This window comes from Pinus tabuliformis, chromosome 1_2, assembly GCF_031772625.1.
Source record: "Pinus tabuliformis cultivar Carrire ecotype Pingquan chromosome 1_2, CPIR1, whole genome shotgun sequence".
In the NCBI taxonomy this organism is placed as follows: Eukaryota; Viridiplantae; Streptophyta; class Pinopsida; order Pinales; family Pinaceae; genus Pinus; species Pinus tabuliformis.
This window is the reverse complement of record NC_142298.1, coordinates 253,764,556-253,836,644: the sequence shown is the minus strand read 5'-3', so window position 1 is coordinate 253,836,644 and position 72,089 is coordinate 253,764,556.

Genomic DNA, 72,089 nt, shown 5'->3' with positions numbered 1-72,089 from the left:
TTCCTCTCCTCCAACAAAGCATAAATCACCCAATGTACTAATCTCAATCTCAAACCAACAACAATTCTCTGCAAAGTACAAAATTCCAGCCTCCTGAACCTCTGGGTGAGAGATCCATATATAGATGTAAGCAGAGAGGATGAGTCAGCTTTTGTTTTGACTTGTGGCTTCTCTCTGTCAGTTCTTGCTTCCACTTGGAGGTTGAGAGCCTCTTACTCATCACTAGTCGAATTCATTGAGGCAAGTGTCATTGGAGAAGATTCTGGAAGCTTCCAGGGTCTTTCCACCTCGTTGAATGAGTTTGCCATTTGTCATTTCCCGCTCAGCGCACCCTGGTAGTGCTTTTAGGTGCGTTGCAACGCACCTAGCTAGTGTACTGGGGTGCACTACAACGCAGGTAGTTAGAAGAGCTTCTGAATTGATCCTGAATTGACCGTTTTTGAGTTGTTTTTGGTGGAGAACTTCTGGGAGAAGCTGTCATTGGTTGACCTTGTTCCTTTAGGGGCAGGAACAACTCTTTTAGGGACTTTGGATCCCTTGGATTATGGACATTTCATGCTCAATGCTGTAAGGCACAAAAATGTCTATAACATTTGCCCCCTAAAGTGTGAGGCCGTTTATCGGGTGAAATGCTTTATTAGGAGGATCCGAAGTTCATTCAATGCTGGGAGGAGACCTGTAATAAGATACAATACAATACATTATTTTTCATACTGTTTTCATGATCTAGCTGAGGCGGGCATTCCCATGCTTAGCTTTATAAATTCATTTTTCTGTACATAGGACAAACAATCGTCTGATGGTAGATTGATGATTTTGATGAAATCATCATCCTTTTGGTAGGATGATTATCTGTGCTGCAATGCTGTACATGTCAATGTCTTTATTTTTCCTGAATATTTATCGCAGCCCGGATGGATGAAACTAGATCCGGGGTCTTCAATCTCGTCCAATCTTCACTCTAAGTACAAGTCGATCCATGTGAGAAATGTTTTGAAGTCGAACATGGAAAGACATCGCTTGATTACTAGTCAATGATGTAAACTGTTAACAAGCGCGAGAGGAATCACCAATAATGAAAATGACCCTCAAGGTACTGCAGTACAATTCACGTGGTGTGAATAAAGGACTTGGCGTCGAACACCGCGCAAAATCTTTCGGTCGAAGGTCATTGATGTATACCTGTTGCCGGAAGTGAGAAACTTGCCATTGAGGCATGCAAGCTTCAAAGTACTGAAGGGGGTGTTCCTAGATCAACTTCCTGGATAATGAGCTGATGTCGACAAGAAGCGATCCGTCAAAGGAGGGCATTGATGTATCCCACATCAGTGACACGGAATGGAGCAAATGATTTTGATGGAGGTGAAAACGATCTGATGATATATGGTTCAGGGTGGCGGTCATGAAAGAATGAAGGATAATGTATGGTAGTGGACGGGACACGGTTGACTTCTCTGGATGACTTCTCTTGAACATATCGGCGACACTTGTGTGATGGATTGGTAGCATTTACCCCAAAGGTGGATGGTATGGCGAGACCATGGTGATGTGACCGGTGAATGAAACAACCCAACCCGACTCAGGCACGGAGTGGAAGTGTCATGTTCAAGAGTGACTTGCTACCAATAAAGTTCTTTGAGTTTCTTGCGACCAGTGACCAGTTTTACGACGCCGGAACACGTCTCTAGCCTAGACCTCTATGTTGTGCGTTAAGTTACAAAGCGTTGTTAAGTTCATTCAATTTATTTTAGGTTGATCTTTCTTAGAAGTTTGCCTTTTTGGATCACCACGAGATGTATGATACAATTCCTAAATGCAGTCTAAAGATGATAAGCAAGCTTTCATATCTTTTCAACAATGAAAATCCTAGCTACAAGGGGAAAAGAAAGACACCATCTTTTCTCAAAGAGCATAGAGCACACAATAATGAACTTTTCCCTAAATCAACATACAAACTGCCAAAATGCAAATGCACATATGCATGTATTTGTTTTCACTTTCTTAATATTGATGCCTAAAAAGAAAGTTGTTGTACAAATTTGAATTCGATTTCAAGTGAAAAACATAAACAAGCTCCTTTTTGAAAACAAAAAGACGATTACGACACTTTATTATTTACTTGTTTCGACACTAGAAATGCATAAATTCAAACCAAACGACAAAAGTAAAAGCTTAATCAACTGTGAAAAGCAAACAAACTCACTCCTAAGATCAAAACGACACTTACGACAGGTCTAGATCTAAGGGCGACAGTATGACTAGTTTACTTTTGTAATGAGAAACTGCAAATGATGTAACAAATACACAAAGAACAAACACAGTTTCTTTATACAACTGAGGCAGAATTGAGGCAAAGAAAAGGGGTTTCAGATAGGTACACTGACTGATAACAGGCTGCAAAAAACAGAGATAAAACTGAGCAAAAGGAAGTAGGGAACCACAGCTGCACAAGGCAAGGGCTGATCAGCGCACCCTCAGCACAGAGAAACTGAACTTCAGCGCAGGTATCCTTCACGGGACCTGCGTTGAAATGCAGAACCTCTTCACAGAGTCTGCGCTGAAGCAGAAACGAGAATTGTTTCTGGGTTCTGGGTCACGGTTTGCAGTTTAATCTACAGTTTTTGGCCGGATAAAAGCTATCAATTAGGTACAATTAGGAGGATGATTTAAAGGAGGACTAAGATCTATCACAAAGGGCTGTTAGAGCACTTGTGGATCAGCTATTCAGATCATAAACAGGCCCAGCGAATGGACTAGAGTAGCAGATCTCTACTTTGCATTTGAAAATGGCAAATGCAGTTCGATTCGGCACTCTTGAGTTTATGAGGTGAACAACAATAGAAACACAAATAAACTAACAAGATACGATCCCCAGCGGAGTCGCCAATTTGTTGTTGGGAAAAGTATCCATTCGGAATGCCCCTATCCCACTCTAAGGTGTGATAGTGCCTTAGCAACAAACAAGGAAAACTAATTGAATATTTCTTCTTTATGAAATGTAAATGAGGAGAAAGGATGTAACTAACCTGTGTCTTCCGCTAGTTTGTTGATCCAATCACTCCTCTCTTCAGTGGCTCTCAGCTCCTTGCTCCTTCACTGGCCCAGCTTCACCGAATTCCTGCAAAATCACAAGAGAGAGAAACTACACGAAGATATAGATATACATTCATAAAAAGCTCAAGATCAAATTAAGCTAAATAGGTAAGCATAACAAAACATCATTGGTACACAGCATGTAGGAGAAACTCAAATAATTTATTGATAGAATAAGAAAGTCCAAGAGGAGATACAACCAAGTGAGTTCCGATCCAGCATCTACCTCCCAGCAAAGGAATCCCTTCCTCTCCTCCAACAAAGCATAAATCACCCAATGTACTAATCTCAATCTCAAACCAACAACAATTCTCTGCAAAGTACAAAATTCCAGCCTCCTGAACCTCTGGGTGAGAGATCCATATATAGATGTAAGCAGAGAGGATGAGTCAGCTTTTTCTTTGACTTGTGGCTTCTCTCTGTCAGTTCTTGCTTCCACTTGGAGGCTGAGAGCCTCTTACTCATCACTAGTCGAATTCATTGAGGCAAGTGTCATTGGAGAAGATTCTGGAAGCTTCCAGGGTCTTTCCACCTCGTTGAATGAGTTTTCCATTTGTCATTTCCCGCTCAGCGCACCCTGGTAGTGCTTTTAGGTGCATTGCAACACACCCAGCTAGTGTACTAGGGTGCACTGCAACGCAGGTAGTTAGAAGAGCTTCTGAATTGATCCTGAATTGACTGTTTTTGAGTTGTTTTTTTGTGGAGAACTTCTGGGAGAAGCTGTCATTGGTTGACCTTGTTCCTTTAGGGGCAGGAACAATTCTTTTAGGGACTTTGGATCCCTTGGATTATGGACATTTCATGCTCAATGTTGTAAGGCACAAAAATGTCTATAACACACATCCAAAATCATACACCTTCGGGTGGCTTCACGAAGGTCGAGATCTTCGCGTCATCCAACAGTGCCGCCTTTCGTACAACATCAAGCCCTTCATGGAGGAGGTACTCTGTCATGTTGCTCCTCTTGAAGTTTGTGATGTATTTTTAGGACGACCATACTTTTGGAAGAGACATGTTGTATATGAGTCTAGACCACGCTCTGTGATTATTACCTTGGCCAACAAGTTGTTTGGATACCGGAGGTAGCCCGCCTACTGCCATCTCTTTGATCACTGCAAAGCAATGCAGTAAGATCATTTCCCAGACCAGGAAATTTGTTTTCCTTATGATTCGACCTCAGGGCAAGAAGAAGGTTGTGGCCACAGCTTCCAGGCAAGCCTCCTTTGCAGAGCAACAACAAATGGACAAGGTTGTGGAGGAGTACAAGGATATTTTCGCCTCACCTACATGGGTACCTCTGTAATGTCAAGACAAGCACTCCATTGATTTGACCCCGGGTGTGCCATTGCCCAATGCGTTGATATATCATCACTCTTGTATGGAGAAAGATGAGATCATGAGGCAAATTCAGGAACTATTGCAGAAAGGGCACATCAGGCTAACGTCATCATCTTGTGGGAGCCCGATTGTATTGGTACAGAAGAAGGATGGGACCTAGAGGCTCTGTATTGACTACCAAGCGTTGAAGAGATCACTGTTTGGAATAGGTACCCAATCCTGCGGATTGATGACCTTCTTGACCAGCTCAAGGGGGCCAAATATTTCAGCAAGATTGACTTGAAGTCAGGTTATCACCAGGTGCCTATCGAACCCTCTTTTTTGTGGAAGATTGCCTTCAAATCCAAGGAGGGCCTTTTCGAATGGTTGGTCATGTCGTTCAGATTGATGAACACCCCTGCAACCTTCATGAGACTGATGGACGACATCTTGCGACCCTTCACCAATTCATTCGTGGTGGTGTATTTGGATGACATCTTGATCTTCAACTAGAGTTGGGATGAGCACCTCCACCATATTCGACATGTCCTTCAAAACCTGCGATAACACAAGTTGCGTGCTAATTTGGAGAAATACACCTTTGGCCTGACCCAGGTTCAATATCTAGGGTACATAATGATGAGCAGGGTGTAAATGTGGACCCATCCAAGATACAAGTCATTGGGGATTGTCCAGCCCCAACCACTCTAACAAAGCTCCGCAGATTTTGGGTCTTGCCAACTTCTACTGTAGGTTTGTGTTGGGGTTCTCTCATATCACTTGGCCTTTAACTCAAGTCACCAAAGGTGGAGAAAAATCAAAGTTTTTTTTGGTCTGAAACCCAACATCAAGCACTCTCTGAGTTGAAGAATTGCCTTTGTTCTGCACCAATGCTCACACTACCAAACCTGCAACAACCATTTGAGATTGAGATAGATGCCTCTAAATATGCTATTGGTGCGGTTCTTACTGAGCATGGGCATCCGATGGCTTACCACAGTGAAATACTTGTAGACACAGTACAAAAGTACCCCACTTATGACAAAGAAATGCATTCCATTGTGCAGGCCTGCCATCAATGGAAGCATTACATTATGGGGAAGGAAACGGTCATCCACACAGATCACCGACCTCTACAGTTCATACAGACACAAGGGAAGTTACAAAATGATCGCCATCAGAAATGGTTTGCCTACCCACAACAATTCTGTTTGAACATTAAGTATAAGAAGGGAAACACCAATAATGTCGCTGAATTCCTCAGCCGACCACTGGTCATGGCGCTAATCATTGTGCTCGACCCCTGTGGGAACGAGAGATCGGGGTGGCTGCATCTTTGCAAGGGCAATCCAGAATTCAGCAGTACATACCATACACTCCTTGAAGGGAAGCAATTTCCAAGTTTTCACCTTCAGGATGCATTGTTATGCCACTAGGGACACATCTATGTTCCTTCAAACGAGCATGCCAAGATGGTTTGGTAGGCGCACTACAGTCGGGCCGCTGGACATTTTGGAGTAGAGAAAATAGTGGGGGTATTGTAGAAGTATTTTTATAGGCCAAAACTTCGTCAGGATGTTGGGAGGTATATTATATCTTGCACCACCCATGTCATTGCCAAACCAACCATCAAGAATTAAGGCCTATATACTCCTTTACCTACTGCTAGTTGTCCTTCGGAATCTATCTCCATGGATTACATGTCGAGCCTTTCTTCTACTAAGCATGACAACAATTGTGTTTTCTTGGTCGTCAATAGATTCTCTATGATGGCCATCATGGCGGTCTGCAAGAAGAGTATCAAAGCAGAGGCCACTGCCAAGCTCTTATTTGAGCAAGTGTGGGTACACTTTGGGATCCCACAGTGCATTGTCTTAGACCGGGACAACAGATTCTTGAGTGCATTTTTCTCAAGTCTTTGGTCGATGCTAGATACAAAACTTACTAAGTCCATGAATTTCCATCCACAAACTGATGGCCAAACAAAGGTTGTCAACATGATGATCGTACATGTTATACGCATGTACAACTAGAAGCATCCACGCAAATGGGATGAAAGCCTCCCCTATGTCCAACACAGCTACAACAGAGCTCTCCACAGCTCAACGGACCACAACCCCTTTCAGGTAGGGCTGGAATTTCAGCCATTATGTCCCATTGATGTGGCCATACCATTTGCAGAAACTGAGGCATATTTAGCTCATGTCCAGTCCGAATTCGACAGGGCTAGCAACTTCATTGAGCGCATCTAATACATCCGTCAGTAGGTCCATGATATATTGGACAAAGCCAAAACTAAGTAAAAGCATCACCATGATCAGCACTGGGTGTCGCACAAGTTCCAGGTGGGCGACAAAGTTTGGCTACATTTATAGAAGGAGCGTCTCACTAGCCGCACCACAAGCTTTACCCGCTCCGATATGGGCCATACACCATCACCAAGGCTATAGGGGACAACTTCTTCGAGCTAAATCCCACTGGCCTCCCATGGCGAAAGAAAAGAAAGACGAGGGGGCAGGAGATCCTTTCAAAATGTTGCTCGAGGAAGCCCTCAAGCGACAAAGGGATGCGATGATGGATAACTTTGCCTAGATCCTTCGACGACTACCCACATGCAATGCATCTTCATCCAACAGCCACTCCTTTTAAGGTACAAGTTAACTTCAATATTCCCATATTTGAAGGCGTGGTAGATGGAGACGCCATAGATAAATGGTTAAATCTATTGGAAGGATATTTTTCAGTTCACGAATTTTCCAATAAGGAAAAGATTACTTTTTTCACTTCTCAAAGCGACCCCACACGTCAAGGACTGGTGGGAAACCTACCGTGAAAAAAAGGACGAGAGTGAACCCTTGTTGTTTTCAACTGCATCCAATTGGGGTTCTTTACGAGATGCTATCAAGGAACAATATTACCCTATCGGGAGCTATGAAGATAAAGACATAAAGTGGACCATGCTACAGTAGGGAAGGGACCAAGATGTGTCGAAGTTCACAAATACTTTCCATACCCTTCGCATGAAGCTGGGTATCAAGGATATTGAACGCATTTGGTGCTCAAGTACCACAACTATCTACACAAGTACATCAAGGATGAGATGGAGTTCCTTGACATTTCCTTGATCAACACGACGTACCGGTACGCTGTCAAGATTGAGCAGAAGTTTAAATAGAAGAAGTGGGACTTTGGATCCACGAATCCAAACCAAGGAAAAGGCGCCCCCAAACCATAAAACAAAGGACCAAGCCAAGGCAAGACTACCATGGACAACCTGCTGAAGTCGCAAACAAAGAACAACACCATGAAGACAAGGAAGGTCGCGGGAAAATGGAGTGAGTTCTATAAGAGCTCCACTAAAAATACAAGTGAGTGTCAGGCCAAGAAGTCACTGGTGGCCGAGCTGAAAGCTTTTGAATCAGACACATGTTCCGACTTTGAATCAAAACTTGATAAGCAAATTGACAAAGGGAAGGAAATCATTGATGCAGAGGCTAGTGCCACTGTGGCCACCACCAAGATCCAGGAGATTGATCCTGAAGATCTAGAGGAGGGGGAACATCTATTCCACTCATAGGTGTGGGTGAAGGGTTCTCCACTGAAGTTCATTGTCGACAGCGGGAGCCAAAAGAACCTCTTTTCAGCAGAGGTTGCAAAGCGGCTGGGCCTGAAGACTACATCACATCCACAGTCTTACACCATCGGGTGGCTTCACCAAAGACGAGATCTTCGCGTCATCCAATAGTGTCGCCTTCCCTACAACATCAAGCCCTTCATGGATGAGGTATTGTGTGATGTTGCTCCTCTTGAATTTTTTGATGTATTGTTAGGACAACCATACTTGTGGAAGTGACATGTTGTATATGAGTCCAGACCTCGCTCTGTGATTATTACCTTGCCCAACAAGTTGTATAGGATACCGGAGGTAGCCCTGCCTACCGCCATCTCTCTGATGACTGCAAAGTAATGCAGTAAGATCATTTTCTAGACTAGGAATTTTTTTTCCTTATGATCTACCGTTAGGGCAAGAAGAAGGTTGTGGCCATAGCTTCCACACAGGGCTCCTCTGCACAACAGCAACATATGGACAAGTTTGTGGAGGAGTATAAGGATATTTTCGCCTCACCTATAGGGGTACCTCTACATTGTCAGGTCAAGCACTCCATCGATCTGACCCTGGGTGTGCCGTTGCACAATGGGCCGATCTATCAACACTCTATTATGGAGAACAATGAGATTAGGAGGTAGATTCAGGAACTATTGCTGAAAGGGCACATCGGGCCAAGCTCATCACCCTTTGGGAGCCCGATTCTATTGGTACAAAAGAAGGATGGGACTTGGAGGCTCTGTATTGACTACTGAGCATTGAACAATATCACTGTCCGGAATAGGTACCCAATCCTGTGGATTGATGACCTTCTTGATCGGCTTAAGGGGGGCAAATATTTCAGCAAGATTGACTTGAATTCAGGTTATCACCAGGTGCCTATCGAATCCTCTGATGTGTGGAAGACTGCCTTCAAATCCAAGGAGAGCCTTTTCGAATGGTTGGTCATGCCATTCAGATTGACGAACGCCGTTAAAACCTTCATGAGACTTATGGACAACATCTTGCAACCCTTCACCAATGCATTCGTGGTGGTTTATTTGGATGACATCTTGATCTTCAGCCAGAGTTGGGACGAGCACCACCACCATATTCGACAAGTCCTTCAAACCCTGTGACAACACAAGTTGTGTGCTAACTTGGAGAAATTCACCTTTGGCCTAACCTAGGTTCAATATCTAGGGTACATAATTGATGAGCAGGGTGTACATGTGGACCCATTCAAGATACAAGTCATTCAAGATTGGCCACCCCCATCCACTCTAACAAAGCTCCGCAACTTTTTGGGTCTTGCCAACTTCTACCGTAGGTTCATGTTGGGGTTATCTCATATCACTTGGCCTTTAAGTCAAGTCACCAAAGGCGGAGCAAAAGCAAAGTTTTTTTGGTCTGAAACCCAACAACAAGCGTTCTACAAGTTGAAGAATCGTCTCTGTTCTGCACCAGTGCACACATTACCATACCTATAACAACCATTTGAGATTGAGACAAATGCCTTTGACTACGCTTGTCTATTTGTTTTTGGCCTTCTCTTCGACATATTCGAAACAAGGTATTATGATAGCCAAACGGAGATCGTATGCCAAAATTACGACCCCTGGAAGTTGATGTACCAATTTACCCAAATGGGGCCAACGGTTTCGCCACTTCATCTCCTAGGGTTAGGTTTTTGAATGTTTAGGGTTTTCCATTTTTTCTCAATAATAAATAGGCCTTTGAGCCTCATTGCAACACAGTTCAGAGGCATGTAGCCGCCACATCTCCTCTCAGAGATAAGCTGCCATCACCCGAACTAGTCTTATTTCCATTTTGTTTGTAAGCATATTTCAACATTTGATATTAATGAAATGAAGTGTTATTTCTACTGCATCTTTGTATTTATGGTTATATCTGTAATTTGTTGCATTCCTGTTTAAACCCAGATCAGTGGTATCAGAGCAGTTTGCTCTTTCTCTGTTTTTCTTTGCATGTCCCCAACGAGGTCGAGATATAAGGAGTTAGGGCTCGATCTGGTTGAACCTTTGCAAGATCAACCTTGCAAATCGCGATGACCTCCCATGGCAGAAGAGAAGAAAGACGAGGGGATAGGATATCCTTTCAAAATGTTGCTTGAGGAATCCGTCGAGCGATAGAGGGACGCAATGATGGATAAATTTGCCCAGATCCTTCGAGGACTACCCACAGGCGATCCATCTTCATTCAGCAGCCATTCTAGAGGCACCACTCCTTTTAAGGTACAAGTTAACTTCAGTATTCCCATATTTGAAGGCTTGATAGATGCAGACACCTAAGATAAATGGTTAAATATGTTGGAAGGATATTTTTTAGTTCATGACTTTTCCAATTGGGAAAATATCAGTTTTGCACTTATTAAAGGTGCCCCACATGTAAAGGACTAGTGGGAAACCTACTGTGAACAAAAGGACGAGAGTGAACCCTGGTTGTTTTCATATGCACCCACTTGGGGTTCTTTCTGAGATGCCATCAAGGAACAATATTACCAGGTTGGGAGCTATGAAGATAAATACATAAAGTGGACCACGATACGATAGGGAAGGGACCAAGATGTGTTGGAGTTCACAAATATTTTCCATACCCTTCGCATGAAGGTGGGTATCAAGGATACTTAGCGACATTTGGTGCTCAAGTATCGTGGTTGTCTACACAAGTACATCTAGGACGAGATGGAGTTCTTGGACATTTCCTCGCTCGACACGGCATATTGGTACACTGTCAAGATTGAGCAGAAGTTTAAACAAAGGAAGTAGGACTTTGGATCCATGAATCCAAAGCAAGGAAAAGGCGTCGCCAAACCACTGAACAAAGGACCAAGCCAAGGTGGGGTTGCCTAGGACAGCCCGCCAAAGCCACAAGGAAAGAACAAAACCATGAAGACAAAGAAGGACATGGGAAAATGGTGTGAGTTCCATAAGAGCTCCACTCACAATACACGTGAGTGTCGGGCCAAGCATTCACTACTAGCCGAACTGAAGGCTTCTGAATCAGACGCATGTTCTGATTCTGAATTAGAACCCGATAAGGGAACTGACAAAGGGAAGCAGATCATTGATGCAGAGCCCAGTGCCACCATGGCCACCACTGAGATCCAGGAGATTGAGCCTGAAAATCCAGAGGAAGGGTAACTCTTCTTCCACTCATAAATGTGGGTGAAGAGTTCTCTACTGTAATACATTGTCGACAACAGGAGCCAAAAGAACCTCATTTTAGCAGAGGTTGTGAAGAGACTGGGCCTAAAGACTACATCATATCCACAGTCGTACACCATCGGGTGGCTTCACCAAGGATGAGATCTTCCGTCGGCCAGTAGTGCCTCCTTCCCTACAACATCAAGCCCTTCACAGATGAGGTACTGTGTGATGTTGCTACTCTTGAAGTTTGTGATGTATTGTTATGACAACCATACTTGTGGAAGCGACATGATGTATATGAGTCTAGACCTCGCTCTATTATTATTACATTGGCCAACACGTTGAACAGGATACCGGAGGTAGCCCCACCTACCGCCATCTCTTTAATCACTGCAAAGTAATGTAGTAAGATCATTTCCCAGACCAAAAAATTTGTTTTCCTTATGATTTGCCCGCAAGGCAAGAAGAAGGTCGTGGCCACAGCTCCCAGGCAAGGCTCCTCTGCACAACAGCAATAGATGGACAAGGTTGTGGAGGAGTATAAGGATATTTTCGCCTCACCTACAGAGGTACCTCAGAACTGTCAGGTCAAGCAATTCATTGATCTGACCCCGGGTGTGCCATTGCCAATGGGCCGATCTATCGGCACTCTGTTATGGAGAACGATGAGATCAAGAGGCAGATTCAGGAACTATTGCAGAAAGGGCACATCAAGCTAAGCTCATCACCTCGTGGGAGCCTGATTGTATTGGGACAGAAGAAGGATGGGACCTGGAGGCTATGTATTGGCTACCGAGCATTGAATAAGATCACTGTCTAGAATAGGTACCCAATCCTGCGGATTGATGACCTTCTTGACCAGCTCAAGGGGGAAAAGTATTTCATCAAGATTGACATGAAGTCAGGTTATCACCAGGTGCCTATCGAACCCTCTGATGTGTGGAAAGCTACCTTCAAATCCAAGGAGGGACTTTTCGAATGGTTGGTCATGCCTTTAGGATTGACAAACACCCTTGTAACCTTCATGAGACTATTGTATAACATCTTGCGACCCTTCACCAATGCATTCGTGGTTGTGTATTTGGATGACATATTGATCTTCAGCCAGAGTTGGGATGAGCACCTCCACCATATTCGACAGGTCCTTCAAACCTTGCGACAACACAAGTTGTGTGCTAACTTGGAGAAATGCACCTTTAGCCTGACCCAGGTTCAATATCTAGGGTACATAATTGATGAGCAGGGTGTACATGTGGAGCCATCCAAGATACAAGTCATTCGGTATTGGCTAGCCAAAATGACTTTAACAGAGCTCCACAACTTTTTGGGTCTTGCCAACTTCTACCATAGGTTCATGTTCGGGTTCTCTCATATCACTTATTATTTAAGTCAAGTCACCAAAGGTGGAGCAAAAGCAAATTTCTTTTAGTTTGAAATCCAACAACAAGTGTTCTTCGAGTTGAAGAATCGCCTCTATTCTACACCAGTGCTCACATTACCAGACTTGCAAAAACCATTTAAGACTGAGACAGATGCCTCTGATTATGCTATTGGTGCTGTTCTTACTTAGCATGGGCATCCGATGGCTTACCACAATGAGACACTTTCAGATACAGTCTGAAAGTACCCCACTTATGACAAAGAAATGTATTCCATTGTGTAGGCCTGCCGTAAATGGAAGCATTACATTATGGGGAAGAAAACGGTCATCCGCAGACCACCGACCTCTACAGTTCATAAAGACACAAGGGAAGTTGCTGAACAATCGCCATCAGAAATTGTCCACCTACCTACAACAGTTCCATTTAAACATTAAGTATAAGAAGGACAACACCAATAATGTCAATGGTTGCCTCAGCCGACCACTGGTTATGGCACTGATCACTGTGCTCTATTCTTGTGGCACGAGACATTGGGCTAGCCGCATCTTTACAAGGGCGATCTAGAATTCAATAACACATACCAAACACTCCTGGAAGGAAAGCAAGTTTCAAGTTTTCACCTTCATGATGCATTATTATGCCACCTGGGACACATCTGTGCTCCTTCAAGTGAGTGTGCCAAGATGATTTGGGAGGCGCATTACAGTCGGGTCGCTGGACATTTCAGAGTAGAGAAAATAGTGGCGGTATTAAAGAAGTATTTTTATTGGCCAAAATTCATCAGGATGTTGGGAGGTACATTGGATCTTGCACTGCCTGTGCCATTGCCAAACCAACCATCAAGAAGCAAGGCCTGTATACTCCTCTACCTACTCCTAGTCATCCCTGGGAATCTGTCTCCATGAATTACATGTCGGTCCTTCCTTCTACTAAGCATGGCAATGATTGTGTTTTCGTGGTCTTTGACAGATTGGCCATTATGGTGGCCTGGAAGAAGAGTATCACAGTAGAGGCCACTGCTAATCTCTTCTTTGAGCAAGTGTGGGTACACTTTGGGATCCCACAGTCCATTGTCTCAGAACGGGACAACAGATTATTGAGTGCATTTTGGTCAAGTCTCTAGTCGATGTTGGATACAAAACTTACTAATTCCAAGGCTTTCCATCCCCAAACTGAATGCCAAATAGAGGTTGCCAACAGGATGATCGTACACATTCTACACATGTACAACTTGAAACATCCACGCGCATGGGATGAAAGCCTCCCCTATGTCCAACACAACTACAACAGAGCTCTCCACAGCTCAACGGGCTACAACCCCTTTCAGGTAGGAGTGGGATTTCAGCCATTATGTCCCATTGATGTGGCCATACCATTTGCAGCTGCCTAGGCAGATTCAGCTCATGTCCAGTCTGAAGCCGACAGGGCTAATAGCTTCATTAAGCGCATCCAATACATCTGCCAGCATGTCCATGGTATATTGGATAGAACCAATGCTAAGTAAAAGGAGTGCCATGATCAGCACTGGGTGCCACACAAGTTCCGGGTGGGCGACAAAGTTTGTCTACATTTATAGAAGGAGCGTCTCACTGGACCCCACTGCAAGCTTCGCCTGCTCCAATATGGGCCATACACTATCACCAAGGCTGTAGTGGATAATGCCTTCGGGCTTAGCATTCCACTGTTCCTTGGTCTACACCTAGTTTTCAATGTAGACCGCCTTCGGCCATACTTTCCACCATTGTTGGACACATCTGCCGTTGCAAAACAACTCACACCAATAGAGCTAAACCCAGACTGCATGGAATAGGCCACCACTGATCGGAGCATGGACACACAAATCAAGAACACTCGCCAGAAGAAGATCCAACTATATCGGGTTATTAAAGTTGGCCAACTCCTTCACCAAGGCAAGTTGCTCACCAGGGGCTAAGTTCAACAAAAGTTTCCCCATCTCAAGCAGGCACTCAAAGCAATGGGGACCATTGCTTCCTAAGGGGGGAGGAATGATCCAGGTGGATATTGGTGGCCACCCACCTATTCCACTTGGATCCACAACACTATCTCTTTCAGTTTTTCGGTTTTCCTCAATTGTAGCACAATTTGCTATTTTTGGCAGTTTTTTCTAGTTCTAAAATGCTGGAGCCGTTTTGAGGCCCTAAACGATGTTTTTAGTGAAAACGATGAGACCAAAAGTTTATCGATGAAGATTTCTTATTTGTTTTCGACCTCCTCTTCTAAATCTTCGAAATGAGGTATGATGATAGCCAAACGAGATCATATGCCAAAGTTACGACCCTGGAAAGTTGATGTACCAATTTACCCAAACGGGGCCCACAGTTTTGGCGCTTCATCTCCTAGGGTTAGGTTTTTGGATGTTTAGGGTTTTCAATTATTTCTGAATAATAAACAGGCCTTTGAGCCTCATTGTAACACAGTTCAAAGGCATGTAGCTGCCACATCTCTTCTCAGAGATAAGCTGCCATCACCCGAGATAGTCTTATTTCCATTCTATTTGTAAGCATATTTCAACATTTGATATTAATGAAACGAACTGTTATTTGTACTGCATCTTTGTATTTATGGTTATATATGTAATTTTTTGCGTTCTTGTTTAAATCTGGATCAGTGGTATCAGAGCGGTTTGCTCTTTCTCTGTTTTTATTTGCATGTCCTCAATGAGGTCGGGGTATAAGGAGTCAGAGCTCGATCTGGTGGAAGCTTTGTAAGATCAGCCTCGCAAATGTCGATGGCCTCCCATGCCAGAAGAAAAGAAAGACAACGGGGTAGGAGACCCTTTCAAAATGTTTCTCGAGGAAGCCCTTTGCGACGAAGGGACGTGATGATGGATAACTTTGCCCAGATCCTTCGACGGTTACCCATAGGGGATGCATCTTCATCCAGCAGCAACTTTGGAGGCGACACTCCTTTTAAGGTACATGTTAACTTGGATATTCCCATATTTGAAGGATTGATAGATGCAGACGTCGTAGATAAATGGTTAAATCTGTTGGAAGGATACTTTTCAGTTCATGACTTTTCCAATCACGAAAAGATTACTTTTCCACTTCTCAAAGCCGCCCCACACGTCTAGGACTGGTGGGAAAGCGATTATGAACAAAAGGATGAGAGTGAACCCTTGTTGTTTTCAGCCGCACCCACTTGGGGTTCTTTCCGAGATGCCATCATGGAACAATATTACCATGTTGGGAGCTATGAAGATAAATACATAACGTGGACCACGCTATGATAGGGAAGGGACCAAGATGTGCCAAAGTTCACAAATATTCCCATACCCTTCATACGAAGCTAGGTATTAAGGATACTGAGCAGCACTTGGCGCTCAAGCTCTCCACAGCTCAACGGGCTACAACCCCTTTCAGGTAGGAGTGGGATTTCAGCCATTATGTCCCATTGATGTGGCCATACCATTTGCAGCTGCCTTAGCAGATTCGGCTCATGTCCAGTCTGAAGCCGACAGGGCTAATAGCTTCATTAAGCGCATCCAATACATCTGCCAGCATGTCCATGGTATATTGGATAGAACCAATGCTAAGTAAAAGGAGTGCCATGATCAGCACTGGGTGTCACACAAGTTCCGGGTGGGCGACAAAGTTTGTCTACATTTACAGAAGGAGCGTCTGACTGGACCCCACTGCAAGCTTCGCCTGCTCCAATATGGGCCATACACTATCACCAAGGCTATAGTGGATAATGCCTTCGGGCTTAGCATTCCACCGTTCCTTGGTCTACACCTAGTTTTCAATGTAGACCGCCTTCGGCCATACTTTCCACCATTGTTGGACACATCTGCCGTTGCAAAACAACTCACACCAATAGAGCTAAACCCAGACTGCATGGAATAGGCCACCACTGATCGGAGCATGGACACACAAATCAAGAACACTCGCCAGAAGAAGATCCAACTATATCGGGTTATTAAAGTTGGCCAACTCCTTCACCAAGGCAAGTTGCTCACCAGGGGCCAAGTTCAACAAAAGTTTCCCCATCTCAAGCAGGCACTCAAAGCAATGGGGACCATTGCTTCCTAAGGGGGGAGGAATGATCCAGGTGGATATTGGTGGCCACCCACCTATTCCACTTGGATCCACAACACTATCTCTTTCAGTTTTTCGGTTTTCCTCAATTGTAGCACAATTTGCTATTTTTGGCAGTTTTTTCTAGTTCTAAACTGCTGGAGCCGTTTTGAGGCCCTAAACGACGTTTTTAGTGAAAACGATGAGACCAAAAGTTTGTCGATGAAGATTTCTTATTTGTTTTCGACCTCCTCTTCTAAATCTTCGAAATGAGGTATGATGATAGCCAAACGAGATCATATGCCAAAGTTACGACCCTGGAAAGTTGATGTACCAATTTACCCAAACGGGGCTCACAGTTTTGGCGCTTCATCTCCTAGGGTTAGGTTTTTGGATGTTTAGGGTTTTCCATTATTTCTGAATAATAAACAGGCCTTTGAGCCTCATTGTAACACAGTTCAAAGGCATGTAGCTGCCACATCTCTTCTCAGAGATAAGCTGCCATCACCCGAGATAGTCTTATTTCCATTCTATTTGTAAGCATATTTCAACATTTGATATTAATGAAATGAACTGTTATTTGTACTGCATCTTTGTATTTATGGTTATATATGTAATTTTTTGCGTTCTTGTTTAAATCTGGATCAGTGGTATCAGAGCGGTTTGCTCTTTCTCTGTTTTTATTTGCATGTCCTCAATGAGGTCGGGGTATAAGGAGTCAGGGCTCGATCTGGTGGAAGCTTTGTAAGATCAGCCTCGCAAATGTCGACGGCCTCCCATGCCAGAAGAAAAGAAAGACAAGGGGGTAGGAGACCCTTTCAAAATGTTTCTCGAGGAAGCCCTTTGCGACGAAGGGACGTGATGATGGATAACTTTGCCCAGATCCTTCGACGGTTACCCATAGGGGATGCATCTTCATCCAGTAGCAACTTTGGAGGTGACACTCCTTTTAAGGTACATGTTAACTTCGATATTCCCATATTTGAAGGCTTGATAGATGCAGACGTCGTAGATAAATGGTTAAATCTGTTGGAAGGATACTTTTCAATTCATGACTTTTCCAATCAGGAAAAGATTACTTTTCCACTTCTCAAAGCCGCCCCACACGTCTAGGACTGGTGGGAAAGCGATTATGAACAAAAGGATGAGAGTGAACCCTTGTTGTTTTCAGCCGCACCCACTTGGGGTTCTTTCCGAGATGCCATCATGGAACAATATTACCATGTTGGGAGCTATGAAGATAAATACATAACGTGGACCACGCTACGATAGGGAAGGGACCAAGATGTGCCAAAGTTCACAAATATTCCCATACCCTTCATACGAAGCTAGGTATTAAGGATACTGAGCAACATTTGGCGCTCAAGTACCGTGGTTGTCTACACAAGTACATCCTGGACGAGATGGAGTTCTAGGACATTTCCTTACTCGACACTGTGTACCAGTATGTTGTCAAGATTGAGCAGAAGTTTAAATAGAAGAAGTAGGACTTTGGATCCATGAATCCAAATCAAGGAAAAGTCGCCCCAAACCACAAAACAGAGGACCTAGCCAATGCGGGGCTACCCAGGATAGCCCACCAAAGTCACAATAAAAGAACAACACCATGAAGACAAGAAGGACACGGGAAAATGGTGTGAGTTCCATAAGAGCTCCACTCACAATATAAGTGAGTGTCGGGCCAAGTAGTCACTGGTGGTCCAGCTGAAGGCTTATGAATCAGTCAGATGTTTCGACTCTGAATCAAAGCTCAATAAGGAACTGACAAAGGGAAGTAGATCATTAATGCGGAGCCTAATGCTAGCGTAGCCACCACAGAGATCAAGAAGATTGAGCCTAAAGATCCAGAGGAGGTGGAATGCCTCTTCCACTCACAAACGTGGGTGAAGGGTTCTCCACTGCAGTTCATTGTCGACAGCGGGAGCCAAAAGAACCTCATTTCAGTAGAGGTCATGAAGTGGCTGGTCCTAAAGACTACATCATATCCACAGTCATACACCATCAGGTGGCTTCACCAAGGACGAGATCTTCGCGTCAACCAACAGTGTCACCTTCCCTACAACATCACGCCCTTCATGGATGAGGTATTGTGTGATCTTGCTCTGTGATTATTACCTTGTCCAAAAAGTTGTACACGATACTATAGGTAGCCTCGCCTACCACCATCTCTTTGATCATTGCAAAAGAATGCAGTAAGATCATTTCCCAAACCAGGAAATTTGTTTTCCTTATGATTCGCAATCAAGGCAAGAAGAAGGTCGTGGCCACGGCTTCCAGGCAGGGCTCCTCTACACAGCAACAATAGATGGAGAAGGTTGTGGAGGAGTACACAGATATTTTCACCTCACCTACAAGGGTACCTCTACACTACTAGGTCAAGCACTCCATCGATCTAACATCGGTTGTGCTGTTTCCCAATGGGTCAATCTATCGGCACTTTGTTATGGAGAACGATGAGATCAAGAGGCAGATTCAGGAACTATTGCAGAAAGGGCACATCAGGCCAAGCTCATCACCTTGTGGGAGCCCGATTTTATTGGTACAAAAGAAGGATGGGACCTGGAGGCTCTGTATTGACTACTGAGCGTTGAACAAGATCACTATCCAGAATAGGTACCCAATCCTGTGGATTGATGACCTTCTTGACCAGCTCAAGGGGGCCAAATATTTCAGCAAGATTGACTTGAAGTCAGGTTATCACTAGGTGCCTATCGAACCCTCTGATGTGTGGAAGACTACCTTCAAATCCAAGGAGGGCCTTTTCGAATGGTTGGTCATGCCGTTCAGATTGACGAACGCCCCTGCAACCTTCATGATACTGATGGACGACATCTTGTGACCCTTCACCAATGCATTCGTGGTGGTGTATTTAGATGACATCTTGATCTTCAGCCAGAGTTGGGACGAGCACCTCCACCATATTCGACAGGTCCTTCAAACCCTGCGACAACACAAGTTTTGTGCTAACTTGGAGAAATGCACCTTTGGCTTGACCCAGGTTCAATATTTTGGGTACATAATTGATGAGCAGGGTGTACATGTGGACCCATCCAAGATACAAGTCATTTGGGATCGGCCAGCCCAAACGACTCTAACAGAGCTCCGTAACTTTTTGGATCATGCCAACTTCTACCGTAGGTTCATGTTGGGGTTCTATCATATCACTTAGCCTTTAAGACAAGTCACCAAAGGCAAAGCAAAAGCAAAGCTTTATTGGTCTAGAAACCAACAACAAGCGTTCTCCGAGTTGAAGAATCACCTATGTTTTGGACCAGTGCTCACATTACTAGACCTAAAACAACCATTTGAGATTGAGATAGATGCCTTTGACTATGCTTGCATATTTTCTTTTGGCCTTCTCTTCGAGTTCTTTGAAACAAGGTATTATGATAGCCAAACGAAGATTGTATGCTAAAGTTAGGACCCCGAGAAGTTGATGTACCAATTTACCCAAACGGGGCCCACAGTTTTGGCACTTCATTTCTTAGGGTTAGGTTTTTGGATGTTTAGGGTTTTTCATTGTTTCTCAATAACAAATAGGTCTTTGAGCCTCATTGTAACACAGTTCAGAGGCATGTAGCCGCCACATCTCTTCTCAGAGATAAGCTGCCATCGCCTGAGCTAGTCTTATTTCCATTATGTTTGTAAGCATATTTTAGCATTTGACATTAATGAAATGAAATGTTATTTTTACTACATCTTTGTATTTATGGTTATATCTGTAATTTGTTGCATTCCTGTTTAAATACAGATCAGTGGTATCAGAGTGACTTGCTCTTTCTCTCTTTTTCTTTGCATGTCCCCAACGAGGTCGGGATATGAGGAGTTAGGACTCAATCTGGTTGAACCATTGCAAGATTAGCCTCACAAATCCCGAAGACCTCCTATGGCGGAAGAAAGAAAGACGAGGTGGCAGGAGATCCTTTCAAGAATGTTGCTTGAGGAAGCCCTCGAATGATAGTTGGATGCTATGATGGATAAATTTGCCCAGATCCTTCGATGGCTACCCACATGCAATGCATCTTCATCCAGCAGCCACTCTGGAGGCGCCACTCCTTTTAAGGTACAAGTTAACTTTGATATTCCCATATTTGAAGGCCTGATAGATGCAGACGCTGTAGATAAATGGTTAAATCTGTTGGAAGGATATTTTTCAATTCATAACTTTTCCAATAGGGAAAAGATTACTTTTGCACTTCTCAAATCCGCTCCACACGTCAAGGACTGGTGGGAAACCTACTGTGAACAAAAGGACGAGAGTGAACCCTCGTTGTTTTCAGTTGCACCCACTTGGGGTTCTTTTCGAGATGCCATCAAGGAACAATATTACCTTGTCGGAAGCTATGAAGATAAATACATAAAGTGGACCACCATACGATAGGGAAGGGACCAAGATGTGTCAGAGTTCACAAATATTTTCCATACCATTCGCACGAAGCTGGGCATTAAGGATACTGAGCGACATTTGGTGCTCAGGTACCGCGGTTATCTACACAAGTACATCCAGGATGAGATGGAGTTCCTGGACATTTCCTCACTCGGCACTGCGTACCAGTATGCTGTCAAGATTGAGCAGAAGTTTAAATAGAAGAAGTGGGACTTTGGATCCATGAATCCAAATCAAGCAAAAGTCACCCCAAACCACAAAACAAAGGACCTAGCCAAGGCGGGGCTACTCAGGATAGCTCGATGAAGCCGCAAGAAAAGAAAAACACCTTGAAGACAAAGAAGGACACGGGAAAATGGTGTGGGTTCCATAAGAGCTCCACTCACAAGACAAGTGAGTTCCGGGCCAAGCAATCACTAGTGGCTGAGCTGAAGCCTTCTGAATCAAACACATGTTTTGACTTTGAATCAGAACCTGATAAGGGAACTGACAAAGTGAAGTAGATCATTGATACGGAGCCCAGTGCTACCGTGGCCACCACCAAGACCCAGAAGATTGAGCCAGAAGATCCAAAGGAGGGGGAACGCCTCTTCCACTCACAGATGTGGGTGAAGGGTTCTCGGCTGTAGTTCATTGTCGACAACAGGAGCAAAAAGAACCTCATTTTAGTAGAGGTTGTGAAGTGGTTGGGCCTAAAGACTACATCACATCCATAGTCGTACACCATCGGGTGTTTTCACCAAGGACGAGATCTTCGCGTTAGCCAATAGTGTCGCCTTCCCTACAACATCAAGCCCTTCACGGATGAGGTACTGTGTCGTGTTGCTCCTCTTGAAGTTTGTGATGTGTTTTTAGGACAACCATACTTGTGGAATTGACATGTTGTATATGAGTCTAGACCTCACTCTGTGATTATTACCTTGGCCAACAAGTTTGACATGATACCGGAGGTAGCCCTGCCTATCGCCATCTCTTTGATCACTGCAAAGCGATGTAGTAAGATCATTTCCCACACCAGGAAATTTGTTTTCCTTATGATTCACCCTCAAGGCAAGAATAAGGTCGTGGCCACGGCTTCCAAGCAAGGCTCCTCTGCACAACAACAACAAATGGACAAGGTTGTGGAGGAGTACAAGGATATTTTTGCCTCACCTATAAGGTTACCTCTGCATTGTCATGTCAAGCACTCCATCGATTTGACCCCGGGTGTGTCCTTTCCCAATGGGCCGATCCATCGGCACTCCGTTATGGAGAATGATGATATCAAGAGGCAGATTCAGGAACTATTACATAAAGAGTACATCAGGCCAATGTCATCACCCTGTGGGAGCCCGATTATATTGGTACAGAAGAAGGATGGGACCTGGAGGCTCTCTATTGACTACCGAGCGTTGAACAAGATCATTGTCTGGAATAGGTACCCAATCCCATGGATTGATGACCTTCTTGACCAGCTCAAGGGGGCCAAATATTTCAGCAAGATTGACTTGAACTCATGTTATCACTAGGTGCCTATCGAACCCTTTGATGTGTGGAAGACTGCCTTCAAATCCAATGAGGGCCTTTTCGAATCGTTGGTCATGTTGTTCGGATTGACAAATGCCCCTGTAACTTTCATGAGACTGATGGATGACATATTGCGACCTTTCACCAATGCATTTGTGGTGGTCTATTTGGATGACATCTTGATCTTCATCCAGAGTTGGGACAAGCACCTCCACCATATTCGACAGGTCCTTCAAACCCTACGAAAACACAAGTTATGTGCTAACTTGGAGAAATGCACCTTTGGCCTGACCCATGTTCAATATCTAGGGTACATAATTGATGAGAAGGTGTACATGTGGACCCATCCAAGATACAAATCATTCAGGATTGGCTAGCCCCAACCACTCTAACAGAGCTCCGCAACTTTTTGGGTCTTGCCAACTTCTACATAGGTTCATGTTGGGGTTCTCTCATATCACTTGGCCTTTAAGTCAAGTCACCAAAGACAGAGCAAAAGCAAAGTTTTTTTGGTCTGAGACCCAACAACAAGTGTTCTCTGAGTTGAAAAATCATCTCTGTTCTGCAACAGTGCTCACATTACCACACTTGCAACAACCATATGAGATTGAGACAGATGCATCTGACTATGTTTGCTTGTTTTCTTTTGGTCTTCTCTTCGAGATCTTCAAAACTAGGTATTATGATAGCCAAACAGAGATCATATGCCAAAGTTACGACCCCGGGAAGTTGATGTACCAATTTACCCAAACGGGGCCCATAGTTTTGGCGCTTCATCTCCTCGGGTTAGGTTTTTGGATGTTTAGGGTTTTCCATTGTTTCTCAATAGTAAATAGGCCTTTTAGCCTCATTGTAACACAATCCAGAGGCATGTAGCCGCCACATCTCTTCTCAGAGATAAGATGCCATCCCCTGAGCTAGTCTTATTTCCATTCTGTTTGTAAGCATATATCAGCATTTGATATTAATGAAATGAAGTGTTATTTCTACTACATCTTTGTATTTATGGTTATATCTATAATTGGTTGTGTTCTTGTTTAAATCCTGATCAGTGGTATCAGAGCGGTCTTTGTTTGTTTATCTTTGCATGTCCCCAACGAGGTCGGGATATAAGGAGTTAGGGCTTGATCTAGTTGAACCTTTGCGAGATCAGCCTCACAAATCTTGACGGCCTCCCATGGTGGAAGAAAAGAAAGATGAGGGGGCAGGAGATCATTTCAAAATGTTTCTCGAGGAGGCCCTTGAGTGACAGAGGGACGTGATGATGGATAACTTTGCCCAGATCCTTCGACGAATACCCACAAGCGATGCATCTTCATCTAGTAGCCACTATAGAGGCCCCACTCCTTTTAAGGTACTAGTTAACTTTGATATTCCCATATTTGAAGGCCTGATAGATGCAGACGTCGTAGATAAATGGTTAAATCTGTTAGAAGGATATTTTTCAGTTCATGAATTTTCCAATCGGGAAAAGATTACTTTTGCACTTCTCCAAGCAGCCCCACACATTAAGGACTAGTGGGAAACCTACTGTGAACAAAAGGACGAGAGTGAACCCTCGTTGTTTTCAGTGGCACCCACTTGGGGTTCTTTCCGAGATGCCATCAAGGAACAATATTACCTTGTCGGGAGCTATGAAGATAAATACATAAAGTGGACCATGCTACGGTAGGGAAGGGACCAACATGTGTCGGAGTTCACAAATATTTTTCACACCCTTCACACGAAGCTCGTTATCATGGATACTGAGCAGCATTTGTTGCTCAAGTACCGCAACATTCTACACAAGTACATCGAGGACGAGATGGAGTTCCTGGACATTTCCTTGCTTGACACGACGTATTGGTACATTGTCAAGATTGAGCGGAAGTTTAAATAGAAGAAGTGGGACTTTGGATACGCAAATCCAGAGCAATGAAAAGGCGCCCCCAAACCACAAAACAAAGGACCAAGCCAAGGCGGGGCTACCCAGGACAACCCGCCGAAGTCACAAGCAAAGAAAAACACCATGAAGACAAAGAAGGACATAGGAAAATGATGTGAGTTCTATAAGAGCTCCACTCACAATATAAGTGAGTGATGGGCCAAGTAGTCACTGGTGGCTGAGCTGAAGGCTTCTGAATTAGACGCATGTTCTGACTCTGAATCAGAACCCGATAAGGTAACTAACAAAGGGAAGTAGATCATTGATGCAGATCCCAGTGCCACCATGACCACCACCAAGATCCAGAAGATTGAGTCTGAAGATGCAAAGGAGGGGGAGCATCTCTTCCACTCACAGATGTGGTTGAAGGGTTCCCTGTTGTAGTTCATTGTCGATAGTGGGAGCCAAAAGAACCTCATTTCAACAGAGGTCATGAAGCAGCTGGGCCTAAAGACTACATCACATCCACAACCGTACACTATTGGGTGGCTTCACCAAGGACAACATCTTCACGTTAGCCAGCAGTGCCGCCTTCCCTACAACATCAATCCCTTCACGGATGAGGTACTGTGTGATGTTGCTCCTCTTGAATTTTGTAATGTATTGTTAGGACAACCATACTTGTGGAAGAGACATGTTGTATATGAGTCTAGACCTCGATCTGTGATTATTACCTTGGCCAACAAGTTGTACAGGATACCAGAGGTAGCCACGCCTACTGCCATCTCTTTGATCACTGCAAAGCAATGCAGTAAGATCATTTCCTATACCAAGAAATTTGTATTCCTTATGATTTTCCCTCAGGGCAAGAAGAAGGTCGTGGCCACGGCTTCCAGGTAGGGCTCCTCTACAAAAAAATAATAGATGGACAAGGTTATGGAGGAGTACAAGGATATTTTCCCCTCACCTACCGAAGTACCTCTGCATTGTCAGGTAAAGTAGTCCATTGATATGACCCCGGGTGTGCCGTTTCCCAAAGGGACGATCTATCGACACTCTATTGTGGAGAACGATGAGATCATGAGGCAGATTCAGGAACTATTTCAGAAAGGGCACATCAGGCCAAGCTCATCACCTTGTGGGAGCTCGATTGTATTGGTATAGAAGAAAGATGGGACCTGGAGGCTTTGTATTGACTACCGAGTGTTGAACAAGATCACTGTCTGGAATAAGTACCCAATCCCATGGATTGGTGACCTTCTTGACTAGCTCAAGGGGGCCAAATATTTCAACAAGATTGAAATTGAAGTCAAGTTATCACCAGGTCCCTATCGAACCCTCTGATGTGTGGAACACTGCCTTCAAATCCAAAAAGGGCCTTTTCGAATGGTTGGTCATGCCGTTCAGATTGATGAACGCCCCTGCAACCTTCATGAGACTGATGGACGACATCTTGCGACCCTCCACCAAGGCATTCGTGGTGGTGTATTTTGATGACATCTTGATCTTCAACTAGAGTTGGGATGAGAACCTCCACCATATTCGGCAGGTCCTTCAAACCCTGCGACAACACAAGCTATGTGCTAACTTGGAGAAATGCACCTTTGGCCTGAACCAGGTTCAATATCTAGGTTACATAATTGATGAGCAAGGTGTACATGTGGACCCATCTAAGATACAAGTAATTCAGGATTGGCCAACCCCAACCATTCTAACAGAGTTCCACATCTTTTTGGGTCTTGCCAACTTCTACCATAGGTTCGTGTTTGGGTTCTCTCATATCACTTGGCCTTTAAGTCAAGTCACCAAAGGTGGAGCAAAAGAAAAGTTTTTTTGGTCTGAAACCCAACAACAAGTGTTCTCTGAGTTGAAGAATTGCCTCTCTTCTGCACTAGTGTTCACATTACGACACCTACAACAACCATTTGAGATTGAGACATATGCCTCTTGTTAGCCTCTACAATGTCCTAGGCTGAGGAGGAGATCAAAAGTGGTAACTTCAAACCACTTTCAGTTCAACAGCTAGCCTTGTTAAACCAAAGAGGGATCTCTCTAAGGATTTATCAGTCAATGACTGGAAAGAAATGTATTTTAGGCTAGATGTATAGGTTTTGTTTGAGTGTTTGGAAATTTGGGGGTTTTTAGGTTGTTCGACCAGGAATGAGAGCAAGCAATTAGGTCAAGGTGTTTAAGGTTTGTAGTGGAAAGCATGAAAATGAGCTAGATAACAATGTGTTGTGGTGAACTTAAGATTTAGTCAATGTAGTATATGTTTGAAAGTTTAAGAAATCATAATGAGCATGTATTAGCATGAATTCATTAATCTAGAAGAAGAGTATATAAACATAACTTTGAATCTAAGAATTTTGCCTATATGACTGTAAGGAAAACCATAAGAATAAATAAAATCATGTTAAGAGGGATGAATTCATCAATAAGAAGCTGATATGAAAGGAAAACAACACCACAGACTCACTGAACAAGTATTCCTGAAAAATAGTTGCAGCTGCTCCTTGCTTAGTTGTATGAAAACATAGGTACAAGTCTCTCCATAAAAGTCCAACCCTTTTCTTTGAATGAGAAATGATACATATAGACTCAACCCAACCAATTCCCCACCTTCAGGGGTTGAATCCCTAAGTGGTGGAACAATTCCCAATAATCTCTCAACGAACAAGAGAGAGTGAGAAGGCCAAACACAAACTCTTCTCTTAGACTTTGATTTGAGTTTTGCTTCATTTATGAGGCCTAATTAAGCACAAAAACAACCTAACATGCTAATTTATTCCATAATTACATCATCAAGTCTTTAAAATATCAAAATTACATCGTAAAACCAAGATCTGGCGAAAATGAACTGAAACAGACTGCTACAGGTATAAGTGTCGTCGGCTATAAGTGTAAAGCAATTTAGTTATAAGCATAGCGCCATCTTGCAAGCAAATTTTGGAAGCCTTCCAGAAGAAAAATTTGAAAGTGAGAGAATGGTTCACTAGAATTTTCTATCTAGTTTCCAAAACAACTTGATCTTTGAGAAATGACCTATGGAAAGGCCTTCAAAAATTGATTCTTCCGAGGTGGCTCTATAAGTGCAGCTCGTGCTTCAGAATAGTGGCAGAAAGTGACTTTTTCTCCTAACCAATTTGTTGTCATGCTTAAAAAAGTGGATATCTGAGATACTTAGGGAAACATATATCCATGTATGTAGAGTTTTAGGCATTTGGAGCTCTGTGGTGAAAGTGTAGTGCCAAGGCGTTGCACTTATAGCAAGGTCGAAATTCTAGGTTTTTCTGCGAAAATAGGGCTCACATATGAAGTAATATATCTCTAAACGTAAGGATTTTTGTAAACCTGAGAGAGGTTTTTTTAGATAAGGATGTGCTGAATAAAAACCTCTCCCAGTTTCTAGAAATTAAGTTTCATTATCTTATAATATGTGCCACAAAATCATGACTAAGACATGAAATTAAATTGATGAAAACCTCTTCGAGTTTTGTTAATTTCCTCTTCATTTGGTCATAAACATACTTTGAAGCAAAACTATCCGAGTGTGCTGCAAATGACCTCTTGATTATTTTGTGAGGCACTGATCTCTTTGATGTTAGATGGCTCAACTGTTCAGACATATCCTCCATTATTTCTCTTCTTATTGTCAGCGTGTGTGTGGCCTCTACTTCCAAGGTGAAACCCTAGCTCACTAGGAGGAAGAATTAGGGTTTAGTTTTGGGAAAACATGGGATTTGATAGCTATAAGGAGATTTAGGGAAATTAAAGGGATATGGAAATGGAAAAATTCTAGGAAAATTTGGGGGGATAGTGAGGGAGGTTAGGGAGTGTAGGGAAATGGAATTCCTAGGAATGAGTGAGGGGATGGGGTAGGAAAGTGGAAAACACAGTCCTAGCCTAGAAATTTGCAAAAAAGCAGCATTGAGCTAGGGTTTAGCGAAAATGAGGGGAAATGAAGGGAATGGGTATGGGAAATGGTTAGGAGGGTTGTTGTAACATTATCTGGTTTTGATAAGTTAGTATATTAGCCAAAAATAATTTTAAAATGTTAAGTTAGGATATGGATTCAAAAGAAAAAAAAGTTAAAATGTTAGGCCAATTTAATGTTTTATAGGCATGCATATCAATAAAATGATAGGTGTTAGCTTCCCTAAACAAATAATGCAAAAGAAAAATAAAATGTTAGGGAAGAAAAAATAAAAGAATGGCTTCATTTCATATTTTTGTAAATGCACAGGCTGCTATTCAAAATAAGCCACATTGGGAAAAGGCATGTATTGTTTTCAAGTGCAGAAGAAAAAGGCAAAGGAGCAAAGGTTTTACTCTAAAGAGTTATATATCAATTAATTTTGGCATATTAATTCCCTATCCCTAAGTTTTAAAAACCCCAAAGTTCCTCCTTTGCTCATACTTTGGTGTATTAATCACTTATTCCTAAGTTTATTACCCCCCTCATACATTGCAAATATTCCCCTATGCAGTAAATTAACTCACGCTAGCCTCAATGGCTATCCCGTCACGTCATGTTAACTCTCCGCCACCTCCCACTCCATCTCTGCCCATCTCCCAAGATCTAATGGCTCACAGGGCATTTCGGCCCCCCCTCACCATCTAAACTTTATCCTTGGGGGGGGGGGGGGGGGTCCGAAATGGGTGTATAGGAAACTGCACCCATGCCCTACGTGTCAACACCATAGCTTTTTGAACCCCCTCAGGCGAAACCACTAACCTATCCCCCCCTTAAAAAATCAGTTTCCCTCACTCCCGCTACCACTCTTCTACACGTTTCCTTGCCACCACTCATCTTCCGCCGCATCATTCGCCCATTAACTCCACCAATTACATCCACTCCCTCCACAATTAAGTCGTTAAGTAGTAAATGGTTTAGCCGTTAATCCAATGGACCCGCGCCACCTTCAACGGAAAAGCCACACTATTATATAAACCTCCCTTTCACTTGTTAACAGGTTACTAAATTCATGCACTGTCACTATATTGCTTTGTTATAGGTTTGCTGGGTTAAACTTCGATGTTTTCACCCGCCAGCGACACTATCTGCTCACTTTTTTTCAGCCTATTACCTCTGTTTTTTTCCCCCAAAACCTGACTCCTCTCTGTGTATTGAAGCCTCCAATCCAGTTTTTACTCTTGTCCTTAGCTTTATCCAAATATGCCTCCAAAGGACAAGGGACCATAGGAACCTGTTAATCCTATGATCTATCCTCTCATTGATTTTCACCACATCCCTTTGGCTGGCAGAGACCTTAAAATCCGTGAAACTCTCTACGAATTTGACATATTTGAGATGTATTACTAGCTCAAGGAAAAATACATTGACAAATCCGATGACATTCAGTTGTGGGAGTCCAATTTACCCCACTATATTTTTCCTCGTACCCACAACACCCCAGAATTTGTTAGGAAGTGTCATGCATCTTATTTGCCAAGCCAAAGGGCCATCATTACCCCCACTGGAGAAATTTTGTTTACCATCACTCCTCAAGCCATAGACCAGATGATGCAAATCCCCATAATAGAGAATGCCACCCCCTTTTCCTATGAGGCAATTGTTGAGTTATACCAGAAATTGGACTTTGCCAAGAGGGCCAAAACCCTTGATATTTTATTGACAGAAAATGCCCCATTTTCCAAAGAAAAATCCTCCTATCCCTCTATTTTCCCTGAGAGAGCCAAACAAATCATCATAGTTATTTCCTACCTCCTTGGCTACTACTCTGATCAGTGGGTAGATGAGGCCATCATAGGATTTCTGTCCATTTTCTCTGCTGATTCTAAGCCCTCCATCATGTTTAACTTTAGTCAGTTTCTTGTAGATTCAATTCATCAGCAGCTTATAAAATTCCCAATTGAGGAGGTATTCAAGTATGCCTCTGTGTTAGTTTATATGTCCTTATACTTTCAAGGAGACAACATCGACCTTGCTTTAGAAAAGATGGATGAAAAGGGGAACCAGAAGTCAGTCATCTTTTGGACTACTATGGTGATGAAGGAATGAAAGGAATACACATATAAATATTTTATAGAAATGTTTGTGCATCCAACAATCAATCTTCTAGGCGCCAGGATAGAACCAAGGATCAATGAGGAAATTAGAAAGGTGTTACAACTATCAGAGCAAGTTCAGAAAGGGGATTGGTACCTCTACCAAAACTATACATAATTGAGAATATTTGGATGTGAGCTTGCACCTTACAAGCTACCTAAATTCCTCCTAATAAGGATTTTTTATCTAGAGTACATAAGGCAGATGCTAAATATGGATGAAATCCACTTTGTTGCTACCAAGAAGAAGGCCCATTTCAAAATCAAAACACAGATTGGGCCTTTCATTTGCAACAACAGGGCAGCAGGGGAAGAAGCAGACAAGCTACTAGAGAAATGCAGTTTAGCCTTAGCTTTACCTGGTCATATGATCCATTAGGGATCATTTCTAAATTAAGAGTAGAAACCAAATCTACTCCTTATTTTCACACAACCAAACCAGAGATAGATAAGTACAAAAATAAGTTAGAATGGGTTGAGAATACCCTACAAGAGGGAGAGGAGTAGTTGGTATCATCCTCTACAATACAGACTCCCACCATGTAGGAGAAAATAGCTAAGAGAACCAGAGAATAAGAGTCCCCTTCAGGGACTGAAATGTTCAGTGAAGGATTCAAGATCATGTATAGAAAGAAGGCCAAGCTTAGTTCCAAACTAAACCTCAACAAAGATTCAAAGCAGGAGAACATTATCACCATTGATGAGCCACTTGTTTCCTCATTAGTGGGTGATAAGACCACATTGTCTCCCACTACCTCTACCACTTCACAAGAGCAACAAAAAATTATGCAGACCAACACATCTACTACAAGGGAGACAGAGAAGAGTATAATGGACATTTTTAAGGAGATAAAAGTAAGAAATGAAGCCTTAAAGATTAATACCTACAATCAGTTCTGGAAACAGACTTCCGATGCTCAAAGAAGACTATTGTCAACCTTTGATTCAAAAAATGGTAAAATGTGAATGGCATTCCTCCAGGCATAGGTTCCCTAGCCCAAGGCAACATCAGACTACAAGAAGAAAACATTTGAGTTTGATGTAAAAGATATACATCCCATTGACCAAATGGAGATGCACAAGAAAACTGGAGAAATGATATTTTCAACTGTCACTAAAACTACTATGAGTTTGTCTAAAAGTCAGGTTACATTAGCAAATGTCCAATCACAGCTGAAGATGGAGAAGGTCTTTGCACTTGCCAAAGACACCAGGATTAAAACTCTGGAGGACTTGGTGATTAAAGTGGGTTATGACCCTTCAAACATCAATGCTGTAGAAGATATTATAAAGAAAAAGAATTTAGACATAGTAGCATTAAGGACACAGTTAAAAGTTCCAGCTACAAAAGATCCTCTGGCCAAGGATATTGAAGGAACAGAGACACAAAAGGTAGATATGATGAAGCTCATCATGGAGCAGAGTACACAACTGAAGCAAATGGAGATAGAAATGGAAACGTTGATTAAAGAGAAGGAGAAAGCTCCCAAAATGTCTGTTTTCCCTTTGGAAGCACTCCCTATCACACCTATTCCTACAACCATATCTTCTACAACAAGTGCTGGGGATGTTGCAGATCAATTGGCAAATGCAGTACAAAATATATCTCTCTAGACTGAAGAGATCAAAAAGTTTCAGGATCAGGTGAAACTTCTACAGGATCATCAAATGAAGACTGAGACTTTTCATGCAGCAGAGCTACAGAGAGCTCAAAATCAAATAGAGGAATGGAAGAAGTCAACAACTGAGTCTTCTATTGGCTACACACTGGCCCATGCTAAAGAAATCATCTAGAACAATATCATTGACGAAATAGATGAAATCTGGCCATGTATCCATGTAATATTTTAGTAGGAATTGATGGAGAAAGCAAAGCAAACCATTTCTACTATCAATGCTTAATGGGGAGAAATGCCTGTTACAACCAACAACATCATAAAGTTCCTCGATTCCAAAAACAGATATGAGCTGGATGATCTAGGAGTAGATGACATAAAAAAAACCATCCTGGACATAAAGAAAGTTCTAACAAAGAAGAACTTGGTTGTACAGCTGATAGAGAAGTTCACAGTCTAGAGGTAGCAGTTAACAAGTTTTTCACTAGAATAGATGCATTGAACAAGAAAGGTTTGCGTTCCTTATTTGTGATCAATGACAAATTAATGACCAGGGAAGGCTACATGAAGAAGCTTCTGGACATTGCCAAGGATACAACTAAGTCTTCCAACATCAAAGGTTCTATGACAGGGAGAGCCTTTTATGAAGCTATCAACAACATAAGTTTTATCCAACACGAGATAAAACACATTTTTGCAGTAAAACCCACTTTTTCTCGGTATATTGAGGTAGATGAGATCTACCGCATGGTGACAAAGATTACTATTCCAGAAGAAGAGCAGTGGGATAAGTTGTGTGAATTCTAGGATTAAAAAGACATGTTAGCTCCACCAGCGCAACACTCGAATAGTGGCCACTCAGCCACTGTTCTCCTTCAAAGCAGGGCAAGATGTTCAGATCACTTCAACATATGCATTCCTTTTGATCGCATTACTTCTTTTCTATTAGTTCTAAGTTAATAATAGAATGTCGTGTCACTCAAGCATTAATTGTAATATTTTTGTAATTTTGTTTAAATACTTCATTCTGTCGAAGTATTCAGGGTTGAACCCTTGAACAAGTTATAAAGCAGATTTGTACTAAGTTGGAGCATTTTTGACATAATAAAAGATTATGGATTTGCCTCATATGGTCTGTCCCTCAGTAAGTTATATTTCATCTTGTTTATTGATTATGTCTTCTTCATATAAATCATGTCTTTTGCAATTATCCGATTTAAAATTTAATTGAATTTCAATTTCATTTTGGATCCTCTATGAAGTTGTAATTTAAATAAGAGATAAATTTACAGAACTATATGTTATTGTAAATTCCTCTTCGAGAATAAAGTGCACTAGATCTCTGTGATAGTTTGTTTATATTTTGTTGTTTAAGAAAACATTGTTTTCTTAATTTCTGCTTATAAATGGTTAAATACTCAGTTTGAATATTAAATCAATTATACATCTCCATAATCTACTTATCCATCCCACTAAAATCAAAATAACCATGTGCAGTTAAAGAACAACCTTTTATTTTATTAAGAATCTATCTAAGTTTAAAGCATCTATTTATAAACAGTTCACTGGTCATCCAATCATTTAAAACAACAAAACATTATAGATGCTTTGGCATAACTAATTGACCTTAGGTTATCTCAAAGGACAACAAGGGGTCTATCAGGTATGTATGGGGGTTATGGAACATAAAAACTTAGATTTTTCTCAATGCAATGAAGCAAAAGCATTTGGAGACCAAAAGCGCAGCGGAACCCTAGGAGAAGGATTTTCACTAAGTTCTTCAAAATGAAGGCTGCATAAGAGGTTCTAGATTTTTACTTACTTGCCAAGAAGATGCTTAAACCTATGAATGCTGAAATGAAACCCTTTTGATACTTTGAATGGTCCTTTGTAGCTTGAAAGTTGATTTTTGCTTTGGTAATGGAATGACATCATATGTCCTTTTGAAAAATGATGAGACAATGTATTGTATTGTAGCATTGTCTTATTGGAAATAAAACATTACCTTTACCTTTATTTTGCTTTCCCTAAGATGCTAACTCCCTTTACCCACTGACTCACGTGATGGACATGTTTTTGTTTTGACGTATGGTATCATGATGACACATGGAGTGAAACCCTAGACCATGACCTAAAATGAGGATTTTAACCATTTCATTACCCAATACACTTAAATTAAGATATGATACCTCGAAGAAGACACTGACCATGATGAGTGATGAAGACCATGAGTAAGTGAAGGGAGCAACAGTGACTTAGACACAACAGCTAATGACCAAATTTTATTTTGAAACCTAATGAAATGATAAAATTTGACCTCAAGACCCTAAAAAAACCTTGTAAGAACATATTTGATCAATGGTAACTAACATGACTGGTAGGCACTAACACTTCCCAAGAAGTCCAGAATCCACTGCAAGGTCAAATATGCATCCAATGTCCAACGCTATAATCTTGCGCCACTTGTCCTCTCAGTGAATAGTTACCGACTCATTATTCCAGGGCACACTCCCAATTTGCATTTGATTCCATCTGGCAATGTTAATGGCCAAAAAAATCCATCCCTGGCCTTCCCTTCTCTTCTACATAGTCCCTTAGCAACCCGGTCACCCCTTCCATGGATTCAATCACCTTCCAAGTTCACCAACATCCACTATCCCGAGTGATCCATCCCTTGGCAAGGCTTTCTCGCATCGAAAGGTTAAACAACCAAGGCATATACCTGCCTCAAATCCATCAATGGACACTATTGGGTACTAAGGAATATATCGGTCGTAGCATGCTCATGGAAATCAATGGACACTATTGGGTACCAGTGTCCCATAATGGCCCTGCTCCTGAAGTGCTTTACCATCATACTGCTACAAGTTCCAATTCCTTTCACTGGTGCTACTAATTCTTGTAGTCAGTTTCAACCACCCTACTGGGAATTTTTGTGCTTCTTGTACCAAGAACATAACTTCCATTAGGTTCAAAATAAATTGAAATAACTTCAAATAGTACCTCATTTGTGGCCACTCAATAAGGTATACTTGCAATTATGTTTGCTTCCTGTCATAACAAGTCAATCTAGCATCTTTGACTAAATCATCATCTATAAACATATCACATCAGGTTAGCTCAAAACAAAACCATACAGTTACGCACACCGATCAGTTGCCACACTCGACAAACACCCAGTGTCTTCTCCTCAACCATGTACACGTACATATAGTGTAAATCCCACACATACAACCACACACAACATACAAAACCATGCAATACATGCACCTACACCTACACACAGTGCACAACACAAAGAAATACATACGCCTACATCAGGTGTACACCACCACACAACACATACACTTACAAACGATGTACAACACAATACATATACGTACACAACATACAACACAATTAATACACATGTCACGATTCCACTAATACACAATGCACATACATAATACTGCATTTACACAAGACAACATGTACAACATGCACATAATATCACATGTACACCAATACCACATGTACATAGTACCACCTATACACAACACCACATGCACAACGTGTACACAACATCACATGTACACGATATCACTTGCACAACGTGTACACAACGCCACATGTACATCGTTCCACATGTACAACGTGTACACAATGACAGATGTACACAACACCACATGTATGCCATGTACATGACACCACATGTACATAACACCATATGCACAAGATGTAGACAACACCACATGCAGACAACACCACATGTAAAACATGTACACAACACCACATGCTCATAAAAACACTTGTACAATCATGCACACAACACCATATGTACATAACACCACATGTACAACATGCACACAACACCATATGTACATATCACTGCATATATAACATGTACACAATACTCCATATCCAACATGTGCACAATACCATATGCACACAACACCGCATATCCATCATGTGCGTAGTACAATATGTACACAACACCGCATATCCAACATGTACATAGCACCATCTATACCCATCACTGCATATGCAATATTCACACATCACTATTTGTACCACCTTGTACATAATATTGCATAAACTACCTGTACACACACTATATATACGCGACATTGCATGCTCACAACATCATAGATAAAACATGTACAACATATACAAAATATGCACAATAGTAGTACAACACATTCAAAACCACATTTTCTCTACCAAGCAACCTTGCTTCTAGTGTCTCTCCGCCATCCATGCTTATCCTAGCATGTTGCAGATATCACTACTTTCATTCAGCTAATGTATCCCTCAAAGTTACCTGTCATAACATAAACATAGGCATAACACAAGCATACAATATCAATTCATATCAACATGATACTTACTTCATATATTTGTCATGACTACTCTTCCCCTTGATTCCAATAAGACTAGGAACTGTGTCATGCCATTCACCTGCATAAGCAATCATTCCTCCAAAAGAATGATCCCTAAAAACCCTTTCAGATAGTGACATAGATACATATACATAACATTAGCATAAAACAATCATGATCCTGTCAGACCACGACATACACACAAACATACCTACGTATATAAACATCAGCATAATCATGATCATAACATAATTACTAGATATCATAAGGTTAAGAGAACTCCCTCTATGCGTGCAACACATGCGCAACATCGAGAACAACAATTCCCAACATAGCCAAGGCACATGACGCCTATAATCCATTTACTTTACCTTTCCTGATTACTTTTCTCATGATTGTCCTGCCATCGTCCATTTACACCAATCGACCCAACCAATCTACCTGGTTGTCATACTAATTCCAAGCATGTTACCTTGGAACTACTCACACATGTCAACCACATGTTCCAAATATGAAGAAAATCATATCTATCAATTTGAAATCAACCTTTACCAAGACTAACAATCATGTCATAATACATAGTCAACTTATAGTCATTAGGAAAAATACTACAACTGTCACCTATTACACTAAAGTGCATGTTAGTTATCTCAACACATATGTGTGAGTAAAACCATCTTAAAACAAGATCATTTCTTGATGCAATCTTATAGACACATACTCATATCATGTGATTAATCAAACTTTCAACAATAGATAAACGACATAATAGACACCAACACTCAAACACCAAATAGGTGACATAACAAACACCAACACTCAAACACCAAATAAATGACATAAGCAAACATTCAAGCACAAAGTAAACGACATAAGGAAGCTCATACCTTAATGTATCTTAGGGGAGGTTATCTTGTATGCACAATCAATCCATATTAGCGTGATATAAATTCACAACGTATCAACTCAACCATAAATAAGGTCATGATATCCATAACATTGACTAGCTAACATGTTCACATCATAAACTCATAAAAAATTATCATTCATACATAGTAATCACATCTGCAAAGTCAGTCTAGATTAGTATCACATAATATCACAACATATTAACTCATATGTGAATGTCATAACCCTAACCATTTTGCATAGAGAAATCCAAATTAGTATGATACATATAACATCAAGATATTAATGTTATAACCCTAATAATAAAGTTACTAACATATAACAATAACATATATCATGCTCTTCAACAACATATAAACTAATCATCAAGCTAACTATCATATAACAACAACAAATCAACCTATAACATACTCATCAACAACATATAACATAATCATCAAGTTATCTAACACAAAACAACAATAGAAATGCATACAACCTCGTGTTACTATCATTCATGACTATTCAACACATGTGCATATGACTACACTAATCAACTATCATTTTTCATTAATGTAACCATAATAATAATAAAATGACAAGCATATAAGTAACCCTAATGCTTATAACAAACCCTTTAACAAACATACTTGCATTCCCACCATACAAATTTGTATGATGATCTACTCTTACCGCAAAGTCCATTGTTGCAAATTCACTTTAATGATATGTATATCCTGCTCTATCTTAGCCAACACATTAGCATCATAACATACCAATATCATCATGATGACCTAATTGCATACAATGACCTTATTCAAAACAACCTTCACCATGAAAATGCATGCATAAAAACACATAGACACCAACATGCATAACAAATGCATATACAACCATACACTCATGATGGCACATCCCACAACAACACCATCAACCTTCACATGGCTACATCACTACAACCATGATCAAAACCATGCAAATGCAACAAGCACATGGACTACAAACATAAATAACACATATTCAACCAACATGAATGCATGACCAACACACTACCCATCCAGTCTAAGGGGTGAACCATGCTTTGATACCACTTTATAACACCCTCCTCCCACATCTACCCAAGTAACCGACCAACCAAGGTAAACATGTGACAAGAGGCTACTATGATGGGATTCAACCTCCTTTGTGACCTTAAGGAAGTGGAATTGTCGGAAACACAACATACAAACTTTCCACATCAGCAACAGGACTCCTAGGAACCATCCCAACCTCTTAGATAACCAACCCCTGGGTCCCACTGAGTTTTTAGACCAATTAAGAATGCTTGCATCCAGAGAGCTCTGGATGATGCTCCCACAACATGGTATGCCACCGTCCGAAGACTATTTTTCTAATTTTCGTGCCAACATCTCCGAGATTTGAGACAGTTTTTTAGGCCCAGAGCCCAAGTCACTGCTTGGAACTAAATGACGCCTTCAGAACATAAATATAACAAGGGAATGGCGCTACAAATTCAACTACTTAAACAACCCTTTGGCTAGAACAATACTCACCATGACAGGCATTTCGTCAAACATATCACAAATATGTAATCTACAGGTGTAAACAACATATTTAAGCATAACGGTCTCATATTTATCTGAGAATCGCTAAGAAGAATTATTCCCTTATATCATTAGTTGAATTATCATCTATTAGGTCATAGATACATTGTTCATTCATTTACCAATCAAAACATGAGGAGAGCCATACATCATAATTGTCATCATACATCCTTATAATCAACATAAAAACAACATAAATATCAGGGATACATCAGCCATAGAATCCACATATAAACTAGTACATTTACACATAAGATGCCAAGGAGAGAACCTCTTATTAATGAATGTAAAAGGCAACTCGGTATGGGACTACCACGTTCCACCCGACCATAGATTGGCTAAGCCAAATATCTCTTCATCCAATCACCCCCTTTGCCATATTCTAAGCATGAATGTGGGACTCAAACCAAAAGAACCAACCATGGCATCCCAAGGCTAAACAACCTCACCCTCATCAATAAAAACCAACCTTTACCATAATCCATCCCGGAACACTAGGCCAACACAATAAACATGCAATAACATGCATTACCATGATCTCCACCAGATCACTAGCCCAAAACAAGCATGGATGCCACCAGATTTCTCCACCTACACCATGAGGAATTTTCCTGTCTCCTAGTCTCTTAGGCTTTACCGCAATCCAAAGTCTGATCCATGGATTACTAGGCCCTAAACTAAGACACCACCCTCTAGGATTTACCGTGTATCTTGCCATTCAGCGGCAAGGATTCCTAGGCCTAATCAAGGGCAACCACCTCTAGGCTTTACCGTATATCCCACCATTAACCGGTTGAGGATTCCTAGGCCCACCGAGGTACATAATACCTGGATTTACCGCAACCCACAGTCTGGTTGAGGGGTCACTAGGCCAGTGGATTTACCACAATCCATAGTCTAGTTTAGGGTACATTAGGCCATATTTTCTTTCTTTTAGGGATCCACCTCACTCAGCTTCAAATCCATCCGGTAATCTAGTTCAACAAAAACATGAGAACCCCATCACATCGTGGCTATCCGGAAATGGAAAGGCTAGGCTGAAAACATTGTCACACCTGGGAAAACCCATGCCATAACAACAAAGAACCATATTCAATACCATGAATGCCAAATCTAGCAAGGAAAACACACATGCAAATCGATACTTGCAAATAATATTGTTGTAGCTGCTTGATCTTGCTTTTCCTTTCTTGCTCTTTCCTTCCTCTTGCCTTCTTTTCCTTTCTTGATTCAGTGCTAAATTGCTCCAAGAAGTGTCCAAGAGTGAGAGAGAGAGATCCACCATAAACATGTCAAAATCTTACCAACTAATCCTCAAAATCCTTTTTATCAATGAGGCCTCTATTCTCTCCATTTTCCATTATTTTCCTTCATTTTCCTCCTCACATGCAACTCTTTACTTTTCACCTTCCTTTTCTTCTAATTTCCACTATTTTCATAAATAAACGTGACAAAAATACCATTTTACCTTTCCAAAGCCTTAGACATTACATTTGCTAATTTCCTTAGCCATAACAAACCTAAGTGAACACCCACTAGGATGTCCTGCCCACCATTCAACATGGAAAACGTGTCCCATGATCGTGGTCTTATATATTTTTACATGAAGTTTTAACCAAGGTTGTTACACCTAGACCTCTCAAGTAAATAGTCCCTAGGTCCCACTGAGTTTTTAGACCAATTAACCCCCTGGGCGCTCCCATGATATGGGCATGCATGCGTCCAAAAGGCTTTGGACGCTCCCACAACATTGTATGCTAGCATACAGGGAATATTTGCTTAGTGTTGTGCCAGCGTCCCCAGGATTTGAGCCACTTTTTTAGGCCCAGAGCCTAGGTCACAAAAATATAACAAAGGAATGATGGTACAAATGCAATTACTTGAACAAGATCTAGACTGGACCCTTACTAGCCATGATAGGCATTTCGCCAAACATATCTAATATGTAATCTACAGGTGTAAACAAAAAATTTAAGCATAGGGATATCATACTTATCTGAGAATCACTAAGAAACATTATTCCCTTATGTCATTAGTTGCATTATCATCTATTAGGTCATAGATACATTAGTCATTCATTCACAGATCAAACATGAGGAGAGCCATACATCATCACTCTCATAAAACATGCTTATAACTAACATAATAACCACAAAATATCAAGGATACATCAACCATAGAATCCACATATAAACCAATACATTTATACATAAGATATCAAGTACACAACCTATTATTAATGAATGCAAAAATCCAACTCGGGATGGGACTACCACATTCCACTCGACCATAGAATGGCTGAGCCAATTCTCTCTTTAGCCATTCACCCTCGTGCCATATTCCAAGCATTAATGTGGGACTCAAACCAAAAGAACGAACCAGGGCATCTCGAGGCTAAACCACCTCACCCTCATAAATAGAAACCAGGCTTTACCATAATCCATCTTGGATCACTAGGCCAACACAATAAACATGTAATAACAAGCTTTACCATGATCTCCACTATATCACTAGGCCAAAACATGGATGCCACCAGATTTCTCCACCTACATTGTGAGGAATTTTCCTATCTCATATTCTCTCAGGCTTTACTGCAATCCACACTGGATCACTAGGCCCTAAAGCGATACCCACTCTCCAGGCTTCCCTGCATATCCCATCCTGGGATTACTAGGCCTAATGGAGAGCACCCACCTCTAGGATTTACCCTATATCCCTCCATTCACTGGTCGAGGATTCCTAGGCACATAATACCTGGCTTTACCGCAACCCACAATCTGGTTCAAGGGTCACTAGGCTAGTGGCTTTACCGCAATCCACAATCTGGTTCAAGGGTCACTAGGCTAGTGGCTTTACTGCAATCCACAATCCAATCCAGGGATCACTAGGTCAAGTGTTCTTTCTTTTGGAGATCCACCTAACTCAACTTTGAATCCATCCAACAATCCAGCTCAACCAAAACATTAGAACCCCATCACACCATGGCTATCTGGAAATGGAAAGGCTAGGGTGAAAAAACAATGTCACACCTGGAAAAATCCATGCCATAACAGAAAAAACCACATGCAATACCTTGAATGCCAAATCTAACAATGAAATCACACATGCAAACCAATACCCGCAAAAAATCCTATTGTAGCTGCTTGATATTTCTCTTCCTTCCTTGAGCTTTGCTTCCCCTTTGCCTCCTTTTCCTTTCTTTATCCAATTCTAAGCAAAATATTGCCAACTAATCCTCAAAAGCCTTTTTATTAATGAGGCCTCTATTTTCTTCAATTTTCCATTATTTTCCTTCAATTTCCTCGCATGAAAGCTGTGACCTTTCACTTTCCTTTTCTCCTAATTTCCTCTATTTTCATAAATACATGTGCCACAATGCCACTTTTCCTTTTCAAATGCCTTAGCCATTTCCTTTGCCAATTTCCTTAGCTATAATAAACCGAATGAACACCTACTAGGATGTATTCAGCTTGGAATACGTGTCCCATGACCATGGTCTTATATTTTTATATTTACATGGATTTTTAAACAGGGATGTTACAAAACCCGCCCCTTGGGGGAACACCGTCCTCGGTGTTCAGTGACACCTATAACCAACAAGATTATTGGAAACAAAACATAGTACCCATGGAGATTTATAACACAGCTTGTTGCAGTATTTACAATGACCATTTGGTAAAACATGACAAACATACCCTTTACTGGAGCTTTATAACACAACTCATTATGGTATTTACAAAAATAACCACATGAACACATACACATTTTCTCAACCAACAAATAAAAGGAAACAATGCTCGTATCAATCAACAAGGGAATCCAAAGGCTCACACCTCCACCCTCAAAAGTAGTACCATGATTCACCTCCTATCCAAGAAGTCCATAATCCATTTTCTGTTGAAAATAGCATCAATAAATGCTAAATATAGAAGTGCTAAAAATAACATTGCTATAAATAGCATTTCGGGATACATTCCAATTTTAGTTAGTCCCTGAACTAAAATTGTGAATTAAAATTCGAATTTGATCTTAGCAGTTGTTTGAAAAATAATTAATTAATTCGTTTTGAGTTAATTAGTTGGAGAAATTCAAACATGAATTCTATGTGAAGACATGCAACAATTTTCCCTTTGATTGAGGAAGTTATCCCTTAATTAAATTGATAAGGATGAGTTGTACTTTGAGTTGTAATTAGTTAGCTCAGTTAACTGAGTTAAGTCCAGTTAGATTAGTTCCAACAGTTTGTGGAACTGATTGTGAGTTCAGTTAGTTAATGCATTCATGCATGTAACTATTGTACTTCAGATAACTGAATAATCTCTCATAAATAACTCATGCATGTCAGTTCAGTCAGAGACCCAGTTGAGATCAGATGATGGGACAATGTACTATCAGTTGCAAGAATATTCCATTGAGGATATCTCTTGCATGCTGAAAGTATTCATTCCTTGGAGATTGCGCAGTTACTTCTGAGTTTGGTGAGTTGTGTGAGAGGTGAATTCACACAGGTGGCAGCCAGAGGACCCAAGAGAAACTGCACAAGGAAATAGGAGGCTTGGAGGACTGGAGGAAGGCATATGTCGTGTCTATTCAGTCTATGAGCAGCATTGAGGGATTGTACTGAGAGCTGGATAGCTTTTAGAGCTAAAGCTTTGTGTAATCCAGAGATATTTCCACTTGTATGATAATACAGAGGTTGGGGTTTTTATCTGAGGCTTTCCCCAAAGTATTCTTATGTGTTCATGTGTGATTGTTTCTTCTTCATCTGTTATATGTGTTCTATTTGATCTTGCTCAAAATCAATTAAGCTTCCGCAAGTTTGTTTGTAGAAGTAGATCAAGTATTTTGCTTTAGTATATTGCATTATCAGGTGATCTACAGTGAGAATTTCTACATTGTATCAGAGCAAAGGTGATAAAAGCAGAGAACAATATACAAATAAGGGAGAAGTTCAAAGTTTAAAGTTCTTGAATATAGAAATCGAATTCTTATCACATCTCAAATTTCACCAATGGCATCAATGGTTTGAGACTCGAGTATGCCCTTGATGGCAGCTTGAATTATATAGCCTGGAAGGATTGCATGGAAGTGGTACTAGAGGACAACGGTTTGAAGGACTTCATTGATCAAGAAGTCCCCAAGCCAGCAGTTGCTAATGCCCAAGAATTGGCGGAATGAAAGAAATGTGTGGCTAGAGCGAGGAGGATTCTTCTGGAGGGAGTCCGAGACCACATTGTCTCGAGTTTCCATGTGAAGGAGACACTGTTTTCAATGTGGAAAACATTGAAGGATCTATATCAGAATAGTAGCGATCAGAGGAAGCTGGCGCTGAAAGACAAGCTTCAAAAATAAAGTGCGAAAAGGGTGACACGATCTCTACATATCTGAACAAGCTCACCACCTGCAGGGATGAGCTTGGAATTGTAGGGATAATGACAGCTGATGATGACATGGTCAGTCTTGTTCTCCTCGGTCTTCCTAAGAGCCGGCCTAGCTACCAAGACTCGGTAAATGGAAGATAGAAACTACCAGATTGGGAACGAATTTGGTCGGATATGATGCAGGAGGAGATAAGGAGAAGCACCAGAGATGGATCTTCATTAAAGCAAGATGATGAAGAAAATCTAACCTTAGCGAGTAAGGCGAGGAAAGGGAAAGGGAAGGCATCCCATTCCAAATCGAGTTCTTCCCATGGTGGGAAGAAGATTGACAAATCGAAAGTGCAATGCTTTCATTGTCATGAAGTGGGCCATTATTCTATGAATTGTCTACATAAAAAATCCAAGAAGGGATCAGATGGTGAGGCACTGGCCTCACAGTTCGAATTGGATTTCACCCTCATCGCATGCATGGTTTCATCGATGGTGGGATGTGTTTAGTACCTAGACAGTGGAGCCTCATTCCACATGACAAGTGACAAGACTCTATTCAGTACCTTGGAGGAGAAGGACCTCCAGATGCGCATAGAGATGGGTGATGATGGAAAGTACCGTGTCTCAGGTGAAGGTACGGTTGTGTTTCAGAGGGAGAATGGAGCTCCTCTCACCCTGACTGATGTAAAGTATGTGCTTGGTTTGAAGAAAAACCTTGTGTCTGTCGCTATGCTGGAAGACAAAGGCTATGACGTAGCCTTTAGTAAAGGAAAGGCATTCTTAGGGCATATCAACCCTAGACAGACCAAGAGGATTGGGATTCGAGTAAAGAATCTCTACAAGCTGGAGGTAGATGACTGTGTTGCATTGAGTTCCAAAGCAGAGTTGGTGCAAAGCCAAGATGTTGGCGAGCTATGGCATAGAAGATTGGGCCACTTGCACCATTGGGCCTTGAAGTTCATGCAACATATTTCTACCGAGCTTCCTAAGAGCAAACTGGAGCAAGTGGATACAAGAAAAGATTGTACATTGGGTAAGTATGTTATGAACCTAGCTCAAGAAAAGATAGAAAAGATAGATCAACGCCTTAGAATTCAGCCTCTTCGAGGGGGCAACCTCCTTTACATTACATAAATGAACAATTCTTGGATGATTCAAATGACAAAACCTCCTTTCTATATATAGGAGTCTAAGGAGTCACAATATAATCTGGCCGACATAATAATAATAATATAAAGACACAAAAATAACAATAGAGGGATTCTATGGGGCACAGTAATAACAATATGGGGGCAATAGGGGCACAACAATATTAATAAGGGGTATAACTACAATAGTAATGGGGTAATCACTAGTATTATAGGGACCCAACATGCCCCTCTCCTTCAAAAAAGTGTTGTCCTCAATGCTTGAGTAGTTCTGGATACTTCTGCATAAAATTCTCATCCTCCCATGTGGAATCTTCAACGGATAAGTTCTTCCACTTGATAAGATATTCTGAAATTGAACGATTTCGTAGCTGTCGAGTTCTTGTTTTTGTGACTGCTTCCGGTTCCAATATAATTTTTCCTTCCTCGTCAAGTTCTGGCAATATTGTTTGAACTGGGAGCTTGTCGCCTATAACCTTCTTTAAACATGAAACATGGAAAACTGGGTGCAATCGAGAAGCTGCAGGAAGCTCCAATTTGTATTCCATAGTACCAATCTTTTGCAACACCTTGTACGGACCATAATACTTTGGTGATAATTTATTATCCTTCTTAGCTTTCTTGAGGGACATTTGCTTATATGGTTGTAGCCGTAGGAATACCCAATCACCTACATAAAAAATTCTTTCACTGCGATGTTGATCTGCCCGTTGTTTCATTCTATTTTGTGCCAACACGAGGTTATCCTTTAAGAGTTGGAGGACTTGTTGTTGATGTTCGATGTGATGTTCCACTGCCTAAACCTTAGAATTTTCTCTTAAATATGATGTGATGGATGGTGGTTGATACCCATAAAGTGCCATAAATGGGGTAATTTTTGTTGCTGTATGGAAGGAAGTGTTATACCACCATTCAACCAGAGGCAACCATTTGACCCATTGTGTCTGTTTATCAGATACAAAGCAACGAAGATATCCTTCCAAACATTTGTTTACTATCTCAGTTTGCCCATTAGATTGAGGATGATAAGATGAGCTATGAGCTAACTGAGTACCAAGACAAGAAAATAATTCTGTCCAAAAATTTCCAGTGAAAATGGGATCTCTGTCACTTACAATAATCTTTGGGTTTCCATGTAGCTTTTGAATTGTTTCCATAAATGCAGTAGAAACTGTACTGGATTTAAATGGATGTGATAATGCACAAAAGTGTGCATACTTGGTAAGTCTGTCAACTACCACCATGATGACACTATTTCCCTCAGACTTGGGTAAACCTGTGATAAAATCCATTGAAACCTCCTCCCAACGTTGGCTTGGAATGGATAAAGGTTGTAATAGACCCGGTGTCTTAATTGTTTCAACTTTATTTTGTTGGCAAACCAAACATTCCGCCACAAACTTTTGAATATCTGATTTAAGGCCATCCCAAAAAAATTCCTTCTTAACCCTGTGGTAAGTTTTTAAAAATCCTGAGTGCCCTCCTAAGGGAGAAGTGTGCAATTCCATAAGAATCTTTTGTCTTAGCTGGGAATTCTTACAGAGGTATAAGCGATCTTTGTACCATAACAAATCATTTTGCCAGCTAAATGTATCAGATGTACTGGAATCTTGTTGTAACTTTCGAATAAGTACCCACACTTCTTCGTCATTCTTCCATTCCTCCCTTGCTTCGTTTATCCAATCTGGTTGGATAATAGAAATGGCGCACAACGATGCTTCCACATCCTCATCCGTTCTTGAGAGTGCATCTGCCACCACATTTTGCTTCCCTTTTTTGTAGATGATTTCAAAGTCATAACCCAACATCTTTGTGACCCACTTTTGTTGCTCTTCAGAGGATAATCTTTGTTGTAAAAATTATTTAAGGCTATCATGATCCGTTTTCACCTTGAAGTGTCTACCCATTAGGTAGGGTCGCCATTTCTTAAGTGCATGGAATATTTTCAACATTTCCTTCTCATAAATAGCTTTTCTTAAAAACTTTCCCTTGATTGGACGACTTTCAAAAGCAATGGGTCTTTCATATTGCATTAGAACAACACCAATTCCATTTCCTGAACCATCACATTCCACAATAAATGTTTTTGTGAAGTCCCGTGTAGCTAAGACCGGTGCTTGGCACATTGCCTCTTTAAGATGTTCAAAGGCCTTTGTTGCTTCCGGAGTCCATGAAAATGCATCTTTCTTAAATAATGTTGTTAGAGGTGCTGCTATTTTCCCATAATTCTTAACAAACTTGCGATAATACCCTGTCAACCTGAGAAATCCTCGCAGGTGCTTTATGGATGTGGGGATTTTCCATTCCTTAATGGCTTTAATTTTGCTAGGGTCTACCTTAACTCCTTCATGAGATACAATATGACCCAAATATTCCACCTCCTGGACTCCAAAGAAACATTTGGATCTTTTTGCATATAATTGTTTCTCCTTCAATAGTTGTAGCACCCTGTCAACATGTTCAACATGATCCTTCCAAGACTTGCTGTAGATTAGTATATCATCAAAAAATACTAACACAAATTTTCTAAGGAATGGTTTGAAAATTGAATTCATCAAACCTTGAAAGGTTGAAGGTGCATTGGTAAGGCCAAAAGGCATGACCAAAAATTCATAATGACCCTCATGAGTTCTAAATGCTGTTTTCGGAATGTCTTCAATCTTCATTCTGATTTGATGATATCCTGAACGAAGATCCAACTTGGTGAAGTAAATTGATCCATGCAATTCATCCAGTAATTCATCAATGACAGGAATGGGGAACTTATCTTTAATAGTGAGCTTGTTGAGCTCCCTATAATCCGGACACATGCGCCATGATCCATCCTTCTTATGCACCAATACTACTGGAGTAGAGAAAGAACTTTGACTCGGTTGAATTATACCATCCTCTAGCATTTTTGCAACCATACGTTCAATTTCACTCTTTTGGACATAGGGATATCTGTACGGCCTGATGTTGGGAGGAACACTTCCTGGAATCAGATGAATAGCATGATCATGATCACACATAGGTGGGGGGCCTTTGGGAGTCTCAAATACCTTGGAATGATTGTCCAGGACTTTTTGGAGATCTGGAGAAATAGATGATTCCGATGTGGAAACATCTAGCGAGCATAATTGTGCAATTACACCTCTTTGCTCCTTTTTTAGAAGCTTTGTCATACTATTAGAGCTGATTATCTTTCTTGGTTTCCCTGCAATACCCCTTAATTCAACTTCCTTTCCTTCCGTAGAAAATTTGATGAAAAGTTCTTGAAAATTAAAAGCTATTGTACCAAGGGATTGTAGCCATTGGACTCCTAGTACAACATCAGCACCTCCCATTGGAATGGAAAGCATTGGGATAGTCAATACATATTCTCCCATGGATAGCTTGATATTATGGCACTTTCCAGAGCAATTTATTGTTCCTCCATTTGCAATCATCACTTGACACTCTGGTGCTGGATATAGGAAGCAATTCAATTCTTTTGCTACCTTATAATGAATAAAATTGTGGGTGCTTCCTGAATCAATCAACACTATTACCTTTTTCTTCTTGATTTGTCCTTCTATCTTGATGGTTTGAGGAGTGGTAATTCCCGCCAATGCATTACAAGATATGGTTGGATTTATTTGTTCTTCATGTAGGCTTTGTTCCTGGAGTATATCCTCTTCTTTTGACCTTTCTTGCTCCTTTTCTTCTTCCTCTTCACAATCTATGTAGAATAATTTCTTCTCAGCACACTTATGACCTTTAGTGTATTTGCTATCACAACTGTAACAAATCCCTTTTGCTCTTTTTTCTTCCAATTGTTGTGGTGTCAACCTTATAGGTTGTGGAAGACTAGGGGCAACAACAGTTCCGTCTTTATAGTTGTGAGTGGTATGCTTCCTGGTTGCCATAATTTTGCTTTCCATTTTTCTTGCTAACCTGAATGCCTTCTATAATGAATCAGGTTCCCAAAGGCAAACATCATGTTGGATATTATCTTTTAAAGACCCTATGAACACATCAATCCTATGCTCCTCTAGAATATCTTTTACCCTTATGTTCAATTTTTGGAACTCCTCAATGTGCTCCATTATTGAACCCTTTTGTTTGAGACTTATCAATTGGCTAAAAAAAGTGTTGCTTTTTGTATCCTCATAATGTGCTATCAATTCTTCCGTAAAAATTGCCCAAGTGATAAATGGTTTACGAGAGCAAAGCCATTGATACCATACAAACTGATTTGGTTCCAAATATAAAGTTTCCATATGTACCTTTTGTGTGTTTTGCACATTATTGAGATCGAAGAATTGCTCCATCTGTAATATCCATGTGGCAGGATCCTTGCCATCAAACTTCCTCATATCGATTTTTGGAATATGGTGAGCCTTCGATCCAACATTAGCATCTATGGAATAATGATTAACATTTCTTTTTTTCTCATCATGAGTTTCCTTTAGTACCCTTTCACCCTTAGGGACCATTTCTTGTAGCAACTTATTCATATTTATCTTCAATTCGTCCATGTCTGTCTTCAAATCTATCTTCAAATCATCCATCTTAGCTTCCACGTCAATCATCTTAACTTCTACGCCTTTCTTTAAACAGTCCATCTTAGCTTCTACACCTTTATTTAAACCATCCATCTTAGCTTCTACATCTTTCTTTAAACCATCCATCTTAGATTCTGTTCCTTTTTGTGCAAGGGATAGTTGTTGCACTTGGTCTTGTAATTTTGATATATCATGTTGCATTTCTTCCTCTTCTTCATGAGTCATGCTAGAGCTTTCAGGTTCCTTACTAGGTGTTTGCATTTTCTTTCCTTAGGGCATCAGTTACCGATAATAATGCTCTACTATGCCCTTTGAATTCCTTCAAAATAAATTTTCAAACCAAGCTTAAGCAAAAATTTAAGAAAATCTACACACCTTTTTTCACTTTGTAGGAGCTCAATATTGCCTCTGATGTATCTCTGTACTTTCCAATCATCTAGTTCTGAATTTGTGACCTATAGTGGCCCTCTTTGTCCTCTTTCCAATGCCACAAGTCTGACCCAAATTGGATTCTCCAAGGAAGAGTTATGTGAAATTTCCCACAGTGACTTGCTTATAGATTAGTTCAGTAGAGCGAACTTGTACGATGTACCACGAGTCACTGTTTCGACCTTTGGATCTAAAACACGCATACAAGAAACTACAGTCCATCCTATTTCTGTATCTTCTTACTAAATTTCAATCGGATCCCCAGAGAAAAAGTTATGACGATTTTCCCCAGGTCACCTGTTTTGAATGTAATTCAGGAGTCTGCAAAAAGACCAACTTCCTCAGATCATATATCCACAAATATCGCGCGAAATGCTCTGAAATTCGGACCCAAGGTTCAGCGTGATTTCTTCTCAAATGGGTTTTTTTGTGAATTCTGAAACATCACAGAAAAAAATTTATAGAGAAAATGCCAAGATGACCTGTTTGGAACAACGAAACCCTAGAATCCAAAGCTCTGATACCAAATGTTATGAACCCAGCTCAAGAAAAGATAGAAAAGATAGATCAACGCCTTAGAATTCAACCTCTTCAAAGGGGCAACCTCCTTTACATTACATAAATGAACAATTCTTGGATGATTCAAATGAAAAAACCTCCTTTCTATATATAGGAGTCTAAGGAGTCACAATATAATCCAGCCGAACTAACAATAATAATATAAAGCCACAAAAATAACAATAGAGGGATTCTATGGGGCACAGTAATAACAATATGGGGGCAATAGGGGCACAAAAATATTAATAAGGGGTATAACTACAATAGTAATGGGGTAATCACTAGTATTATAGGGACCCAACAAAGTATGCAAAATATTCCTTTTAGGATTGAGATAGTAGAGTTGGAGAAATCCTGGAGCGAGTTCATACAAATGTGTGTGGACCATTCTCTACAGCCTCCACTCCTAAACAAAGGTACTATGTTATTTTTATTGATTATTTTTCTCGTAGATGTTGGATCTACTTCATGGGGAAGAAGGATCAAACCTTCTCAAGGTTTTGTGAGTTCAAAGCCTTGGTTGAGAAAGAATCTGGAAAGAAAATAAGGGCCTTGCGAAGCGACAATGGTGGAAAGTATGTCTCCCAACAGTTTAAAGACTTCTGTGCAACAGAAGGAATTAAACGAGAGTTGATGGCACCCCATAACCCACAACAGAATGGGGTGGCCAAAAGGAAGAACAGATCGATTGTGGGAGTAGCTCGGGCGATGTTGCATGACCAAATCCTACCATTTCATTTGTGGGCTGAGGCATGCAATACAATAGTATACTTGCATAATAGAAGCCTGCATCGTATAGAGGGGATGAAGACAGCAGTGGAGGCCTTCTCTGGGAAGAGACTAGATGTGAGTCACTTCAGGATCTTTGGATCATCGGTTTATTTCCTTGCGATCAAAGACGCCCGGAAGAAGCTAGATCCAACAACTGATTTGGGGATACTTGTGGGGTACACTGATACACCCCACAACTATCAGGTGTTCTTGCCTACCAGTCAGAGGACACTGGTACGCAGAGATCTGAAGTTCGACGAGTAGAAGTCCATGTGAGTATCCCTTGAGAGGGAGCTCAAGTTGCATGTAGAGGAGGAACTTTTGGTTCCTAAGGAGGAGGAGCCTCAGATTGATGCGGAGCAACCACATGTAGAGTAGGGGTGATTTTAGGGGCGAATGTTTGCCCTTTGGCGAAATTAAGGGGTTTTAAATTTTTAGTGGGCAATTATTTTGTATCATAGTACATTTTTACAATTCACCTCAAATAGCCCACCTTCTTTTAAGGGAGAGGGTAAAAAAGGTAAATTTAGCCCTTGAAATTAGGAGCTACAACCTTCCATTCGCCCATTTTCAAGAATAGGTTTTATTTAAGTAAATCCATTCGCCCATTTTCAAGAATAGGTTTTATTTAAGTGAATTCTATGGGCCAAATACCATATTTATAAAAGAGGTATGGTAAATTAATAAAAATATAAATAAATGAGAAGTATGATAAATAAATAAAACATTTTTTATATTTACTCCATAAGTCACCTTATATACATGCAAGGGTGTAAACAAATAAAAATATAAGTAATGTGGAGGTATGGTAAATAAATAAAACGTCTTTTTATACTTACTCAAAAGGTATGGTAAATAAATAAAAATATAAATAAACTAGACGTATGGTAAATAAATAAAACCTCTTTTTATATTTATATTTAGTCCATAACCCTCGTTCTATTTATGAAGGCTCAAGAAAGAGGTTTTATTTAAGTGAATCCTATGGGCCAAATACCATATTTGTAAAAGAGGTATGGTAAATTAATAAAAATTATAAATAAACGAGAGGTATGGTAAACAAATAAAACATTTTTTTATATTTACTCCATAAGTCACCTTATATTTACGAACACTCAAGAAATGCGTTATATTTAGGTGAAACCTATGGGCAAAATACTATGGGACAAATACCATGGACTAGATTGTTATTAATACAATGCAAAACAACATTATTAACCCTAATATTAGTATTAATAAAAATAAAAATGGCACATGGTATTGACCCATGGTATTCACCTAGAATGTAGCCTATTTAAATGGGGGAATTAAACCAGCATAGATCCATCTTTACTCTGGATCTACTAACCCCCGAGAGGTATCAAATATTGTGATATGCAAACTGGCATAGAGTGAAAAAATATTTGATCCCTCTCGGGGGATCGAGAGTAAAAATGGATGTTCTAATTTAATGTATGTTAAACATTTTAGCTTGGTTAAAATAAAAAATAAAATAAAAATCAACTATTAATTTTATTAATTTTTATAAATTACTAATAGTAATTTTTAAGCCCCAGGTTTATGATAACCCATGGTAATACCAAGATCTTACAAGATTTTATAATTGAGTAAAATATTCGCCATGCCTGGTGAGAGATTCGCCAAAAAATTATATATACATATTATATTATTGATAAAATCGCCTTCCATTTTTCCTATATACCATGGAGATTCGCCCATTTATTATACTTATAAATTTAGGGGGGGTTCTTAAAATTTTCCCTGATGCAGAGGATCCAGGAGTGGAGACGTCCACTCATGCAGAGTCTTCTAGAGATGGGTGGAAATGCTCAAGGGAAGCTGACAGATTGGTGATGGATGCAAGAGAGAATGTGGGACAACCATCCTCTTAGCACAGACAGAGGAGATCACCCGAGCAGTACACTGGTTACATGGCCCTGGTTGGGGAGTGTGTAGAGACCGAACCATCTTCCTTCGAGGAAGAAGTGCAACAACTAGTCTAGGTTGATGCTATGGTGGAGGAGTACAACTCGATAGTTCAGAACAGTGTTTGGGATGTTGTCCCAAGACCGGAGGATAAGTCAGTGGTGAGTTCCTGATGGATTTACAAGGTAAAGCAAGCAGCTGATGGGAGTGTTGAGAAACATAAGGCAAGTTTTGTTGCCCGTGGTTTCTCACAAGTCGAGGGGATCGACTATGATGAGACTTTTGCTCCTGTAGCAAGGTACTTATATATCAGATCGATGTTGGCACTATCAACACAGATGGGTTGGAAGATCCATCAGATGGATGTGAAGACTGCATTCCTCAATGCCAAGATTGAGGAGGAGGTGTAGATAAAGCAGCCGAAATGTTTTGAGACCTTCGATCGTGAGTCACATGTGTGCCAACTCAAGAGAGCTTTGTATGGGCTGAAGCAAGCACCTCATGCTTAGTACACCAAGATCGACAACTATTTCACTGGGTTGGGCTTCACAAAAAGTGAAGCAGATGTGAACCTTTACCACATCATGGTAGAAGGTAAGCCATTGATCATTGTTCTTTATGTTGATGATCTGATATTGATAGGTGATGATCAGTTGATCAAGTCTTGCAAGTAGGACTTGAGTTGAAAGACATGGGTCTTATGCACTACTTTCTAGGCATGGAAGTGTGGCAGAAGGATGGGGAAGTGTTTGTGTATCAAGGCAAGTATGCTAATGAGATACTTAGGCGACTCTACACGAAGAAGTGAAAGCCCATGCAAACTCCTCTAGCATGTAATTGGAGGAAGGAGGATGCTACTTCAGGTGAGGTAGTAACTGCTACTGTTTATCGGCAGCTTGTGGGTTCTTTGATGTATTTAGTGAACACACGACCAGATTTGTGCTTTGCGATGAACCAACTGAGTCAAGCTATGGTTCACCCTACAAGCTGTTTTGGAAGGCAGCAAAGCATGTGCTGAGATACCTCAAAGGCACATCTCACTATGGATTATGGTACAGACGGACATAGGGAGTGAAGCTTCAAGGCTTCACAGATGTAGATTGGGCAGGGAGTCCATCAGATCGAAAGAGCACTTCAGGAGGAATTTTCAACCTTGGTTCAGTTGCAGTTTCTTGGTACAATAGGAAATAGAGGTCAGTTGCACTTAGCTCAGCAGAGGCTGAATACATGGCTTCCAGTCAGGCAACATGTGAGGCCATTTGGATGTGGAAAATTCTAGATGGATTGTTTGGTTAGAGGATGGATCCAATTGTGATCTATTGCAATAATCAGAGTTGTATCAAACTCTCTGAGAATCTAGTATTTCATGACAGGTCCAAGCACATCGATATCCGGTATCATCATCTTCGATATTGTGTGGTGAAGAGGATCATGTTGTTGTTGTATGTTTCGACCAAGGAGCAGGATGCAGATATTTTGACTAAGGCATTGTCAAAATGCAAATTAGAGTTCCACGAAGACAAGATTGGGGTGACAGATAATCCCTTTCTTATTGAGAGGGAGTGTTGAAAATAGCAACAAGAAATGCTAAATATAGAAGTGCTAAAAATAGCATTGCTATAAATAGCATTTCAAGATATATTCCAATTTTAGTTAGTCCCTAAACTAAAATTGAGAATTAAAATTCGAATTTGATCTTAGCAGCTGTTTGAAAAATAATTAATTAATTCATATTAAGTTAATTAGTTGGAGAAAATCAAACATGAAGTCCATGTGAAGACATCAACAATTTTCCCTTTGATTGAGGAAGTTATCCTTTAATTAAAGTGATCAGGATGAGTTGTACTTTGAGTTGTAATTAGTTAGCTCATTTAACTGAGTTAAGTCCAGTTAGATTAGTTTCAACAGTTTGTGGAACTGATTGTGAGTTCAGTTAGTTAATGCATGCATGCATGTAACTATTGTACTTCAGATAAATGAATATTCTCTCATAAATAACTCATGCATGTTAGTTCAGTCAGAGACCCAGTTGAGATCAGATGATGGGATAGTGTACTATTAGTTGCAGGAATATTCCATTGAGGATATCTCTTGCATGCAGAAGGAATTCATTCCTTGGAGATTGCGCAATTACTTTTGAGTTTGGTGAGTTGTGTGAGAGGTGAATTCACATAGGTGGCAGCCAGAGGACCCAGGAGAAACTACACAAGGAAATAGGAGGCTTAGAGGACTGGAGGAATGCATATGTTGTGTATATTCAGTCTATGAGCGGCATTGAGGGAGTGTACAGAGAGCTGAATAGCTTGTGAGCTAAAGCTTTGTGTAATCTGAAGATATTTCCACTTGTATGATAATACAGATATCGAGGTTTTTATCTGAGGCTTTCCCCAGAGTATTCTTTTGTGTTCATGTGTGATTGTTTCTTCTTCATCTGTTATATGTGTTCTATTTGATCTTGCTCAAAATCGATTAAGCTTCCGCAAGTTTGTTTGTAGAAGTAGATCAAGTATTTTGCTTTACTATATTGGATTATCAGGTGATCTACAGTGAAAATTTCTACATGGTATCAGAGAAAAGGTGATCAAAGCAGAGAACAGTATATAAAGAAGGGAGAAGTTCAAAGTTTAAAGTTCCTGAATATAGAAATCAAATTCTTATCACATCTCAAATTTCACCAATGGCGTTCAACGGTTTGAGACTCGAGTATGACGTTGATGGCAGCTCGAATTATATAGCCTAGAAGGACCGCATGGAAGCGGTATTAGAGGACAACGGTTTGAAGGACTTCATTGATCAAGAAGTCCCCAAGCCAACAACTGCTAATGCCCAAGAATTGGAAAAATGGAGGAAATGTGTGGCTAGAGCGAGGAGGATTCTTCTGGAGGGAGTTCAAGGCCACATTTTCTCGAGTCTCCATGGGAAGGAGACACCATTTTCAATGTGGAAAACATTGAAGGATCTATATCAGAACAACATCGATCAGAGGAAGCTGGCGCTGAAAGACAAGCTTCAGAAAATCAAGTGTGAAAAGGACGACATGATCTCTACATATTTGAAAAAGCTCACCACCTGTAGGGATGAGCTTGGAAGTGTAGTGATCATGACAGCCGATGATGACATGGTGAGTCTTGCTCTCCTCGGTCTTCCTAAGAGCTGGCATAGCTACCAAGACTCGGTAAATGGAAGAGAGAAACTGCCAAATTGGAAATGACTTTGGTCGGATCTGATGCAGGAGGAGATAAGGAGAAGCACCAGAGATGGATCTTCATCAAAGCAAGATGATGAAGAAAATATAACCTTAACGAGTAAGGCAAGGAAAGGGAAATGGAAGGCATCCCATTCCAAATCGAGTTCTTCCCATGGTGGGAAGAAGATTGACAATCGAAAGTGAGATGCTTTCATTGTCATGAAGTTTTCCATTATGTTATGAATTGTCCACAGAAGAAATCCAAGAAGGGATCCTCGAAGGGATTAGATGGTGAGGCACTAGCCTCACAGTTCAAATTGGATTTCACCCTCATTGGATGCATGGTTTCATCAATGGTGGGATGTGTTTGGTACCGGGACAATGGAGCCTCATTCCACATGATCGGTGACAAGAGTCTATTTAGTACCTTGGAGGAGAAGGACCTCCAATGCGCATAGAGATGGGCGACAATGGAAAGTACCATGTCTCAGGTGAAGGTACGGTTGTGTTTCAGAGGGAGGATGGAGATCCTCTCACCCTGAATGATGTAAAGTATGTGCCTGGTCTGAAGAAGAACCTTGTGTCCATCGCTATGCTTGAAGACAAAGGCTATGATGTAGCCTTTAGTAAAGGAAACGCATTCCTGAGGCATATCGGCACTAGACAGACCAAGAGGATTTGGATTCGAGTAAAGAATCTCTACAAGCTGGAGGTAGACGACTGTGCTACATTGAGTTCCAAAGCAGAGTTGGTGCAAAGCCAAGATGTTGGCGAGCTATGGCATAGAAGATTGGGCCACTTGCACCATGGGGCCTTGAAGATCATGTAGTGAATTTCTACTGAACTTCCTAAGGGAAAACTGGAGCAAGTGGATACATGCGAACATTGTACCATGCAAGTTTGATGAGTAGAAGGCCATGCGAGTATCCTTTGAGAGGGAGCTCAAGTTGCATGTAGAGGAGGAACTTTTGGTTCCTAAGGAGGAGGAGCCTCAGACTGATGCGAAGCAGCTGCATGCAGAGGATCCAGGAGTGGAGACATCCACTCATGTAGAGTCTTCCAGAGATGGGCGAAAACGATCAAAGGAAGATGACATATTGGTGATGGATGCAAGAGAGAATGTGGGACAGTCATCCTCTCAACATAGAAAAAGGAGATCGCCCGAGCAGTACACTGGTTACATGGCCCTGGTTGGGAAGAATGTAGAGACCGAACCATCTTCCTTCAAGGAAGCAGTGCAACAACCAGTCTGGGTTGATGCTATGGTGGAGGAGTACGACTCCATAGTTCAAAACAGTGTTTGGGATGTTGTACCAAGACCGGAGGACAAGTCAGTGGTAAGTTCCCAATGGATTTACAAGGTAAAGCAAGCAGCTGATGGGAGTGTTGAGAAACATAAGGCAAGGTTTGTTGCCCGTACAGGTTGAAGGGATCGACTATGATGAGACTTTTTCTCCTGTAGCTAGGTACTCATCTATCAGATTGATGTTGGCACTATCAACACAAATGGGTTGGAAGATCCATCAAATGGATGTGAATATTGCATTCCTCAATGGCAAGATTGAGGAGGAGGTGTATATAGAGTAGCCGGAAGGTTTTGAGACATTCGATCGTCAGTCGCATGTGTACCGACTCAAGAGAGTTTTGTAGGGGCTGAAGCAAGCACCTCGTGCTTGGTACACCAGGATCGACAACTATTTCACCGAGTTGGGCTTCACAAAGAGTGAAGCAAATGCGAACCTTTACCACATCATGGTAGAAGGTAAGCCATTAATCATTGTTCTTTATGTTGATGATCTGATATTGACAGGTGATGATCAGTTGATCAAGTCTTGCAAGGAGGACCTTGCAAGAGAGTTCGAGATGAAAGACATGGGTCTTATGCACTACTTTCTAGGCATGGAAGTGTGGCATAAGGATGGGGAAGTGTTTGTGTCTCAAGGCAAGTATGCCAATGAGATACTCAGGCGATTCCACATGGAGAAGTGCAAGCCCATGCAGACTCCTCTAGCAGGTAACTGGAGGAAGGAGGATGCTACTTCAGGTGAGGTAGTAGCTGCTACTGTTTATCAGACCCTTGTGGGTTTATTGATGTATATAGTGAACACACGACCATATTTGTGCTTTGCGGTGAACCAGCTGAGTCAAGATATGGTTCAACCAACCAAGCTATTTGTACATACGGATAGAGGGAGTGAAGCTTCACGGCTTCACAGATGCAGATTGAGCAGGGAGTCCATCAGATCGAAAGAGCACTTCAGGAGGAATTTTCAACCTTGGTTTAGTTGCAGTTTCTTGGTATAGCAGGAAATAGAGGTTAGTTGCACTTAGCTCAGGAGAGGCTGAATACATGGCTTCTAGTCAGGCAACATGTGAGGCCATTTGGATGCGGAAAATTCTAGTTGGATTGTTTGGTCAAAGGATGGATCCAACTGTGATCTATTGCGATAATCAGAGTTGTATCAAACTCTATGAGAATCCAATATTTCATGACAGGTCCAAGCACATTGATATCCGATATCATCATCTTCGAGACTGTGTGGTGAAGAGGATCATGTTGTTGCTGTATGTTTCGATCGAGGAGCAGGATGGAGATATTTTGACTAAGGCATTGTCAAAATGCAAATTCAAGTTCCACAAAGACAGGATTGGGGTGACAGATAATCCATTTCTTGTTGAGAGTAAGTGTTGAAAATGGCAACAAGAAATTCTAAATATAGAAGTGCTAAAAATAGCATTGCTATAAATAGCATTTCAGGATACATTCCAATTTTAGCTAGTCCCTGAACTAAAATTGAGAATTAAAATTCGAAATTGATCTTAGCAGCTGTTTGAAAAATAAATAATTAATTCATCTTGAGTTAATTAGTTGGAGAAAATAAAACATGAAGTCTATGTGAAGACATGCAACAATTTTCCCTTTGATTGAGGAAGTTATCCTTTAATTAAATTGATCAGGATAAGTTGTAATTAGTTAGCTCAGTTAACTGAGTTAAGTCCAATTAGATTAGTTCCAACAGTTTGTGGAACTGATTGTGAGTTTAGTTAGTTAATGCATGCATGCATGTAACTACTATACTTTAGATAACTGAATATTCTCTCATAAATAACTCATGCATGTGAGTTCAGTCAGAGACCCAGTTGAGATCAGATGCTGGGACAATGTACTATCAGTTGCAGGAATATTCCATTGAGGATATCTCTTGCATGCAGAAGGAATTCATTCCTTGGAGATTGCGCAGTTACTTCTGAGTTTGGTGAGTTGTGTGAGAGGTGAATTCACGCAGGTGGAAACCAAAGGACCCAGAAGAAACTGCGCAAGGAAATAGGAGGCTTGGAGGACTGGAGGAAGGCATATGTTGTGTCTATTCAGTCTATGAGCAACATTGAGGGATTGTACTGAGAGCTAGATAGCTTATGAGCTAAAGCTTTGTGTAATCTGGAGATATTTCCACTTGTATGATAATACAAAGATCGGGGTTTTTAGCTGAGTCTTTCCCCGGAGTATTCTTTTGTGTAAATGTGTGATTGTTTCTTCTTCATCTGTTATATGTGTTTATTTGATCTTGCTGAAAATCGATTAAGCTTCCGCAAGTTTGTTTGTATAAGTAGATCAAGTATTTTTCTTTAGTATATTGCATTATCAGGTGATCTACAGTGAGAATTTCTACATTGTCAAAGTCAAAGTTGCATTCAATGTCTAGCGCTACAATCATGCACCACTTGTCCACTCAGTGAATAGTTACCAACTCACTATTCCAAGGTGCACTCCCAATGTGCATTTGATTCCATTTGGCAATGCTAATGACCAAAAAAAATCCATCCCCGACCTTCCCTTCTTTGCTACATAGTCCCTCAAGCAATCTGGTCACCCCTTCCATGCAGTCACTCACCTTCCAAGTTCCCCGACATCCCCTATCACAGGCGATCTATCCCTTGGAAAGGCTTCCTCTCATCGGGAGGTCAACAACCAAGGAATATACTTGTATCAAAACCATCATACCTATCATAGCATGCTCATGGAAATCAATGGACACTATTGGGTACTAGTGTCCCACAATGGCCCTGCTCCTGAAGTGCTTTACCAACATACTGCTGCATGTTTCAATTCCTTTCACTGATGTTGCTGTTAATCCTTGCTGTCAGTTTCGACCACCCAATTGGGTATTTCATGCTTTCCTGTACCAAGCACATAATTCCATTAGATTCAAAATAAATTGAATAACTTCAAATCATACCTCATTGGTTTCCCGTCAATAAGGTACACTTGAAATCATGTTTACTTCCCATCACAACAAGTCAAACTAATTGTTTGATCAAATCATCATGAATAAACATATCACATCCGGTTAGCTCAAACTCAACCACCATAAATTAAAATCATGAGTTGCTTGAAATCAATGATAATCATAAATCACATGTAACCATCACAAGTCAGAATCATATATCACATGCATAGTAAAACTAAAATAAAATACTGATACTTATCCTTAATCGATCCTTACTTATGCATCTGTCCTTATTCCGTATGCACACCGAATTTGTTGCCACACTCGAAAAACACCCAGTGCCTTCTCCTCTACCATGTGAATCACACACATATAACCACACACAACATACAAAACCATGCAATACATGCACCTAAACCTAACATACAACACATACAACTACACCCAATATACAACACATCACAATACATATGCCTATTGTAACAGCCCTGGTTAAAAAATCCATGTAATAAATAAGACTACGGTCATGGAACACGTATTCCAAGTTGAATGGTGGGCAAAAACATCCTAGTGGGTGTTCATTCTAGTTATTATGGCTAAGGAAATTGGCAAAGGCTTTGGAAAGGAAAAATGGAATCTTGGCACATCTTTTTATGAAAATAAAGGAAATTAGGAGAAAAGGAAGGTGAAAGGTCACAAGTTGCATGTGAGGAGGAAATTGAAGGAAAATAATGGAAAATGAAGAAAATAGAGACTTCATTGATAAAAAGGCTTCAGAGGATTAGTTGGAAAGCTTGGTCAGTTCAGTTTTGGAGCTCTCTCATTATTCTCTCTCTCTCTCTCACTCTTTGACACTTAGATTTTTCTTGGAGCACTTGGGAATTAGAGTAAGAAAGGAAAAAGAAGGCGAGAAGGAGGAATGAGCAAGCAAGGAAGGGCATGATCAAGCAACTACAACATGATTCTTTGCAGATATTGATTTGCATGTGTGATTTCCTTGCTAGATTTGGCATGCATGGTATTGCATGTGGTTATTTTATGTCATGGCATGGGTTTTCCAAGTGTTGCAGTATTTTCAATCTTTCCTTTCCATTTCTGGATAACCTTGATGAGCTGGGTTCTCATACATTGGTTAAGATGGATTCAAAGATGAGTGAGTTGGATCTCCGAAATGACAAACACATGCCCTAGTGGTCCTTGAACCGGATAATAGATCACGGTAAAGCCACTGACCTAGTAACCCCTGAGCCAGACTGTGGGTTGCGGTAAAGCCAAGATTGTGTGCCTCAGTAGGCCTAGGAATTCTTTCTGGTGAATGGCGGGATATATGGTAAAGCCAAGAGGTGGATTTCTCTCAGTTGGGCCTAGTAGTCTCGGGATGGGACGTACGATAAAGCCTAGAGAGTGGGTCTCGGTATAGGGCCTAATGATCCCTTGATTAGACTGTGGATTATGGTAAAGACTGAGAGACTAGGAGGCACTAAAATTCCTCACGGTGTAGGTGGAGAACTCTAGTAGCATTCATTCTTGTTTGGTTCTTTTTGGTTGGTTACGAGTCCTACATTCATGCTTGGAATATGGCAAAATGGGTGATTGGTTGAAAAAATATTTGGCTAAGCCAATCCATGGTCGAGTGGAACATGGTAATCCTATCCTTGATTGGTTTCTACATTCATTAATGAGAAATTCATTCCCTTGTATTTTTATGTGTAAATGTATTGATTTATATGTGGATTCTATGGCTGATGTATTCATGGTATTTATGTTGTTATTTTGCTGAATATGAGTATGTATTATGACAGTGATGATGTATGGATCTCCTCATGTTTTTATTTGTAAATGAGTAAACAAGGTATCTATGACCTAATAGATGGTACTGTAACTACTAATGTAAGGTAACAATGCTTGCGATTCTCAGATAAGTATGAGGCCCCTATGTTCAGATCTGTTGTTTACGCCTGTAGATTACAAATTTGTGATATATTTGACGAAATTAGTGTCATGGCCAGTAGGGGTCCAGTGAAGCCCTTTTGAAAGTAATTGAATTTGTATTATCATTACCTTGTTATCTTTCTATTCTGGAGGTGTCATTTAATTATGGGTAGTGACCTGGGCTCTGGGCCTAAAAAAGTGGCTCAAATCCTAGGGGCACTAGCACAATACTGAGCAAAATAGTCCCTGGATGCTGGCATGCCATGTTGTGGGAGCGTCCAGAGCCCTATGGACACTGGCATGCCCATAAAATGGGAGAATCTGGGGGTTAATTGGTCAAAAAACTCAGTGGGACCCAGGGGCTAGTTTCTCGAAAGGTTGGGATGGATCCTGGGAGTCCTGTAGTTGGTGTGGAAGGTTTGTATATAGTCTTTATGCCGATTCCACTTCCTTAAGGTCACATAGGAGGTTGAATCGCATTATAGTAGCCTCTCATCACATGTTTACACCAGTTGGGTGGTTACTTGGGTAGATGCGGGAGGAAGGCATTACAAAGTGGTATCAAAGCATGGTTCACCCCTTGGACTGGATGGGTTGTGTGTTGGCCATGCATTCATGTCAGTTTCATATGTGTTCTGTATGCTCGTAGTCCATGTGCTTGTTGCATATGCATGGTGTTGATCATGGTTGTAGTGACGTCGCCATGCGAAGGTTGATGGTGTTGTTATGGGATGTGTTGTCGTGATTGTATGGTTGTATATGCATTTGTTATACATGTCGGTGTTTATATGTTGTTATGCACACATTTTCATGGTTATGGTTATGCATGTATGCTAGTTCTGACATGCATTGTGAGTTCATTGTATGCAATTAGGTCATCATGATGATATTGGTATGTTATGATGCTAATGTGTGCTGAGATAGAGCAGGATATGCAGATCATCAAAGTGAAGTTGCAGCATTGGACCTTGAGGCTAGAGCATGTCGTTATACAGGTTTGTATGTTGGGCATGCATGTATGTAGGTTAAGGATTGTTATATGTATTATGGTTATATACATGTTTGTTATTTATTGTTGTATGGTTACATGCATGGTATATTCTAGTGAATCAATGTGGCCAGATGCATGTGTCAGATAGTCATGAATGATAATAGCCTGTGGGTGTACACATTTCTACTCTTGTTTTATGATATTTAACTTGATGATTATGTTATATGTTGTTGATTAACATGTTATATGTTAGCTTGTTGTTGTTATATGATATTTAATGATTAGGGTTATTACATTAAGATCTTGATGTTATATGTATCATGCTAATTTGGATTGGCCTATGCAGATGGTTAGGTTTATGACATTCAGGTATGAGTTGACTTATTTGTGACATTGTGTTGTACTAATCTAGATTGATCATACATATGTGATCGGTATGCATGAACGAAAAATGTTTATGAGCTTATGATGTGAACATGTTAGCTAGTGACTATTATGGATATCATGACCTTATTTATGTTTGATTTGATATCTTGTGAAGTTATATTGTGCTAATATAGATTGATAGTGCACACAAGATAGCCTCCCATGAGATAAATTAAGGTATGAAGTTTTCTTATGTCATGTAGTTGGTGCTTGACTGTTTGATTATGTCGTCTATTTGGTGTTTGAGTGTTTGGTGTCTATTATGTCGTCTAGTTTATTTATCTAACATGGTACATTTATAGTTTGTTTGAATGTTTGATTATTTGCATGATATGAGTATGTCTTTGTAAGATTACATGAAGAAATGATCTTGTTTTAAGATGGTCGTACTAACACATATGTGTTGAGACAACTAATATGTACTTCAGTGTAAGTAAGTGATAGTTGTAGCATTATGTATTATGACTAATGAATATGACATGGTTGTTAGACTTGGTGAAGGTTGATTTCAAATTAATGTACATGATGTCTTGATATTTGGAGAGTGAGACTGACATGTGTGAGTAGTTGCAAGGAAACATGCTTGGTATTAGCTTGACAAGGTAATAGTTGATGTGTATATATAACTAACAGTTGGGTGATGTGGCAGTGCATAGTAAAACTCAATTGCAACAAGGTAAAGGTAAAAGAAAGGAATTGGATGAGAATTCCTTTGCCTATGTTTGGAAACTGAAATTCCAAACGAATGAGTGCTTTGCATGTAGGAAGCCTTATTAACCCTAATTTGTCTAAAATTATGTGGATATGTGCTATATTCATGGACATGTATTTGACAGGAATAATAGTTGGTGTCTAGTTGTAGCTAGATCTGTCAAGGGAATTGGAGTCCCTTGAGACATGGCACAAATGTGTTCAGTTATAAGGCAACATACTTGGCACAAAAAGATAAGGTACCTGGTGTATTGTTATGTTTATTTATGAGCTGACAATTATGTGTTTATGGAAATATGATGCAGGGGATTGCATGGCAAAGAAAATTCCATGAAATCTTGGAGAAGGCTCAGGGTGAGCTTTCCTTTGGAAGCATTGGGAACCATGCGGATGGAGTCATGGTGTCTTCTGCTAGTCTTTTGCTTTTGGTCTTTTGTGATTTGTTGAGCTTGACTTTTGGTTTTTTTTATGCCTGGTGTAAGGCCTTGCCACTTTGTTGTGTTGTCATGTTGTTATTGTTTTTCATGGTTTTATTCTAATTTGTTTCTTGTCTCGCCTTTTATGTTTTGAGTCTTGGGAATTGGTTGGGAAACAGGAAATTCAATGGAGCTCAAGAAGAGATAAATAAAACCCAACAGATGATGTAAGGCCTGGATGAAGCTCAGTGCATGTATAAGAGCAGTTGAAGGCAAGAGTATGACAACCAGTTGGACTGGTTGGGTCCATTGGTGTAAATGGACGATGTTAGGACAATCATGGGAAAGGTAATCAAGAAAGGTAAAGTGAATGGATTTGAGGCTCATATGCCTTGGCTATGTTGGGAACTGTTGTTATCGATGTTGTGTATGCATTGCACGCATAAAGAGAGTTCTCTTAATCTTGATCCATGATATCTAGTAATTATGTTATGATCATGATTATGATGACATCTATATGTGTATACATGTATGTATGTATGTATGTATGTATGTATGGATGTCATGTCTGACAGGGTCATCATGGATTATGATTATTAATGCTAATATTTATATGTATATATATATATGTACGAATATCGTTGTCTCATAGATTGTTTAATGCTAATATTTATATGTATATATATGTATGTATCTATGTTGTTGTCTGACAGGGCCGTTAGGAATCATTCTTATAGAGGAATGATTGCTTACACAGGTGAATGACATGAAGAGGTTCCTGGTTATGAGGAATCAAGTGGAAAAGTAGTCATGGAAAATATATGAGGTCAGTATCATGTGGTTATGGGTTGATATTATGTGATTATATTATGTCTATGTTATGGATAGGCTATATCGATGGATACATCAGTGAAATGAAAGTAATGTGTTCTGTGAGATGTTGGGATAAGCATGGTGATCCAGGTGGATGTTGGTGGCCACCCACCTATCCCACTTGGACCCCCAACACTGTCTCTTTCAACTTTTCAATTTCCTTTATTGTAGCACAATTTACTATTTCTGGCATTTTTTCAAGTCTTGAACTTCCGAAGCCGTTTTGAGGCCCTAAACAACGTTTTTTTGGGAAAAATAGGAGCAATATGGGTCCATGGACTGATGTTGCTCACTCAAAAGTTGTAGTCCTCGAATAGATCTTTCTAACGAGGTATTTTGCGCGTCAAATAGAGATTGTATGCCAAAGTTACAACCCCAAGAAGTTGATGTACCAATTTACCCAAACGGGGCCCATAGTTTTGCGTTTCATCTCCTAGGGTTAGGTTTTTGGATGTTTAGGGTTTTCCATTGTTTCTAAACAAGATATAGGCCTTCGAGCCTCATTGTAACACAGTTCAAAGGCATGTTTCCGCCACATCTCTTCTCAGAGATAAGCTACCATTGCCCTAGCTGGTTTATTTCCATTTCTATTTGTAAGCATATTTCAGTATTTTACATCAACGAAATGAAGTATTATTTCTACTACATCTCTATATTTATGGTTATTTTTGTACTTTATTGCGTTCTTGTTTGAAATCCGGATCACATGGATGGCAAAGAGACACTAGAAGCAAGGTTGTTTGGTAGAGACAATGCGGTTTTGGATGTGTGGTACTATGGTTGTGCATATGTTGTGTGTATTGTACATGTTGCATCTGTGATGTTGTGCGCATGTGGTGTTGTGTATATATAGTGTGTGTACATGTTATTTATGCAATGTTATGTATAGGGTGGTGTAGATAGTGTTGTGTGAATATTGCATATGCACTATTGGGTATATATGGTGTTATGTGAATGTTGGATATTCAGTGTTGTGTAAATATTGTACCGTGCACATGATGAATATGCAGTGTTGTGCACATGTTGGATAAGCAGTGTTGTGTACATATGGTGTTGTGTACATGTTGTATATGCAGTGCTATGTACATATGGTGTTGTGTGCATGTACATATGGTGTTGTGTGCATGATTGCACAAGTGGTGTTGTGATCATGTGGTGTTGTAGCGGCTACAACCACCCTCCAAAATTTTGCATTAGCCTATTTTGGAGCCTCCCTACCAACCTTACACAACACTTTGTCTTGCTTCATCAAGTACTCAAGCTTCAGTTTTCTCCTCGCACAAAGGCAGTCTGTCGATCATAGTTGATCCATTCCCCTCACAAGCTACTCACCCAGACTTGGTCCAGCTGTAAGCTGAGCAGCTTCCCCTTGAAAATTGTGCATTTCTGGAGGGAAACCAACCTTCCCTACAGGAATTGCGCAATTGTCTCTGACAACCTGATGGGCTCTAGGATTGCGCAATCCTGCTAGCCAACCCTCCTAGCAGGATTTGAGCAATTTTTCACAGCAACAGGCTATTCAACCCAGGATTTGTGCAAATCTGGGTAGAAATCAGCTGCTCTACCCAGAAATTGCACAAATCGCCTGGGCAGCTAGCCCATCCCCCAGCCATAAATGCACATTTTTCTCCAGCAGTCAAGCAGTCTCTTGCATGTGCAGCTGAGTTGACTAGTTCCCTCCGGGACTGAGCAAAATAGACTTGCATGCATGGGCTGCTTCTTCCAAGGCAGCATGCAAAGGCATCCCTTGTTTCATGGATCTATGTTTAGCAGTTGGAGGTTACATGCAAGGAGAAATTTTGAAACCTCCCACAAAGAGTCGCTTCCCCTAGATTCGTGGCATGCGCATCACAACATCGATGTTATAAAAAATCATCAACTGAACACTGCAGAGTTCATTCCTCACATCAACCTTGTAGCTTTGACATCCCACATCACATCTAGGAGTAGTTGGCACATTGAGCTCAATTTTTTTGGGGTAAGCCCGCTTCCCATGCCTTGTGCTTCATTTGTGTCCCTTTTTGTGTTTTCGCTTATGGGAGTACTACTTGCTTGATTTCTTTGAGCGCTTGCTGTCATTTACATGTATACTAGCTTGTCCTAGCTCTGTTTCAGTTTTCGTTGCTATCTCACTACTGTCGCATGGATGAAACTGTTTTGCACGGACGTTCACCCAACCAACGAATTGCCTCACCCACATGCATGTTGATTTGTTTGCTGAATATTTCATTCATGTTTTGCATGCACTGTTAATCACTTCTACTATCACTTAGTGTCACTTGCTTTCAGTTGTCCATCGGTGAGTCTGGCCCGGGCTCTGCCTTCACCAAGGCTGCATTGGACAATCTGGGAAAGGAAGGCTAACCTTCCTCTCCAGATTTGTGCATTCCTACCCAACACTGGCCTCTAGGACTGTTTTACGCATTTCTGGAGGACAGTGGCTACTTGAACCAATAAATTGTGCAAATTTCTCCCTAGGCCAGTGGTCGTTCCTAGCTAGAAATGCATATTGTGCAATCCCAGTAGTCAACAACCAGATTGGACTATGCATTGCATAGTTCCAGCAGTCAGTTAGTCTCCCAGCAACCCAGATTGTGCCTTGTGCAGTCTTGACAGTCGGTATCCCGACCTCCTAGTCAAAATTGCCCAACCTTCATGATCATGCACCCAGGTACGTTGCGAGTCAGTTCTCATGTTCATTTTATTTTTCAAATAACAGATTGCTTGCCCTGAGTGTTTCCATGTCTCCAGGTATCCCAGGTGTTCATCTGCCTCTCAGCAGTACAGATACAATGGTTTCCAAGAGATCAGAGTCGAAGACACCGTTCGGAGCACGCTTGGAGATGCAGTCGATCAAGTGTCTATGAGCTTGCCTACTCACAAAGACATCGAGTTGTTCGTAGAAAAGGACATCAAGCAGCAACATCATAGCAAGCAACATCATGAACAACAACTGAAGGCAGTGTACCAAATGCAGTGAACACAATGAATGTAGAAAATGCAAGAGGAAGGTTGTTGACAACACAGAGGTGAAACAAAGTTGCAAGATCAAGCAGATGCATTGATAATGAAAGCAATTTTGGAGACTCAGGCTATGAAGTGACGACGCAACATGAAGATCACACGAAGGCAGGAGATGGAACAAAGAAGGAGTTGCATGCATTGAAGCAACAACTCAGGAAGAACATGAAGCTGCATAGATAGACGAATGAGTTGCAATAGGAACAGGGACATCAGTGGGCACAACATGCACTCACGGAGGAAACTGCGCATGTACAAGTTAAGGATCCATCCCAACAGTTGACACAAAGCAGACATGGTGATATGTGTTGTTGATCGCATGCAAGGGATTCAACAACATGCATATCGTTGAGCGCACGCATGCAATCCAACCCATTCAACACACTCACCAAGGCGAAGACAAGAAGCAAGTCCAACTGGGGCTGAACATGAACTTCGACAAATTGATGTGCATGACCATCAACACATACTTGAAGATCAGTACAGACACTATGCATCAATGTGTTTCCAGTTCAACCGTACCCAAGAAGACCATGCACATGTTAGCAGATGAATTGGATGGCGGGGCCGAACCAATGCATCGGTTGCAATGAATGAAAGAGTTCACTTCAGCAAGATGTCACCATGAGGTACATGCACACCATCATGGACGAACAAGCTTGGCATCAACTCACCAGCTTCACCATCATAATCATGTCAAAGAGTTGGTCTCACCACAATGGATCGAGTGTCAGTCATGTCTTGCAAGGCTTGCTCAAGCCATGTTGCCTCACATGAGTACATGTGCATTGTAATGTTGAGTCATGTCAAGTGTAAGTCGAGTGTCAACAGTTGGATGTAACAGTCATAGGGTAGGTGAAGAGTCATGAGGGTAGTTGAACTATCACAAAGGGGGAATGTCAAGGGTCACCCCACCCTTTGCTATAAATAGTCCCTCATAACTCATTGTAGAGGCTTTTGGTCAGCCAAGCTTCTACCAAGACTATCTTGAAGAAGGCTTGGACAGTTTTGTAAGGCACCTTGGCTTCTCCACTGCACAGAGCTAGTACATCTCTTTGGAGGAGGAGGCAGATGTGGCTGTAACGTTCCACTGTTGGGGCCAGTAGGTTTACATGGATGTATTGAATGATTGTGACTTACACTTCTTTATATAATAAGAGCCAACACATTTTCACGCATATGTTGTTATTGTAGTTGGACTGCTCCAGTTGCTTTAATGATATATGTTGTTTAACTTATGTACTTGTGTATGAACTGATTCACATGCAATTATATGAATCTTATTGTTAATGTGGTGCATATGTTGTTAATGTTGTCACCGTTTGTGTTGATTGCTCTGCCGGACATCAGACAAAACTTTCACTTGAACCTTGCTATAACAACCATCACACTCGTCTGAAACTGGTCCATGAGTGTTGTACTTGTTATCTTACCTTGTATGATGTGACTGTCACATCCGAGTGGACTGCTCTGCCAGAAGCTATGCATGTCCTTTGTGTTGTGTGTTCCTAACCGAGTTGGGACTGATCCCTTTCAACCTGGAACTCACCTTCACCTCCTTCCCCCTTTGAATTGTTGGAACCTCTCATACACCTTCGTCGACTCACTACATTAGTCACACCCTTGTTACTGACAGAGTTATCTTACTTGCCTCTGTGCGACATCGTGGTCAAGGCATTACCTTACGACCCACTGCTGAGACTCCTACACCAAACGGTCTGAGGTCTAATTGGGACTTCTTACCGGGGAGATCCCCTTGACATGTTGGCAGGTCCAGCACCGTCAACATTTCTGGTGCTAGAAAGAGGGCTTGATGACAAGCAGAGTCCTCTCATCTAGTTTTGAACCTTTGCATATCTTCCATGGAGTCTTGCATTCTTCTTCCTCTGGGGTGTTTTTCTAATTGTGAAGATTTCTCCATCTCGGGGAAGCTTTTTGATCTCTTGTCCACTCACATGTATGATGGTGAAGGCGAAGTGGCCTGGCCTGAGTACTTACATAACTTTCTTTCCATGATTCGTGGGGAAGATGAGTTTACTGAGGAACAAGCTGGTTTGCTGCTTACATTCACACTTCGCGAATCTCCGTTTCGTTGGGTGCTCATCCTACCAGCTGACACCATGCACTCATTTCAACACTTCTATGATCTCATTGAAGACACGTTCTATCATTTTGATCCAGACCATCATGACCAGAAATTGTTACAACAACAGAGGGCTCTGAATGAATCCATTATTGATTTTTGGTAGCGCTTCCGTGACTTACAATTTCAAGCTCTGAGGAGCCAGATGAAGTTCACTTATCTCTAGGACCGGTTCGAGTACTGTCTTAAGAAATCTGCCCGTCCCAATAGAAATCTTGATGTCAATCCTCACTCAACCTTCTTCGTTGATGGAACTGTGCAATCTCATGTGGGAGCAGGCACTGTCTTAATGGATTGTCTGCCTCCCTCTCATTCAATAGTTCCACCAGCACCCAGTGATGCTGAGGATCATGTTTGCACACCTGTTCATCGTTCGCACTATACCAACATCACTCCACTCCATTTTCGCGCAGATTTGGTTACGAGTCCTTTGAGTTCCCATATGCATTTTTTATTTGACCTCTGTCTTCGCACTCAGGGGTTCCTCCAGATGATGTTGTCTTGTGTTCATCCATTCCGGACTGTTCACTTGTTGTGAACAAGGAACAACCCA